Raw genomic sequence first — 72,089 nt, forward strand, 5'->3', positions numbered from 1 at the left:
CTGAAACATACCCAACCAAAGAAACAGACTCTGCTCTGGACACCCTTCAAGGTTTATCAGCTGTAATAGCAGGGTCAAGATGCAAGCAATTTTATCCACAAAATGCTTTGCAAAAAAATCACCGAAAGCTGCTTTCCGTTCTACCATCTCCTTCAGGCCAGACTGTAGCAGGCCCTGCTCTACCCAGGAATGTTCTGCTGGACGGCAATGAAGAATGCAAAGCAAGCCTTCTTTGTATCCTTCACTGCCACTTGGTAGGCTTGAGGATGGGCCCTCACCAGTAGTCGATTGCATTCAACTGGATTTTTCCTCCACTTGCGTTCAAGCCATCTCCCAGCTTATTTTTTCACTCTAACCTCTGCAGTTTACCAAGGGGCCAAACAGGATCCATGAAGTGGGAGAGGAAATCGGCAATTTTTTCGTCTTGCGAGGCAAGCCCATTGACAAATTCGTCTTGCGAGACAGCCTTCTGCTAGCGAATGCCTTTCGTCTAGCGAGGCATTCGTCTAGCTGGGCACCACTGTATTGTTGTCATCATCATCATCATTCAATTGTTCCACAGCTTGGCCAAAGCTTGGCAGGAGCACCACCCACTTTCAGATCAGCTGGAAAATCCCCCAGAGGCATATGGAGGCCCACTGGATCCGTCCTGTCAGCTCAGGCAGGGAGACTGCTGGGCAGCAAAGTGGGTGGTAAACTAGCAGAATCCCTCATCTGTCCCAATTGTCCAATGCCAGGAACATACACTCAGGGCCGTCTCATCCATAGGGGCTGGTGGCGCGGTGCACCAGGGCGCTGGGCCCCGCAGGGACGCCCCCGCGAGCCCGCCGGCATACCGGGCTCCCCCTCCCCAACCCACCCCCACCCCCACGGGCGGGCGGGCTGCAAGCTGGCCGCCCTCGCCTCCTGGAGCCCCAGCTGGAGCGGCGCGGGGCTTTGCGCGCCCTTCCAGCACTCCAGCTGGGGCTCCGGGAGGCGAGGGCGGCCGGCTTGCAGCCCGCCCGCCCGCCGGCGCGCGAGCGCCCGCTCCAATGCGACACCTCTCATCCCCCGCTCGCCCACCCCTCTTCCCAAGGGGCGGCCAGCGCGGGAGGGAGGCGGGCGGAGAGGCAGCAGGCCGGGGGCGCCGAGGGATCACTGCACCACGGCGGCCGATCCCTCTAAGACGGCCCTGCATACACTCTAGATTCCCCTCCCTCCCCCTCCGCAACTGGACAGAGAGCCTGGAGAGAGAAAGAGAATTTTGATAAACCACAGCTACTCCCCCTCTCCATCCTTCAAGTCTGCCCTGATGCTGCCCTGAGTATCCAGGTGGAAGCAAGTAGGTGAGGTTCTTGACTGCTCTCCCTGTTCCAGCAATGCCCACCCAGCTATTAACTGCAGCATCAGCATGGGTTGAAGAGTTAATGTTGTTCTTTTTTTTAAGATTTCTGAGCTTCCTAGATGAATATATGTTATCATGTGCCCAGAGAAATGAACATAACAAAAATAATTGAAATCTGCACAGACATACAAGGTGGTTCCCCTATCTTGTTTTCTTGTTCTCTTCTTCCTCAATATCTGGCTGGCTCAAAGACATCATTTCTAAAAACGTGGATGATGGTTGGATTTTATTTGCAAACGCGTACTATTTGTTTTCTGATGACCAACAATCATGGATGAATTCCAAAAAAAGTTGTGAGAAGGAAGGCGCCGAGCTCATTTCTTTGGAAACAGAGGCAGAACAGGTGAGCATCAAAGCCGAGTATTGAAAAGGTAGGGGATCTTCTTGAGCCAAAGGGCTCCTATTATCACCATCCATTTAAGAAGGTCCTATCCACCTGTATGCAGGGAATACAGCAACTCCATCAGTCAAGCCAAGGGGTGGGTGGAGCAGGGAGCAGCTGCTACCATCTGGGACTAACTAAGGTTTCTTGGAGCTGCTGAGCTCTAATAGAATGAAGCTGGCAGTCAGGAAGGAGGTCTTGAAGGAAGATGAGGAGTAGATACTTGAGAGTCTTCTATCCCTTGGATTGTACATAAATTCTTCCTCTGCTCTTTGAGATGTACTGAGTGCTTAGAAAAAAGGCTTCCCTCGCCACCCTAACATGAGGGTATCATGGAGATGACTCTAGAGAAGCTTGCAAGGTATATCCCTCTCCCAGCCCGTTAGCCCAGGTAGAGGGGCTAGTGGGGTGCTGCAGGGCACAGACATGGGTGAGACCCCCTCATCAACCCATCAGACATGCCACAGCCAGACTGATTCCAGTAACTCTGGAACCAACAAACAAGCATAGAGGCTGAAAGTGGAGTATTTGCCACACAGGGTCACTGTCCCGCTGGATGGTTCCAAGATTAACTGTTTTATGGCACCGTCATTTATAGTATCTGGAAATTTTAACTCTGTGTCATGACTGGAAGACATATGTAGCCAGTCTCAGTGAGTGCAGGTGAATTTACCCTTCACTACAATATTTCCTCTTTGATTCCATCATCAGCACCATCATAAGTTGGATGAGGGGGGCAATAGCAAATCCTCATTACAATATTATTCTTGGTGCTTGGAATACTATGTATAGTTTTGATCACTACTTTCCCCAAAAATATGGATTTGGCCTTCAAAGGTGACACCGGCGGCTTTTGAAATGTGTTTGTTTTATGCCTGTTGAATGTTTGTAAAGGGCTATCATAGCTCAGAGAAAGGGGCATTGTCTAGAAAGGCTTTGAGAGAAGTGCCTTGCTCCTCATTCCTACTGAAGATTTTCTGTTTTTTCTTTCTCCCCACACCTACCCTAGCAATTTGTGATGAGGAAAGTAAGAGACCAAAGAAAGTTTTTTTGGCTTGGACTCTATAAAGACAAGAAAGGGACATGGAAATGGCTGTCAGGCAAGATACCTAAAGACCAGTAAGTTTTTGAAGAAACATTTGCTAATGGCATGCATTCCAAAAAGTTGTAGATTCTGTTTACATAATCGATCCTTTCCCTCTCCAAATATATTTTGCCATGCATTTTCTCTACCATATCATTGTCCAGGTGAGTGACTGCTGCTTCTCACTAGTGAATGTGGTGATTAGGAAGTAGCTGAAGGCATGCTTTTAAATGGTTTGTGCTGCTTAGCCCAGCTTCCAAAGGAGTTGCAGGAACCTAAAGCTGAGCTACGCTCTCTTTAGGAAAACATTTCTACAGATAAACAATCTGAATAACCAGCAATCTCAAACCTAAAATAAGAGGAGCAGATGAAGTAAGTGTCTGAGAAAGGGTAGATGAATCTTCACTCTCTTGGATAGAAATTTGAATACATAGAAATTTGACACATAGACACATAGAAATTTAGAGTTGGATGAGACCACCAAGAGTCATCTAATCCAACCTTCTACAAATCAGTAACCACAACTGAAGAATCCATGACATATCCCTAATAGTTTGGGATGCTGTCAGCTGGCAGTTTAAGACAGTTCATGGTTCCCTTTAAGTATCTAACAACATTTTTCAACCTGTGTTCATACACTGATAAAGTCAGAGAAGATTTCACTCATCCACAGCTTGGTAGCAGAACAGCGAGCTGGTCTGGCATTTATTACCAAGACTGGATTAACAGAGGGTCACTTTCTATTTGTGCCAGGTCTCCTGGAACAAAATCCAATGACATTCATCTCCATTGATGCACCCAACACCAACCACTAATCCTTTTTCGCATTGGTATTGAGTAAACTTTACAAACGGGCAGTGGGGTTGAATAATACTACAGTGGTACCTCGGGTTACATACACTTCAGGTTACATATGCTTCAGGTTACATACTCCGCTAACCCACATATAACGATTCAGGTTTAGAACTTTGCTTCAGGATGAGAACAGAAATTGTTCTCTGGCGGCGCAGTGGCAGCGGGAGGTCCCATTAGCTAAAGTGGTGCTTCAGGTTAAGAACAGTTTCAGGTTAAGAATGGACCTCCAGAACGAATTAAGTACGTAACCAGAGGTACCACTGTAGTTGGGAACCTAAACCCTATATGCCAGTAGTTCCTAGTTAGCTAAGTACTGCAGTCCCCTTATTTTTCAAAAGCCAAGCCATGCCCCCGCTACTTTTGAACATTTGAATACAGTGGTACCTCAGGTTACAGGTGCTTCAGGTTACAGATGCTTCAGGTTACAGGATCTGGTAACCCAGAAATAGTACCTCAGGTTAAGAACTTTGCTTCAGGATGAGAACAGAAATCGTGTGGGAGCGGTGCGGCAGCAGCGGGAGGCCCCATTAGCTAAAGTGGTACCTCAGGTTAAGAACGGACCTCCAGAACGAATTAACTACTTAATCAAAGGTACCACTGTATAGAGTTGATTGAAATGATTTGATATCTCTCACATATATATCTTATCAAAATCTAACATGATGGTTCTAACTTTATTCTAATCAATTATCCATACAGTTGTACCTGTTATGAAAACTTCCCGCGGGGGCAAGTTGAGAGACTGACCCCAAGGCGGACGAAGCTTCTGTGCCCTCTGGCTTATGGAGTCCAGGGGCACAATGTAATATGCGGTTGTTCCCAGCTTGAAAACAACACACATGAGCCTTTTGGCTAAACCTACTTTATTGTAGATAAAGCAGAATGTCTCTGTGTAGCAGCTCATAATTCAGAGCTGTCTCTTAAAGCATCTTGCATCTCCTGATGCAGAACTTGAAAGTAAAAAGTACAATAGTGTAAATACAATGACATCACATGTGAGTGGGCTACTATGGCCAGTGTGTTTCTCACAGAGTGAAATATGACTCTTGAGTCTTGTGACCTTGCTGCAGCATTCGCAGCTCGTCATGTCATAATATCACAACAGTACCTTGGGTACAAACACCTTGGGTTACAAGCACTTCGGGTTACAGACTCCGCTAACCCGGAAGTAGTACCTCAGGTTAAGGACTTTGCCCCAGGATGAGAACAGAAATTGTGTGGCTGCAACGCAGCAGCAGGAGGCCCCATTAGCTAAAGTGGTACCTCAGATTAAGAACACTTTCCGGTTAAGAACGGACGTCCAAAACGAATTAAGTTCTTAACCTGAGGTACTACTGTGTCTCTGGGCAGTTTTTGTTATGTGAATGGCACCATGGAGCCCCTGGGTGGATGGTTCATAGACCACCAGTTAGGAACCACTACTGTATGTGAACTTAGACTTGATCAAACGGTGGATCCAACCCAAACATCTCATGGGAGTATAAAACACCTGCTACGCCATTATAACTAATATCAGTTTAAAAGATTCATGGAGTTAAAATGCAGGAGTTATAGAATTTTAGTGCGGTGTAGTGGGACTTGATTCAATAAACAATGGACACTGGATAATGCAAGACCTCATCAAAAGTAACAATAAGCGAGGGCCAGATATGTGAGAGAGATCATATCATTTCAATCAACTCTATAATGGCTTTGTGGTTATAGATTATATTTTGTATTTCAGTTGTAAAAGGTAAAGGTAAAGGGACTCCTGACTCATTAGGTCCAGTCGCGGATGACTCTGGGGTTGCGGTGCTCATCTCACTTTATTGGCCAAGGGAGCCAGCGTACAGCTTCCAGGTCATGTGGCCAGCATGACTAAGCCGCATCTGGCGAACCAGAGCAGCGCACGGAAACGCCGTTTACCTTCCCGCCGGAGCAGTACCTATTTATCTACTAGCACTTAGACGTGCTTTCGAACTGCTAGGTTGGCAGGAGCAGGGACCAAGCAACAGGAGCTCACTCTGTCCTAGGCCCCCTTAGCTATTTTTGTTTCTGTATAGTGTCATTGCTATCCTCATGCATGGGGTGGGTGATGGATGTGAGATTAGGTGGATGAAGGTGGATGCAAATCTATGAAGGTTTTAATTTGCTCAGAACAATCACTACTGTGCTAACTTTGCTACGAGAGAGTAAGGATCTCTCTTCCAAAACTCTCTCTCCAACACCCACAATGGTCCAGGGAAGATCTGATGAGGATGTGGGTGCATATGGAGAGGAGAAAGTGGCAGTTCTGTTGCAGAAATGGAAATCCTGGCAATAGCAGAAAAACTGCATTGGATACTGCCCAAACTAAATTGACTGAACGTTCTTGTGTGTACCACTGAGCCTTCCAAAGTGACACCCTAACTTTTTTGTAGTTTCCTGTGAGAAATCAATTCATGTGAAAAGAAAACAGACAGTCTTGATCCACGGTGGTTGTTGTTTTCCTTACATGGTTAGAATTCTATAATCTGGGGACAAAAATCCATCACAATTGTGAGTGGATGTTAAGAGAGAAAGAGCTGAACTTTTTTTTAATGGTAGAAGGCACGGGGAGCGGGTGAAGAAGTAGACATCCAAGAACCACTGCTGCTGTTACTTTTTTTTCAGCTACTGGAAAGACAGTTTCCAAGAGAACGCCCCGAATCGCGACTGTGGTGCCATGGTCTTTAATTGCTTTGGAGGTAATTGCTGGTCGTCATCAAACTGTGAGGAAGTGAATAAGTATATTTGCAAGAAGGTGCCGAATGATGTTTGGCTCTAAGAAGACACTTTAAGATGAACGAAACTGGATCTCATGATCACTACACAAAAACAAAACAAAGAGATCACCCCACCCCACTGTTTTAATGCACAAGCAACACTCTGCCATCTAGATTATGGGACTTTCTGGCATCAGCCCTCAAAAACACCTTGAAAAGACCTTATTCTGCAAACTCAGACACAGATGGCAACAAAAATAAAGAATGGAAGGGTCCAGTCATAGCCTGTTTTCTGTTTAATGTATTTATTTGCAATGCATACCAATATTTATTTTCTTACTCTATGTGTTTGATGCACCATTGCCCCTTCTAATCTCCATGGTTGCCACCTTACAAGGCACATAAGGATAACCATGCATGCCAGGTAATGGGAATGGGGGCCACCCAGCGTCTGGTGTCCCCTTCTAGCAGACAAATACTACTTTGGCTTCATCACTGCGAAATTCTGGCGCCCTTGCTCTCATATAGAGCTAACATTGTGCAACAAAATCAAAAATTCTTTCCAGTAGCACCTTAGAGACCAACTGAGTTTGTTCTTGGTATGAGCTTTCGTGTGCATGCAACAAACACATTGAACTTCTCTCGATTTCTTCAGAACATGGCATGGGGCAAGACTGGGGTCCACACCAGTGCTGGCACAACACTGGCAGCATGTGCTGCTGCTTTCATGGCATTCATGGTATCAGGGGTGCCAACTTGAATAAAATATTGGGAGTGGAGCAGGTAAGCTCCGCCCTGCATAATTGATCACAAGCCAGTGCACACACATCATTTGAATGGCAATGCCAATCAACTTGGGGGAGGTGGCCCCCCTAAATTATTTTTGGGGCCTCTATCCTGTTGGCTGGGGCCCACTCCCAGGCAGCCCTGATCCCACCCCTTAAAACAAAACAAAACAAAACTATACAACAACCAATAAAACAAAAACAGAACAATTATACCAAAATTAATCCCCAACAATATATCCACCCCCCCAGCCACCACCCCCCAACAACCCAAAATGAAAAAAGGAGGGAAAAATTGAAATGCCATCGACAGTTTAAGGACATTTACTAGCCCCACTCTCTAAGCACTAAAGTGTAATTTTTATGGCTGGAGTGTGAGGCTTGGGCCCCGCCCCCTAGGCCAGCTGGAAAAGGCCTTGGAAGGGAGCAGGCCCTGCAGTCCTCACCACAGCCGATGATGGTACCACAGCCGATGATGGATGATGGGCTTGAAGGCATCCTGATCAAGTTTGCAGATGACACCAAATTGGGAGGGGTGGCTAAAACCCCAGAGGACAGGATCACACTTCAAAATGACCTTAACAGATTGGAGAACTGGGCTAAAGCAAAGAAGATGAATTTTAAGAAATGTAAAGTACTACACTTGGGCAAAAAAAAAAAAAAATGAAAGGCACAAATACAGGATGGGTGACACCTGGCTTGAGAGCAGCACATGTGAAAAGGATCTAGGAGTCTTGGTAGACCACAAACTTGACATGAGTCAACAGTGTGATGCAGCAGCTAAAAAAGCCAATGCAATTCTGGGCTGCATCAATAGGAGTATATGTTTTGAATAGTGTTGATATTGGGTCATAAAAGTTTGACCCAAGTAGTGCTGCTGGCCGGCACTGCAATCAATCACCTTTACGATCGTCTCCGACATCAATGGCGCCCAGGCACACTTCTGCTGCGCCCTGATCGTTCTTCTGTTTAGCAGTGTTTAGCAGAGTTGAATCGCAGCGACGAATGGCTTGTTGAGGTCTGCTCCGTGGCGTCGTGAAATAACTTGACAGACGCCAGTGCTACTAAACTAAACTAGGCTTTATTTAGTAGCACACACACACAAGTCCTACAGACTTGAGCTGCATGCTTGCAGCAAACTCACATCTAGCAGTAACGATACACAGACACAGAGTGAGGCGAAGGGGAAAGTGAAACCAAACCTCCCCTTCTTCTAGACAAAGGAAAGTGCCCGTATTACAGTGGGCATGGCTAAACTCCCAGGATCAGAACGCCTCGTGCATCATTAACTCTATGATGCCCAGAAAACCTGACACCCCCTCTCGTTCGCAATCCTGGGTAGACATATATGCATTTTCATTCAACATTTAACCCATCACAGAAAACCTCGTGTTTCTGGAAACTCAAGGGCTTTGTGAATCCATCTGCAAGATTCATTTCGCTAGGACAGTATTTCAGCTTGATCACATTTGTCCTAGCGCTCTCATGCACGTTTTTGAACCGAATATCCAGGTGTTTGGTTCGTGCGTTGAATTGGCCGGATTCAGCCAGCTTCAGGCATGGCTGGTTATCCTCCCATATGGTGATGGGTAGGTAACACTTCTCACACACTTCCTGCACTAGGCACCTGTAGAATTCAAGCTCTCGACACATTTCTGAAAGAGCACTGAACTCTGCCTCAGTGGATGACAGAGCAATTAAACTCTGCTTTTTTGACCTCCAGCCAATTACCGAACCTCCAAATTTTACCACCATTCCGGAAATTGACTTCCTGTCTGAGCCGCAAGCCCAATCAGCATCCACCCAACATTGGAGCTGTTCATCACACTGGGCTTTGCTGCCTCTCGGCTCAGCAGATTTACCAGACCTGACCTGTCGCCCTCAAAACCCGGAGGAGGTAGCATATAAATTTCCTCCTGCAGCGGTGCATTTAAGTAGGCGACATCAATGTCAAAATGAGCAGCTTCTGCGCCTCTCTGCGCTGCTACAGCAAGAAGCAGTCTCATTGTTTCACTACGTGATGTGGGTGCATAGACTTGTGAGTAATGCACTCCTGGCCTCTGGCTGAAACCTCTTGCCACCAATCTAGCCTTATATTGTGGCTCTCCACTTGCAGTGGGTTTCAATCTATAGACCCAGCGACAGCTCACAGCTTGCTGTCCAGCTGGCAAAGTTGTCAGCGTGAAAACTCCAAGAGATTTCATGGCACTAAGTTCTTTCTCCATTGCTTGTTGCCACTTGCTGGATTCTGCCTGAGGTAATCTCTGCACCTCAGCGAAACTTTCCGGTTCGCAGTGAGCAAAACCGGCCCAAACATTTGTGGCTTGGAACCTGTCAGGAGGTTTCCCCTTTGTAGTGCGCTTGGAACGCCGTGGCACCACCGGTGACTCGCCCCCTGACCCAGACGTGCTAGACTCAGCCTGGGAGTCCCTGGCGTCTGGTGAACCACCAAGCGACCTACTGCGCTTGCTATGTCCCCCTGGACTGGGCTTCCCTGTTGGAGACCTTGGAGACCTACCTCGCTTGCTTCTCCTAGCTACTTCTGGAGATGTGGGTGCACTCCTTGGTTCTGTCTTCACCTGTCTCTTTGGGATTGCCCCCTCTGACACTGCACCCTGGTCGTGTTCGGGAATGCGGCCCGAAACACCAGCAGGTTGACCACCTTCTGCACCACTGGCAGGTGTAACTGGCTGATCTTCATAATCAAGATCGCTGAACGGATCTGTGAGCACCTCAGGATTTCCGTGAATCCTTTTCCAGCCTTGCTGCTCACAAAACTCAGCGCTCCTGCTGATTATGACTCGTGAACGATCGCCATCTGGGAAAGCAAATCTCCAGGCTTTCGAACCTGTCTCGTAGCCACAGAAAATCAACTTTTGTGACCTTGGACTGCCCTTTCTACGTAAATGTTTGGGGATAAGAACCCAAGCTTCTGCCCCGAAAGTCCGAAAATAGTGGACCTTGGGCTTCTTTCCATAGAGTAGAAAGTAGGGCGTGGTCCCTATCACGGAACTGTATGTCCTGTTAAGAGTGTGGCAGACAGTTCTCCAGGCTTCAGCCCAATAGCATCTTGGCAAGCCTGAATCAAACAAGAGAGCATCTACTGCCTCCTGCATTGTTCTATTCCGCCTCTCAGAAACACCATTCTCTTGAGGAGAATAAGGAGCAGTTTTTCTATGCTTGATACCTTTGGCACGAAAGAAATCCTGCAGCTTAGATGCAGTAAATTCTGTGCCTCGGTCTGTCTGAAACGCTTTCACGCGGGTTCCAAATTCCATCTCTACTGCTTTCACCCATTCTATAATCTCCTTCGCTGTTTGCCCCTTGTCTTTGAGCGTGAAAATCCAACCTGCTCGACTAAAATCATCAGTGAGACAAAGAACATAACGAGAATTACCCATGCTTGGCACCCCCATCGGACCACAGAGATCCGCATGCACAAGCTCGAAAGCTTGCTTGGTCACCCTATCAGATGATGGGTAGCTGCAAGAATGCACTTTGGCTCTTTTACAAGCTCTACAGTCTAGAAACTTGGAGCACTCCTTCATTTTACAACCATCAGTGCACTCTACCTGCTTGCGCACGTATTTCCAATTCACGTGCGAGAATCTGCGATGCCATAAATGCAAACACTGATCATGCGTGGGTAAGTTGGCATACTGAGCTTGAGTCTCCTCAGAGATGCCATTACTTGTTTCAGCACTCTGCGCCCTCTCTGTGGCGCTGTTGTCAGTTTCCAGCATATACACCCCATCATGGCCTTTCACCTGGACCAATTGTTTCCCATCTTTGGAGATGGTGCATACCTGGTTCCCAAAACTGACCAGATAACCTGCATTGTCTAAAGCTGAAACAGAAAGTAAACCAAATTTCATACCATCCAAAACATACACATCAATGTCATCATTAAGACAAGGCATGAACATAACACCAGTTTTTGTAACAGGTCTTGTGGTTGAATCAGCCAGAGTAACTGCAGTTGCATCCTGGATCGGCCTGCAGTTCCGCAACTGGCTGCTAGGTGGCGCCAGATGTCTTGACGCACCACTGTCTAATAACCAACGCAGCTTGGGCGTAGCAACTGTCTTTCCAACCAATGCATATGCAGCTGCTTTGCCGTGGGCTCCAGCCCCTCCTCTGCTTGCTCTGGAAGGTCCTCTTCTCCCACGACGTGGTCTTCCTTTCATCTCCCGGTTGCCATGGAAACCATCTTTGAAGTCAGCCTGATCGCAGTCTGCCTGAAGATGGTTATCAGAATTGCATAGATAACAACGCTTAGCTGCAAAAGCTTTAACAGAGCTCTCAGCGTTTTCTCCACTCCTGGGCTTAGGCAAAAAGCAACCCCCCTTAACAGCTTTCCCTTTCTCTCTCTGCCTCCGGTCCTGTTCGTCCTGCAGCCTCCCAGTAACATAGTCCAGATTCAACTGGCTTGCAGGCATGGACTCCAGCGTTAGGGAAAGAGTCTCATAACTGGGGTCTAGTGAGCTCAAAAGGATATAGACCTTTTGTTCCTCTGAAAAAGGAACATTCAGCTGTCTCAACTTGTTGAAGAGTGCCAGCATTTTGGCCACATGTTGACGCACACAGCCTCCTTCTTGCAAACGTAACTCAAACAGCTGTCTAGTTGTATGAAGTTTGGCACCAGCTGACGTTCTTTGAAACACACGCTTAAGACACTCCCAAATTTGGTGGGCATTAGTGGCAGCGTCTATGTGCACCATCAGCTCTTCCTCTATGCCCATGACTATGTGAGCAGTAGCCCTCTGGTCTTTCTTAAGTGCTGCAGCAGCTTCAGCAGCAGGGGCTTGAACTGGTGGGCTCTGAGTACAAGTCCAAAGATCTTTAGCAATCAGAAATATCTCCATTTTCTTGGCCCAATCTTGCCAGTTCCTCCCATCCAACCTTGGAAAGGGTGGCACGAAACTCTCATGGGACTGCGCCATCTCCCCCCTGGGGCTTGAGGTAACTCACGTGGCTGCAAACTCAGCACTCGCCTCTCAGCTCCCAGCTCCGGAAAACGGCTTCTCTTCACCAGCGAGGTTTCCCTGCTTTGTGCCTCAAAAGCATGGCACAAAACAGTCCTCCAGCTGGGCTATCGGCTGCCGGCCCCGCAGACATGCAGACCTCCCGTCCTGGCAATCAATCTCCTCAGGACGCCTCGCCATCAAAGCGTAGCTTCTTGGCAATAAAGCAATTAAGCCATTAAGCCATAACCTGTTTTGAATAGTGTTGATATTGGGTCATAAAAGTTTGACCCAAGTTGTGCTGCTGGCCGGCACTGCAATCAATCACCTTTACGATCGTCTCCGACATCAATGGCGCCCAGGCACACTTCTGCTGCGCCCTGATCGTTCTTCTGTTTAGCAGTGTTTAGCAGAGTTGAATCGCAGCGACGAATGGCTTGTTGAGGTCTGCTCCGTGGCGTCGTGAAATAACTTGACAGACGCCAGTGCTACTAAACTAAACTAGGCTTTATTTAGTAGCACACACACACAAGTCCTACAGACTTGAGCTGCATGCTTGCAGCAAACTCACATCTAGCAGTAACGATACACAGACACAGAGTGAGGCGAAGGGGAAAGTGAAACCAAACCTCCCCTTCTTCTAGACAAAGGAAAGTGCCCGTATTACAGTGGGCATGGCTAAACTCCCAGGATCAGAACGCCTCGTGCATCATTAACTCTATGATGCCCAGAAAACCTGACAGTATAGCATCTAGATCAAGTGAAGTAATAGTACCACTGTATTCTGCTCTGGTCAGACCTCACCTGGAATACTGTGTCCAGTTCTGGGCACCACAGTTCAAGAAGGATACTGACAAGCTGGAACATGTCCAGAGGAGGTCAACCACAATGGTCAAAGGCCTGGAAACGATGCCTTATGTGGAACGGCTTAGGGAGATGTGTATGTTTAGCCTGGAGAAGAGAAGGTTAAGGGGTGATATGATAGCCATGTTCAAATATATAAAAGGATGTCATATAGAGGAGGGAGAAAGGTTGTTTTCTGCTGCTCCAGAGAAGCAGAGCAATGGATTCAAACTACAAGAAAGAAGATTCCACCTAAACATTAGGAAGAACTTCCTGACAGTGAGAGCTGTTTGGCAGTGGAATTTGCTGCCAAGGAGTGTGGTGGAGTCTCCTTCTTTGGAGGTCTTTAAGCGGAGGCTTGACAGCCATCTGTCAGGAATGCTTTGATGGTGTTTCCTGCTTGGCAGGGGGTTGGACTGGGTGGCCCTTGTGGTCTCTTCCAACTCTATGATTCTATGAACAACAACAACAATTCCACAAGATAGCTTTCCTAGGTGTATGCTCTTTGTGGAATCTGGATTGGCTGCTTGTCGTGCCCAGTCAGGGAGAAGCAGAACCTGAACAAGAAGAGTTCTGGAATGTTCTGCATCAAAGGACTAGGTGGTTGAGCCGCTGAAGGAACAAACAGCTGCAGGAACAAACGGAGAGGCAAAGAGAACAACTGACTGAGGCACCACAGTATCCCAGCAGTATCCCACGGTATCGCAGTGAATGTTATAAATGTTATTCATATGGAACTACTTTATACCCACTGCATCAGTTCGTTGAGTATCTTGCCCAGTTAGTATGATTTCCAGCAGCTTCCTTAGATCTCAAGCAGGAAGAAGTCCTTTACCAGTTCTACTGGATCTTATCCTGCAGAGCATCTGGTCTGTCATTTAGGTGTTACCCGCAAAGTTCAGTTCTCCTGTTCTGCTGGGAGAGCTGTAATCTCCTAGAGTAAAAAAATAAAATAATAAATAGAGTACCCTGGTGGCAGTAACAATTTTGCTTAAATACTGAGTGGTGGGAGGGGCAGGATAGTATCTTTAAATACTATTTTTTCCTTATTGTTATAAGGGTTTACTCCACTACATTGTCACGTGAAGGAACCCAAGATGAAATACCACTTAAAATGAGGAAGTAAAATGGCAGCCAAGGAAAAGTCCCCATCAATGAAGCAATGTAAGCACTTTCCACTTTTATTTACGCTCAATGCTTTTCCAACTGCTCATTAACCACTACATTCTTAATTAAAAGCTGTGTTAACGGTCTACTCCATTATATGGTTCTGAACATAGGATGACGTGAGGAGCCAATCCGAATGAGCAGTTAAAATGGCAGGAGGTCTGACATTCGCAGAAGGCAAGTTGTTTCTGTTTGTATTTTCTCTTCAGAGGAACCCAGGACAACAGGACCCACACTCTCCTCTTGGGAGTGAGGCCCAAATATGCCCCTTCTGCCCCTCTGACACCTCCTTCCTTCTGTCCTCCTTCTGTCCTTTCACCTTGGGAGTGCGATATCAAGGGGGGACAGAAGGTTATGTGGTGCCCCACCTTTCTGCTTTCAGGATGTGAACCACCTGGCAGAGTATTTTGAAGGTCATTAGTGTTAGGATTTCCTACACACGAGTAGGAGCTTGGCAGAGACACATGTTCTCTCCCTCCTGGTTGATCGTTTGGAAGCTTCAAAAGCTTTCTTCTGCCCAAACATCACAGTGACCAAGAAGCATCCGCAGAGGGATCCGCAGAGTTTACCCAACATGTGTAAACAGACCTCAGCAACTCAACATTGTGGCTAATCTATTTTATTTACATATAAACACACACTGCAACATGGCTCCCTCTCTCTCTAGCATCAGACAGCAAAGAGAAAGAACAAAGGACAATAGTCCCACTTCAGGAAACACAGTAACACCAACATCCTGTCTTCGTCACTTCCCATTGGGGAATGAAAACACACCATCATGTGATAAACAACAATCCGATGACAGCAGACACGGGGAATGGATCTTCAACAATTAGAACCCTACTGGATCAAACCAAAGGCCTATCTAGTTCAGCATTCTGTTCTCACAGTGCCCAGCCAAGTATCTAATTTTATAGTCCTTGTGAGGTTATCCCACAGCCATAGGATTTTGTGGACTTTCCTCTCCATGAACTCCTTGTTGCATCTGCAGGAACTTTAGCTGCTGTCCTTCCTTCACAGTAAAAGGGATTAAAAGGTTCAGCTCAGGGAGTGGTGGAATAGAATAAGATTTTTTAAAAAATTATCACTGAGACTTTGGATCTTCTTGATCAAAAAAAATATATATCAAAAAACCCCTTCTTCCAATACCCCCGCTCTCCAACCAAATCAATGGGAGGTTTGTTGTTGTTGTTGTTGTTGTTGTTGTTGTTGTTGTTGTTGTTAAATAAATGCCTATGGGAGGAGAGGAGGAGGAGAGCAGCCAGATCCCATTTTCTGCCCTGCCATCATGACCCCAGCAGAAATTTGGATTTGATTGCTCTTCCACCAAACCAGTAGAATTCAACATTTAAGGAAAAATGCATAAGACTATACATATCAAGATCAGAAGCATTATGAGTTCAGTAGTAAGAACCCTCAAGATCCTAGCCAAAAAAAGGCTAAGGAACTAGGACCTGGGAGACCAGGGTTTAGATCCCCACTTGGCCATTGAATTCATTGGGTGACACTGGGCTAGTCACTGCCTCTCAGCCTAACCTACCTCAGAGGGTTGTTTTGGGGATCAAATGAGGAGTGGGGAGAACCATGTATGCCACCTTGAGCTCATTGGAGGAAAAGTGGGGTTAAAATAAAATAAAATAAACCACTTTAGGAAACAGGAAATCCATGCAACAAAAAGAGGTCACCATGCAGTCTATACACCTTTATCCAACCCATTGTATTTCTGGTCATATTGATCAGATCACTCACTGTCAGAAGTCTCTCCCCCACCCCCTGCAATATTTAGGAAGTAGTCTGCTGTGTATGTACATTACTTAGTGCTGTGTAATTGCTTTGTGTTTATTTCGATGCAGATTTTAAAGAGAAGTTGTTATTTTACAGTGCCACAGGATGCAGCTAAAGAAAGAGCTTCCAAGTCCCAGTTTAGTTCCAGAACTAATATGGAATCAAAAAGCACCATAGGGTCCCGATCCAACGTGGGGTCTAGATCCAATGTGGGTTCCAGATCAAATGTAGGAATGAGAAAACGGCAGCAAAAAATGGCAGGTATGTACATTGCACACCTAGAAGTGGTTGGTTCATCCTGTAATGAGATGCACAGAAAGGGGTGGTTTCTGGTCAGGGGTCCCTTTACCTTTACTTTGAAATGTGCTTGGGGGAGCGGGGAGGTTACGGCTTTCATTTGCTCTTCTTCTTGTTTCCATTACGTATTTTGTGCTTTTTATTTTTATGTTATGAACCATGCTGAGATCTACGGATGAAATTAATTAATTAATTAATGAGGTGGGGGGTGATAGATTCCTTTAGAGAAATATACTCTTCTACTTAAGAACTACTGTCGACCCAAATGTTTCTCATTTTAAATCAGTTTTATTACCTGGCTTCAAGAACTTTAATTAACTTCATCTGTTTATTTGCATTTTCTCGACTCAGTTGATACTACAGTACTGCTAATCCTAATTAACTGGTTGTTTCCAGACTTCTGCTGCAGGGAAGCAGCCGCATATGATGTCAGGTGTGGGGAATGCGGGCATGGTTTCAGGGAAAATATAGATTATTTAAGACAGATACGTTTGGGAAACACCCTGATGATGTATGGATTCGTTCAATATGTATTGCGTGGACAGGCAGAGTCCCCCAAACCCCAGGCGACCCCTGAGCAGAATAATGACACAAGACAACGTGCTATGGGATTAAAATTGGCCACAAATTTATTAAGATTCAGATGTAGGGAGACCTTGGCTCAGGCATTGGGCATTTACCTTTCCCAGCCCCCAGCCGGGGATCTGGGAAACTGGAGGGTTATCCAGAATGTGTGGGGATTGGGCTAGCTCTGGAGAACCTATGTTCAAGCAGAGAGCCCCCCCCCATTTGCCACCACTGGTGGGGGAGAGCAATGACAACCTCTCGGCGTATGGACAATGCCTCCTCCCAATACCCCTTTAACGGGGAACCCTGTTATCGCCGCCACACTGGGGGCATGGAGTCACCGCCCCATGCCCCCCCATTTAGAAAGATGACTAAAGGATTCCACCCAAGGCCTGAAACTGCCAAAGTTGTGACGAATTGCTATGGGAAAGACGAAACCTGCCAAAGCAGGGAAATTCCTTTCCGGCCCTTCAACAGCGGCCTTGGCATAGCAGCGCCTGCGTACCTGTGGAGAAGAGGTTAACCTGCAAAAATAAGCATTAATTGAGGGAGTGGAGGGTGGGAGAAGCTCTGGAGCCTACTGCTGCTTCTCAGGTAAGCTACACTCTCTATTGTGTGGGCTGGGTAGTCCCTCCCCTTACCTGGCCAATCCCTTGGCAACGCCTCCCCCAGGCGGGATTGGACAGTTATCTGGGCAGGTGGAGACCCCAGGTATCCTTTCTGGGGGAGGGCGCAGCCAGCCGAACTACCAGGTATCGCCCAGGAATTCAGGGGGCTGCGTGCGACCACGCAAACGTCGCCCCCCATTTAATGTGGGGAGCGGTCATTGTTTCTTAAAGCATTATATAGTTGTATATATGCAAATAACAGTACAGTATATACAGTGGTACCTCGGGTTAAGAACTTAATTCGTTCTGAAGGTCCATTCTTAACCTGAAACTGTTCTTAACCTGAGGTACCACTTTAGCTAATGGGGCCTCCTGCTGCCGCTGCGCCACCAGAGAAAAATTTCTGTTCTCATCCTGAAGCAAAGTTCTTAACCTGAATCGTTTTATGTGGGTTAGCGGAGTATGTAACCTGAAGCGTCTGTAATCTGAAGCGTCTGTAACCTGAGGTACCACTGTATAAGCAAGTATTGCAACACACACACACACACACACACACACACACACACACACACGGACCAAGCTATATTACTAACTGAAACAAAAGTCTTATGTTGGCTCATTGTAGTTAAAGCCAAATTTTCTTTCTTTTTTGTCTTTCAAGGGAAGCTAGCTGCTCTTCAAACTCCTATTGGTACATTTATTACAATAATGATGTGCCTGATCCTTTTCTTCGCCACCATTGGAGCTGTTGCTTTTTGTAAGTTCAACTCCTTTTGCAAACAAAAGCCTTTAGAATTATCCTGACTTGGTTTATTTCGTTGTGAATAAGACTATCAATCTAGCCTCTTCTAAGACCTTCTACATACTCTTAATTTCAAAGAGTGAGCTAAAGGTGTGGTTAAATCTTGCCTGTTGAAATAAACACCCCTGAAATCTTGTCCCTAGACACTTTAGATCAGAGGTTTTCAACCTTTTTTGAGTCCATGGCTCTCTTGACCAACTACATTCTTTCTGCGGCTCTGCTGTGGGGCTCAGGAGCCCAGTTAGGTCACCCCTTGCCTGCAGAGCTGGCAGCCCTTCACCCCTTATCAAACACCCTCCCTTAAGGAGTATTCCCTCCTCTCTTCTCCCATTCTCCCCAGCCAGCGTGGTGTAGTGGTTAAGAGCGGTGGACTCGTAATCTGGTGAACCGGCTTCGCATCCCCACTCCTCCACATGCAGCTGCTGGGTGACCTTGGGCTAGTCACACTTCTTTGAAGTCTCTCAGCCCCACTCACCTCACAGAGTGTTTGATGTGGGGAGGAAGGGAAAGGAGAATGTTAGCCGCTTTGAGACTCCTTAAGGGGAGTGAAAGGCAGGATATCAAATCCAAACTCTTCTTCTTCTTCTATATCAAGCCCAAATTCTTCTTCTTCTTCTCTCCTTGAGAGTCCTCTGGGCAGCAGCTGCTGCTGCCCTTGGTCTCTGAGCTGCCCCCCTGCCCCAAAGACAGGTGTCTCCTCTCACTGCCCCACAGGGGCCTGGGAAGCTTCTTCTTCTCCTTTGGCGCTCACTCATAGTCGAGTAAGATTGTCTTCCATGAACACAGTCTTAACAGTGAGTCCATAAGTGACTGTGGAGGCCAATTCTGGATCCACACATCCTTCCACAGTGAGGACATAGGTTTCCAGGCAGGAGTTGATCATGGTGAGGGTTTGCCAAGTGTGCCTTCCTCTTAGCACGTTTCTCCCTTTCATCCTGAGTTCAAGCATCTACCAAGTCCATGACAGCTTTGGTAAAGACTGTTCTCCAATTGGAGCTCTCACAGGCCAGTGTCGCCCAATTGTCAGTGTTTATACAACCTTTTAGATTTGCCTTGAGAAAGTCTTTAAACCTCTTTCATTGTCCAGCAGCATTATGCTTTCCATTTTTAAGTTTGGAATAGAGTAGTTGCTTTGAAAGACGAAAGATGGCATTAGAGGGGGGGAGGGAAGAAAAGAGGGACAGAGGCCAGTGCTGCCCACAACACCCCTGACCATCATTCAAGGCACTCCAGAGTGCCACAGCACACTGGTTGAAAACCACTGCTTTAGATACTTCATAGGCCAACATAGCTTTTGGGCTTCGGAAACACACTTGTGCCGTGTGAAAATGTGGGTCCATTGAGCTCAGCATTGTTGGAACCAAAGAGAGCTCACCTTGTTTTTAGGCTCCAAGCAAAAGAGAGTCAGTTTTGATTAATACAAATTGTGTAGTGAAGACCTTTTTACTTGTCCAGGCATTGTAGATTTAATGCCAGGCCTTGTAAATTTTTGCTGAATTGCTGCCCGCTCTTCTAGACTGAAGATCTGGTTGTGAAGGGACTGCTTTATTTGGTGTTGAAAAGAGGCTCAGGGATAAGGCACAGGGAATGTTGATTCATTATCAGCCCTGGTAATCCCAAGGTAGGGGTGCAGCCATACACGTACCAGTGTGCTGGAACACCATTTCTTTTCCTCTTTCCTCTTTTCTAGATCATGAGCGATCGAAAAAAATAGTCTCCCTACGAACAGCAGTTGAGAAGATTAGGGAGTTTATGATCAAAAAGCAACCATCCCTCAAACGCAAGAATGGTAAGCAATGAGTTGTTTGCTGTCCGTCTTGTCAGGAAACGGCCTACTCACAAGTAGGACCATGGCAGAGACACATGCCCAACTGGCATGTTCCCTGTTTCCTGGGCGATCGTTCAGGAGCTTCTCAACCTACCTCGGCCCCTGGATTTCTCAGTGATTGATGTGGGAGTACATCAACACACTCTTAGGCATCCGCAGAGGTTTGCGCAGTTGCGCAACAGACCACAGCAACCAGCATGTTGGCTGACCTACTTTATTACATATAAACACACAGAGTTCTTCAACATGGCTCCCTCTCTCTCTAGCATCACACAGCAAAGAGAAAGAACAATGGACAATAGTCCCACTTCTGGAAACACAGTAAGACAAAACACCCTGTCTTCCGTCACTTCCCACTCTGTGGAATCAAAACACATACCCAGTCATGTGATAAACAATAAACCCATGACTGCACACAGGGGAATGAATCTCCCAACAACCTGTCCCGATTCAGGCACTGTGCTGCAGTCATCTGTCATCAGTGTAACTGCAACAATCATACAGACATCATACACACAGTATACCTCTGTATCACCTGTTCCACCCTTGGAACGACCTGCAACTGGATTAGCCTTGGGCCTTGTGATCTTGCACTTCTGACTAGTCTTGGTGTCATAACCCTTCTGACTGTCAGGAAACCTCACATCTGGCTTTGTTGGAACTCGAACCCTAGCCTCTTTACTCTCTGAGGAATCAGTGCTGGCACACATGGCCTCTGGACATGGTCCATCTTCCTTCTCCAAGGAAACAGTGTCTACCCTTACAGCCTTTGGGTGTGGTTTCCCGTCCCTTGTGGACAAACCCTGTACCCCTTTCAAGACTCCGGGTTTCAAGACCTGTGTCGAGGCACTAACCACAGTGAAATCTGCAACAGCTGTGTTAGCAAACTCCTGAGCATACCTGGTGAGCCTTTCACCTTTTGTAGCTCCTCCTGAGTTGCGCACCTGACGCATTTCCTCCACTGTATCAGTGGAACTCACCTCAGTGCACCTGCTGTTTATAACAGCAACAGACTTACTATCCAAGTCTCCAGCAATGGGGTTGCCTAGGAAAATACCCGCATTTCCTTCCCATTCTGCACTGCACTCAACATCCCTTGTGAGTAGAATAAGCTCGGTAAGAGGCCTTAGTACTCTGTACATGCCTCCAAACCACAGGAAGAATATATGCTCTATCTCGTGATATCTATCTCGTGACATCTCAACCCACATGTCAGACCCATCCATTGGCATCCTGCTTTTTCCGGGTTTATCTTGTCACCATCCCTGTCCAGGGAAAAACCTTGCAAACTATGTTTGCGGAGTGCATCACTCTGTGACTTTGGAACCCACATGTCAGTTCCAATCACTGGCATCTTGGCTTTGTCCCGGTTCACTTTGTCACTGTCATCATCACCATCTCCATTACCAAGAGAGTCCCTCTGTGAGATACCCATCTTGCCTCCCCCTTTCACTGTGTCCTGAACACTGGGTACACCTGACCATCCTTGTGTCAGACATCAGACATCTGGGAGCTTCATGCTTACAACCTGTATGGAAAACATGGTTATCAGACCAAACATCACATGTCATCTCTAACCTTCCCACCATCCCCATGTTTCACATCACAACACAACATGGTAAGAACAAGCCATTCATAATGTCACTTCCATTCTCCTGAATGGTAGTGTTCTGTTTACAGCCTGAAACAGAACAAGCATGCCGCGTTAACTGGAAATCCATCAGCACGCTGCGCATCTGCCTTGAATGAAAAACACGTTAAACATCAAAACGTTACAGCTTTTCAGTTCCACGGTCCCAGGTGCAATGCACCCCCAAGGAGTCCCCACTTGACTGGTGGACCAGTTCCTTCTGTCACAAAACTGTGCTCTTAGCAGAAGTTCCCTTGCTGAAACTCGGCTGCTTGCTGCCGGCGCTTCTTGACGCATTGCAGCTGTCCCAACATCTCACAGGACAAACTTTCCACTGCTTCGACCTCAGCAGTGCCACCTGCAGGTTGCAGTGATGATTGGGATGATGTCACAAGTCAGAACAGAACGTCACCCCCCTCAGAACAGGAAACAGTTCCATCTTCTTCCAAAACGCCTCCAAACACGACTGAGGCTTTTGGCTGCAACCTCCCACCTCATGTGGGCATCAGCGAGAGCAAAGTCCAGCCCTCCAATCTTCTCCAGCATCCTAGATAGCCTGTGGCCATCTTGGAAAGTCAACCGTGTGACGCAGCTTCAAAGTCCTGCCGAACACACACTCTCTGCGGCTGTTGGCCTCTGCGGCACAGCAAACAAACTTCGGGAACGAAAACACAGCTCCCCCACATTCCCAAACTCTCATGGGGAATGAACTCAGAAGAATCCTCTGTCTTCTTAAAGTCCAAGCCTGCTACTTCACCCAGCGTCGGGGGGGGGGGGGAACGCCGCCTCCCCGTTGTAGCTAGTAAATTAAAGCAGCTACACAGTCACTGGCACACAGCCTTGCCGCGGCATGAAGCCAACTTTTGCTTTCGCCGCTCTCAGGGGGGCAAAAAACTTCACAGGCATCGGGGGAAAGTCCTCCCTTTTTAGGCACACTTGGCAAAGTTCTGCCGCATCAAACTGATTTTAGGAAAGATGAGGAATTTTGCTTGGAACAGAATATTACTGAATATCAACTTTATACTTACCTGGAACATTTATGATTCCTAAGTGATTTATTGCACTACAGACCGGCAGCGATTAGTAGTGTTTATGCACCATCGAATATACGTGTCAGGCCATTCCATTTGCATTTTATATTTTGTAGCTATTATTCTCACTGTTGCTATAGCATATTTATACATTTTTCACTGTCTATTGTCACGGCTCTTTGTTTTGTGTTTGCTTATATTTTCCATGACTGTCTGTTTGTTATTTGCCACCTTTAAAAGCAGGGCAGAAGGATTTTGGGGGGATGTTTTTGTTGCTTCCGTCCAGTTCTGAACCTCTGACCCTGCTCTTGAGCTTGGGAATCACATGCCTGTCACTGAACATGTACCGAAACTTGCTTGGGCAAAGCTTGCTTTTTTTCACTTGCAAATAAGAGCAGCTGTCCTTGTTCTTTCGGACAAGAGTATGGAGACTGACAACCACAGTGTCTGCAAAACCCAGTTCAGGAAAACCCCACCCTTACCTGCCCCACATCTGATGTCATGTATGTTGGGGGTTGGGTGACTGGGTGAGGCTTGCCCCAAACAGCCTCATGGGCCACATGGAGAGGTCAAAATTGGCCAAGTTTGGCCTGTGAGCCAGATCTTCCCTAACTTGATGCACACAATTCCCCAACAGAATACTATATATTGTATCTTACAATATAATGATTAGCTCCAGAAAGAGGGGCAGCTGTTCCCCCAGCAGTAGTTCATAGGACTAAAAAATTTTGCAGATACCACAACTTTGGTCAGTAGTTTAGATAGCCACATCTTTCTCACCTTATGAAGTAAGTATTTTGGCATGGGCGCAGTAAAATGCAAAAGTATATACTTGGGGGCTCCATTTGGGTGGAAGTTTGAACTGCTTTCTGTCCTTGGTGACGTGAACCAGGATTACTCCTATATGGGTACTGTATTAGAATTCTGCTTTTCTTACATGAAGTAGAATATGACAAGCCACCAGAATCTGGGGAAAGACTTTCTAATATATCTGTATAGCTGTCGAGATACAACTGCCTTGAATTGTTTGCATCTTTTAGATTCTGTAATACTTAAAGCAGCTCAGAAGTGGGCAGAAGAATTGCTTGTATGGGATGCCAAAGCACGTGAAGTACAAGCTGGAATTGGTAAGTTACTCTGAAACAGCGGTGCTTAAATTTCATAATATGGAGACTGCACTTACTGAGATTCCCTCATCTGCATATTTCTTGAAGGTGTATGGAGGGGGGGGGGTCCATTGCACCCCCACTCAGACATCTGCACTGGCTGCCACTCTGTTACTGGGGGAAATTCAAGGTGTAACTTTTAGTATACAAAGCCCTCAACACTTTGGGACCAGGTTACTTGAAGGATCACTTCTCTCTTGTCTTTGGAACTGACAATTATACACAATAGTGTCACATAATGTTTGTTCTTCACTTGCAAGAACTGATCCTTCAATCTGGCAGCCCGTACAAGTGGAACTCTCTGCCCATTGATACTAGACAGGTGCCTATGAAAAACAGTTTTGTTTGGGCAAGTTGTGCAATTTTATTATGTATGGTTTTTTTATTTAAAAAGTTGTGGTTTTATCTATATTTTGATAATTTGAATATGCCTGCTATTTATAAAAATCTGTTTTATGTGCTATTTTAATGTATTTTAATATTTGTTGGAAGCTGCCCAGAGTGGCTGGGGGGACCTGGCCAGATGGGTGGGGTACAAATAATAAAATTATTATTATTATTATTATTATTATTATTATTATTATTATTATTATTTACTATTTGTATGTAAAACACTTAGGGGCATTTTTTGATTAAGCAATATATTAATCTTGTTAAATAAATAAATGAGGAAAATGGTTGCAAATCTATTGATGAAGGCAAAGATGGAAATAAATAAATGACACTTCATTTAAATAAGTGTATTCGTTATCAGAACAAACATTTCAGAAAGTCAGATATCCTGTAATTTCTATAAATTATGCTGGAGTATAATGAAGCATAACCCCCCCACACACACCCTATTTCCCCACCCTATTCCTGCCTTGATTTAAAGATGAGATTCATGCAAAAATGCAGTTAAAGTGGATACACCATAAAGGAGCCCTCTATTTCCTTGAAAACAATGAAAGGACGTGGGAAGGTGCAAGAGACTTTTGTGAAGATGAAAAAGCCGCGTTGATTTGCATTGAAACTGAAGCTGAGGAGGTGAGTAGAACGCTGGAATGCAATAAAAGCCAGAGCACCACCTTCTGAGATGGTAGAGTCTCAAGCCTGGATGAATGTATGTTGATTGGCTGAAGAGTGTGGAAGGAGATTATTAGCTGCTGTGTGAGGTGAGAGCTCACAACAGAGGACATAAGGTCTCCTTGCATAGGTGTCTACACTACCCCAGATAAGAGAGGAGGTGAAGCCCATGGGTGTCTGAAGACTGACTCTCTGATCCAAACTACATCATCTGCAGCAAGGTGATGTCAGTGGACAGATCCTGAAGTTGAGGCTCCAGTACTTTGGCCACCTCATGAGAAGAGAAGACTCCCTGGAAAAGACCCTTTTGTTGGGTGGGAAAGATGGAGGGTGCAAGGAGAGGGGGACAACAGAGGATGAGATGGTTGCATTAGGGGTGCAATCTCAGACTTGTGAGTGCATGTTGGGCTTGAAGGTGGAGTGGCAATCTTTACCTCCCCAGGTGACAGGTGGGGAAGTGGTTGAAAGAAGAGACCCAGTTGACAGCTGGGAACAAAGGCCGGCACAGTTACTATCCAGCAGATGTAAAGTAATTGTGGTGAACTTCTGCCAGCTCCAGACCTATAACTCCTCCTCTTGTTTTGTTTTGTTTTGTTTTATTTCATCCTGCCTTTCACCTTGTGCAGTCCTAAGGTGGCTCACGGCAAGAATTAATACAGAAACAACTAAAAACAAACAATGAATTAAATACGTATGCCTGTTTTTCAAAAATCCCACTGAAAACGCCAAATCTATTTAAAAGTATGCACACACATTCAAAAATGCTTTCTTGGGCCACTTTCACAGTTGAAAATCCAATGCCTATTTCCAGTTCACATGGCTAGAAGTGGCATCCCTAGATGATCATGACTATGCCATAAGGATAGGCAAATCTCCCCACCCCCAGTCTTAAATTCAGTTCCGTACTTTTGCAAAATAATAATCATTCAATTTATTCACATGGTAGTGTGTATTTCTCTGATATACACATTTTTGTATGCAATTTTGCCCAGCGTACACAATTTGCAAAGCATTTCCCCTAATGTTTTTGTATGCTATTTTCTGTAACATATGCATTAATAAGCACCCTGGTGTTTTACTGCTAGTGTTTTATTCTGGACAGTCCTTGCATTTCTTCCTTTTTAAAAATATAATTTTTATTAAATTTTACAGAATTTTTCCAGCACAACATCTCCAACACAACATAACAGTCCTTGGCTGTTATAGCCTAGGACTTCCATCAACCCCTTCTAATGGCTTTCTGAATTCCTTTCTAATTATGCATTTTATTACTATGCTTATTGTTTTAGATCCAATCTTACATCAGCTAATCTTAATACTTCTCACAATAATTGGGATAGTCCTCCTTACAAAACTTCTTGCAATCCTACAAGTGATGTTAAGTAGTTACAGTTGTCTTCCAAATACAACATATATTTCTTCCAGTCCTTTAGGAAAGTCTGGTCCTGCTGGTTTCAAATTTTCCTTGTAAGTTTCGCCAGCTTGACGTAGTCCATCAATTTTACTCTTCTTTTGTTGGCATTTCTTCTTGCTTCCATCTTTGGGCTAATGGTATTCTTGCTACAGTGGTCACATATAAGAACAGGTTTTTAAAAATCATTTTTATGAATTTCTGTACCCAACCATACCCAATAAGTCATTCACATTTTACATTCCCACCACATGTGGTAAAACATGCCCTCTTTTTCTTTACATTTCCAACATTTATTATTCATTTTATACATTTTGGCTAGTTTCACTGGTGTCATATACCATCTGTACATCATTTTCGTTATATTTTAATGCTCTGCAGGCAGTCAAGTTTATTCCCTCTCTCCATAACGTCCCCCAATCATCTATTGGTATATTATGCCCTATATCTTTAGCCCAATGTATCATTGCTGATTTGACTTCTTTGAGGTCTTTAAGCAGAGGCTTGACAGCCATCTGTCAGGAATGCTTTGATGGTGTTTCCTGCTTGGCAGGGGGTTGGACTGGATGGCCCTTGGGGTCTCTTCCAACTCTAGGATTCTAGGATTCATCTTTTAGATGCCATTCCAATGGTAATTTATACATTTTAGATAATATTTTAAACTTATTGTTTAACAGTTCCAATTCAAATCTCGATTTAATATATCCAAATCCATTTTTCCTTTTATCTTCTTTAAACATTTCATTGACTTGACGATAATGCAACCAAACATTCACGAAAATTTTAACCTCTTCATACTGCTTTAATTTCCATTGGTTTTCCATCTCCATCACTAACTGTTCATAGGTGGCCCAATTTTTATTCATATTTATCTTTTTCACACTCATTGCCTCTAATGGTAAGAGCCACCATGGTGTTTTACGTTCCAATAGATTTTTATATCTATCCCATACTTCATACAGTGACTACGAAATATGTGGTTTCCAAATCCTTTATGAACTTTGACTTTATCATACCATAGATATTCATGCCATCCGAATCTGTTATCGAATCCTTCCAGATCTAAGAGATCTGTAGTCTCTAACAGCATCCAATCCCTTAACCAACAAAGGCATGAAGCCTCGTAATACAATTTCAAATCTGACCTTGCATTTCATAACACCACCTCCAGGCCATTGGGTTGGTTGACTGGCATCTCCAAATTCTGAAATACAGCAGGCAAAGCAGAGAGGTCAAGAACTTAGCATGTATACCTGAGACCTGGGTGAATGAGCTCAGTGGCCCTCTGCTGCCCCAGCTGTGTCCACCTGGGTACTTGATGCAGCACCATTCTGAGTCAGAGGGTTGTGTTGGCCAAACAGGTTATTGATTATAGTGATCTATTTTACATACCGGTACTTTCATAGTTGGAGTGCCTGACTGTACTGAAAAAGGATGTTATATGGCTGTCAGTCACCACCAGTATTCCCTATTTATAGACCCCAAGAGAAGACAAACAAAGAATGGCCTTCCAATTCATTATTCACTCCCTGCCTCTTTAACTGCTGTGAGGAGAGCTGAAAGAGGCAGAAAGAAATGAATGGCAGTGATTGCAGAGATACCTATTCTGAATAAATATGTTTCTGATGGTTCTGTTAACTAATAAATGAAACAAATTGGCCTCACATATTTTTATTTTTTTAGGTAGTTGCACAAGCGGTGTGTATAACCTGTTCAGGGGAGAGGGGAGAGCCTGTCTCTGATGCACCCTTCTCTCTTTCCATGCAATTTTCACTCCTGCAGAATGTCTGGAAGGTGCTATTGAATTCCTAGGTAAAATATGTAGTGTGAAAGGATTCATTCCTAGGAAATACTTTCTGATCTCTTTGTAGGAATTCATAGAGAAACAAGTCTTTCCTACATACAAGGACCACTGGGTTGGAGTCTATAATACTGGGGGATGGAAATGTATTGATGACCAGGCACCTAAACGCACGTGAGTCTCTGAACAAAATTATTTTGTAGCACCCTTTCCTTCTTTGCACTCATATTCTGCAGTCTTCCAGACGACCCCGGGGTGGGTGGTGTCGCCTTGATCCCCTTCCTCTCCTGACCTCTGTTTCCCAGTGTTTTTTGGAATGTCTTTGGCTTCACTTTATGAAATGCATGCAGTTGGCTTTGTACTGTAGTATTATTCAGTGCTTATTCGTGCCTCCTAAAAAGAGAGCCAGTGTGGTGTAGTGGTTAAGAGTGGTGGACTCGTAATCTGGTGAACTGGGTTTGCGTCCCGCTCCTCCACGTGCAGCTGCTGGGTGATCTTGGACTAGTCACACTTCTCTGAAGTCTCTCAGCCTCACTCACCTCACAGAGTGTTTGTTGTGGGGGAGGAAGGGAAAGGAGAATGTGAGCCGCTTTGAGACTCCTTAGGGATATCAAATCCAAACTCTTCTTCTCTGCTTCCTATCTTGGTTAGCAAATAGTTTTGTTGCTACAGAATGAAACACACAGCATGGCCACCTGCCTGTTGCAAAATTTATATCAAAATAGCTGAGACTTGTTTCCAGTTACAGACGTGGAAGTAGCTGTGTTTAGCATGACTCCATGCCAGATGGCTTTGAAGGGTGGTTACTTCTTCGTTTGGGACTGTGAAGAGGAGGAGGGTAGATTGCTTTTCAAGTCATTATGTTGTCAAAGGATTTCATTTAAATACCCTTCCTCAAATAACGGCTCTGAATGATTTCAAGCTAATTTGGAATATAAGCAACTCTGCCAAGAAAAAAATGGGTCACATTCTGCTGGATTGAGGAGAGCTGGGATTGGGAGATGTGCAAAAACAGGAGGAAGGGCCTGCTTCATAAATTGGAATTATTCCCTATCCTGCTCAGCCTTATGAAAATTGTATAACAAAGAGGTTGTGGTTTTGGGTTTTTAAATTGAAGCCAGGTGGCTAAGCATGAGAACAAAAACTGCATAATGTTTTGGCTGAAGGATCAGCATAACAAGGAGTCCTTGAACTGTTGTGAATTGCTTTTGCTGAACAAGGAAAGGAGTTGAATAATAATTTATATAATAATAATTTATTATTTGTACCCCGCCCATTTGACTAGGTTGCCCTAGCCACTCTAGAGAAGAGGATCAAAGGATTTACCAAGAACAATAAAACAATTAGAACTTTGTATCCACAGGTTGCCAGGGGATGAGGTTCTTTCACGGAATAGTAATTTTAAACTAATGTAGCTTGGCAAAGTGAAGAGTTATTGTATTTGATTAATCAGAAATACATTATAGTTAAGTAATAGTATGAGCAGTCACTGAAATATGAACAGCCGATGGAAAAGGATAAAGGAAAAAAATAATGAATGATAAAATTATAAACTATTTTAAGTAAAGGATTGGGATGTAAAGTGTGTATTTTGATGCAGTAAGACGTGAGCAGAAGGGAAACACTGCAAAAACAGGGTGGAAGTCAACTTTAAATTTCTATTAAATTATGTTGCATTCTATTGTATTGTCTCATATATATATATATATATATATATATATATATATATATCCAATAGGTCCTTTTAATCTGTTTAGGTGTTTAGCATATATGAGACCCAGTACACTCTAGGAAGGCACAAGTAAACCTCCGACAACCAAGGGCATTGCTTTATTGATTAACAAGCATGACAAGACAGGGAACATGCACTCAATCACACACACATCCATACATCTCCCATACTCACCACTCTACACTGGATTGATCAGACCCAGTCAGAGTCACGAGTGACCAGACGACAGCTGTCAATGTCTGGCACACAACTGAGGCTGTAAGGCTTTGCCATTTATAAACCTTGGTCTTACTTACTTACTCCTTGTTCTTGGCATCTCACATCCGTGTCCTTGGCCTCATTTCACAACTCTTACCTTATCTGAATGTTGTGTAAAGTTGTACAGCCCACCTCCAAGCCTCCTTGCGCGTACCGCTCCCGGCACACACTGTTTTTGCCAAAACATTATGATTTTTTCCACATTCCATTAGTGCTTATACAACACAGTTCATGATCAGTTCACTGACAGTTCAAAGACATCACATCCATTTTGTGGTATTCTTCAGCAATCTTTTTGGCCCATGCAAACCACACCATTCTCTCTCTCTCTCTCTCTCTCTCTCTCTCTATATATATATATATATATATATATATATATATTTGCATCAGTCTGTGTACATGGTGAAGATTCAAATAAATTTCAGTTCTTCAAAGTGGAGCTGGACAAGGATGCCTCCTGTTGCCACTGCTTTTTGCATTGGAAGTAGAAGCACTGATAAAATCAAGTACCCAGAGAAATGGAACACCTCACATCATTAATATGTTTTCAGGTGAAATTGCCTGATAGTCTCTGAGCATGAAACTGTGGTACTGGAGGCCACCGGAGTGTCCGAGGGCTGTGGGATGGACCATTAATACTACAAAATCAAAACTGCTCTATTTGAATGTTCCTATTCCAATTTAGAATTTAAATAACTAATCACGTTCTTTCTTGTGGCTGTTTGGCAGCTGATAGAAAAGAACTGGGGGAAATTAGGAAAAACTGCATTAATGGAAAAGCACACCCAACAGATAAAAGCTATGAATGTCACTCAGAACTCATGTCACTCATGATTTCATGGTCTTCTAGTATCCATTTATGACCTTTTCAACTGATAGGACAATTAGGTCCCTACCACATTCACATGAACAACTATGTATTTTGCTGATGGGACTGTTTTCATCTCACTTGAGGAGGAGGGAATAGGGGGAAGATTCTATTAATCCCTTTTCCTCAGTTGTAACTGCAATGTACAGTATAAACATGTTAAGAAGTCTTTATCTATCATCTATCTGTCTGTCTGTCTGTCTATATCTATCTATCTATCTATCTATCTATCTATCTATCTATCTATCTATCTATCATCTGTTGTCTGTCTGTCTGTCTATCTGTCTATCATCTATCTATCTATCTATCTATCTATCATCTATCTCTATATCTATCTATCATCTATCTATCTGTCTGTCTGTCTATCTATCTATCTATCTATTCATCTATCTATCTATCTATCTATCTATCTATCTATCTATCATCTATCTATCCTGCTTTCCCCCCTCCTGCCATTTTCCTAGAATAGGTGTTAAGCTAACTCACCTGTAATTTGCTTGATAGAACAGTCCTGGTAGGAATGATTTCCCCCTACTGGCTGTGACAGACTGTGTCTTGAACTCTTCAGCTGCTCTACTGGGGGAAGAGTAATCCATTCTCCCAACCAACGCTGCCTGTGATCTATGGCAGTTAGGGCCTTTTTCACCTTCCTTCTTCTGAATTTTGCTTTGTTCACTGCCTATTTCTGTTCTATTACTGTTATCTTCCACGGTGCAGGTTTTCTTCCCCTGCCTTAATTTCAGCGCTGTCTCCCACTTTGATTTCCCTTTGCTGTTCTCTCTGCTCTCTGGGGTCCTCATCTTCTCCTTCCTCCGTCCTATCTCCACCACAGAGACAGGAATGTTTTGGCTTTGCTTTCACCTGGCTGGGCATAGGAAGTTTGTTAGTGGACTTTGGTGTACCTCATGTCTCTTAGCGTGCAGCTGCTAGTCTGGTCCCCCCCTTTGACTGGTCTCCCCTTTGAACCCTAGTTTACCTGCCCTTTTAACATTTTGATGTTTAAGGCTGTGTTGCTGGTGGCATTCACTTTAGCACAAAGAGTTTCAGAGTAGGAGGCCTAGTCTTCAGACCTCCAACTCTGCATTTTTCATCAGGGTAGCTCCTACAGCTACCTGTGATGGTAGTTTTCCCATTGTGGATATTTGTAGGGTGGCAACATGGGCTTCTCCGTGGAGCTTTGTAAAGCACTATAAAATAGGCTCAGGGACGCGGGTGGTGCTGTGGTCTAAACCACTGAGCCTCTTGGGCTTGCTGATCAGAAGGTCAGTGGTTCGAATCCCCGTGATGGGGTGAGCTCCCGTTGCTCAGTCCCAGCTCCTGCCAACCTAGCAGTTTGAAAGCATGCAAAAAGTACAAGTAGATAAATAGGTACTGCTCCGGCGGGAAGGTAAACAGCGTTTCTGTGCGCTGCTCTGGTTTCAGTGTTCCATTGCACCAGAAGTGGCTTAGTCATGCTGGCCACATGACCTGGAAAAACTGTCTGCGGACAAACGCCGGCTCCCTCGGCCTGTAAAGCGAGATGAGTGCCACAACCCCAGAATTGTCTGCGACTGGACTTAACTGTCAGGGGTCCTTTATTTTTACCTTTTATAAAATAGGCTCACTTTCATCTGCTGATGCAGTATTTGAGGAGAAGGCCCCCCAGAGAGCCTTGCCACAATAGGTGTGTGGGAATACACTTCGTGGGTTCCTTTGAACCGGCGATTATTTGTTTAAGCTAATGTTATTTATGCACTATTTTATGTATTCTTCCACGCAAAAGCAAAAGCAAAAGCAGGGCTCAGTAGGCATCTTGCCACTGAGATCCCTCTGCCTAAAGTTTTAGTTCCAGAGGTTTGAATTTGTCAATGATCGTTTATTCTGCTTCCCGCCCTTTTTGGGGCAGCAACAGCATTCCTATTGGTAAATATATCGATCATGACGTTGCACTTGGTTATCAATAAAAGGCTGCGGCTCCCCGTCTTGGGCAGATAGTCAGGATTTATCAGTCGCTTAGTTAGCGGGGTTTTTGGGGAGCGGGTTGGATGGGTTGGATGGGTTGGAAGCACGTGCAGGAGGTAGTTAGGTCTTAGCATTGCGGAAGATTTGGCGGTAAAGGTTTAGATAGCTTTAGTTTTAGCATAGGCTTAGATTGCGGAAGATTTGGCGGTACAGATTTAGTTAGCCTTAGCATTGCGGAAGATTTGGTGGTGCAGGCTCTGTTAGCTTAGGAAAAGCTTAGAATAGTGATAGGTATAGAGAAGTGTAAAAGCCTATGCGGGTCAGCCAAAGCCATTCAAAGAAGTAATGTTGTCTGTCTTTATTTCATCTTAATTTAAAATTTTTGGGGTCTATTTAGCCTTTATGCTTGGTCGTAACTTTAGCCTTTATGCTTGGGTATGTAACTTTAGAGTAACTCAGGAGGTCGCAAGTGTTTGTAGATACTTTCACAAGGCATTTTCATCCGAACCACTCACGCACCTTCAGATTTAGCCTGGCGGACAGCGGCACGGTGCGAGTTTATGCTCCAGAATTATCGGCCGTTCCGTTCGCAGGCTTGGCCGGCGCCCGTGCATTTACGCATGTGAGGCGCTGGCCGCATATCCCCGGCAACTGGAATCCCGTGTGTAGGTGGCCTAGACCTACACGCGGGAAGCTCCAGCAAAGAATCCCCACAACTGGTGCCCCGTGTGAGGCGTAGCGGTTCGGTGTCGCTTCTACGGGAGCTCCGGTGAGAGGCTACACTTTGGAAATCCGTCCGGAAGCAACAATTGAGGTGAGGCATAATGGCCCGGTCACCCAGGACTTCGCTGCGGTAGAGCGAGTCCACCACTCACCCAGACCAGGAGTAAAAGGTCTATATTGCGCGCAAATTCACCCCACGGGGTCCCCGGGTAGAGTGGCAAGGGTTTTGGTGGAAGTTTTGGTAAAAGTAAAGCTTTCGGGTAAAAGTAAAGCCTTTTGTTAAAAGTGAAGTTTTTTGGGAAAAGTAAAGCCTTTTTTAAGGGAAAAGCCTTTTTGTTAAAAGTAAATATTCATCTCTTAAGATTAAGAGATGGGCTCCTCACTCTCATCTGCTTAATTTCAATTTTGTGAAGACTTGTCGTACCTCTTAAGAAAGAATGGCCACCCCGTCTCTGAGACGGAGATAGAACAGTTAGTTAAAACTATTGGAGAAGTTTGCCCCTTGGTCCCTAAAGAGGGAACGAAGGATTTAGCTTCGTGGGATAGAATTGGGGGGGAGTTCATGGCCCATCCGAAGGTCGGGATCCCTGTTCAACTAGTTTGGAGTAAAGTCAGAACCTGCCTTCAGCAGATCGCTCCTAAAAGCCTTTTAGATAATGGAAATGTAAATTTTGGGAATGCCGCCTTTAACGGTTCCCCTGTGCTGCCACTTGCCGTCGTTCCATTTTCGGCCCCTTCGCAGCAGCCAGCCCATGCTCCGTTATCGTGCACGCACTCGCTTTCGCCCAATTTGTCTTTGTCAGCTTCATTGCCGCCTGTGCCGGTGCAGCAGCCTGCGATCCCGTCGGCCTTTCCAGCCCCGCCGCGGTCTGCTTCGCCGCCAGCCGCTTCGCAGCCATCACAAGCCCCTTTCCAGCCAGCGACCTCTAGAAGCTCACAGCAGCCGCAGGCCGTGCTTCAAACAACGGCTCCATTTCACCCATCAGCAGCGCGACTTCCAGCGACTCCACAGCAGCCGCAAGCCGCATTTTCGTCAGCGATCCAGCAGCAGCAGCAAGCCGCGTTCCAGCCAGCGATCCCCTTCGCCTCGCAGGCCGCGTTCCAGCCAGCTGCTCCATTTGTGCATCAAGCCGCTTTTCAACCAGCAGCTCCTCAAGCTTCATCGCAAGCATCATTGAAAGCAACAGCACCCTTGTCTACAGAGCTACAGCCTGCTCATCTAAAGTCAACATTGCCAACTTATTTCAGCCCTTCATTGCAAGCAGCTCAGCATCGGTTTGCCAGCCCTTCAGCGCCACCGATGCCAACACAGACTTCGGGACAAGAGCCAAGGTCCCACACAATGGTGTTCCAGATGCTAGAATTTGCAGCGCAGAATCAGCAGTTCTACGCTCCAACAGCTACCAACCGACCATCTTGTATTCAACCATCTTCAAGTCAGCCATCTTGTCTTCAACCATCTTCAAGTCAGCCATCTTGTTTTCCAGAAGCCATGAGTCAGCCATCCTTCAAGCATCCTGATGTCCTTGACTCACTGGCACCATCTGCTGTTCAACTACTTTACAAGCATCAAGAAGACTTCAACTCAATGACATCATCTGCTATTCAACCCCTTTGCAGAACTCAAGCCCTGGAAGCAGCCTTGGGACAGATTGACTTCAATGCTGAACCTACGCACATCTTTCCAGTGATTCGCCCTAATGGAGGACAACCTGCAAGATATCAAGCCATCCCTTTTGAGACGCTGCGTGAACTACGTAAAGCCATACGTGAAAATGGACTTCAGGCACCTTACACTAGAAGCCTGCTTGAGGGACTGTCATCAAGTCGCCTATTGCCATCTGATTGGAAGTTAATTCTTTTTTTTTATGAAGAATTTATTAGCATTTTCATAATACAACACACACCCAGACCCACACCTACACATACAAAACAAATACAAATACATATATTGCCAGGATTCTTCTTCTTATTTATATACCTAACAAAAAAAAAAATTTCTATTTCCGAATCTTGACATTTGACTTCCCCTGCCTTTTCACCTTCGGTTTTAGATCCATATTTTACTTTCTTAACAGCTTTTCTCTAAAAAAAAAAAAATTAACTTCAATTAAAAGTAACACAATTATCTTAATCATCCTATTGTATCATAAATCTTAGCAGAATATTCTTATAATATCTAAACTTATTTCTTCTGTCCTTTATCATGCTGCTTTTTAACTTAAAATCCAATATCCCCTTACTTATTCAAGATAAACTTATAATTAACAACCTTCACTCTCCGATTTCAGATACCATAACAGACCATTTAAATTTTACATTTAATACTTCACCCCACACCCCCTTTGTCCATTGTCTTTCTCTGTCTTTCGCCGGAACCAATCTTCCAGTTGTCTTCTTTTCCCAAATGTCCACAGATCCAGGCAGCATTCACAACAAACCTTGCATCGAGCTTCAGGATACACATCACATCTTTTCTGGGCTCCTCCGCTTCTTTGTACCATACTTCTTCTTCTTGTAGATATCTTAGTTCTATGTCCCTTGCCCCCGAGCTCCCACCTCGGGGTCTGGATATTGCAAATTTTGCCGTTCCGGGACTGCCACCCCCAGAGAACGGTTCCTTTTCCCGGAGTCGCCCAGCCATTTCAGACCATCCTTCAAGCATCCCTTCTAACTCTTTGCCAAAGTTTTCTTCCATTGTGTAAAACTTTTGAAAAGCCTCCTCTGTGGGAAGTAGGTTTCTTTTATTCATAATCCCACTCAAGACTTGCAATTTCCGATTAAGCAGTTCCAGCCTCAAGACAGTAAGCATTTCTTCATCCGTTAGTCCAGAGTTCAAAACAAGTTCAAACACAAAGTCCAGCATTTTGGGGGAGAGGGTGAGTGTCAAATTTCAGTTCCTGTCTCTTCCTTCCTTTGTTTCAATTGTTTCCCACGTCAGTCCAGATTTTCTATCGCCATTTTTTCTGAAGCCAGAGCGTAAAGACCAAAACTTTAAATGGAGATATTTTCTGCCCACTTAATCCCCAGAGGGAAATCTCAGCAGTCTCAGTTTCCAAATTCCAAACACTTTGTATCCATTATTGTAGCAGCAGTCACTTAAACTGGTTATTTTCTTTCTCTCCCGAAGGGAGAAAGGCAGGCTCCCTTTCCTCTTCCCCCCGGATCGTTCCAAAGATATAAAAGTCAATCAAATACTCACAACCACCGGGTTCTTTCAGATCATTAAAGACAGGTAGAACTTGTTGATTTAAGCCAGGATCTATCCAGGTCTTGTGCCCCACTTCGTGCCCCGACTGGGCCAGGCGATAAGACTGGAACACCTACAGCTCAATCATAAATATCTGGACTCAAGACTGTCTGTCATGAGCACCCTCACTTCCTCAGAGGTCGAATAAAGCGCTGGCTATTTTAACTTGAAACAGTTCTTCTTTATTTTTCTACAAGCTACAATATATATACATAACTATACAGCCTGTGTGGCTAAGTTTTCTTCCACACATCTTATCTACAGAACGAACCCTGTCTAACGCACACAGTGAAGGTCACATTCTGTCTGGCAGAGAGAAGTTAATTAGGAGATCAAAGACTCAGTTCCCTCCCCCTTCTCTCAGACCATAAGTCACACGATTCTCACAAAGGGAGGGGGTGAAATACTAACATACTCCCCCATTTCATCCCGAGGTTTGGGAGAATCTAACATAACTTTAACTGTTTAACATATATACCAAGTTGTTCCTTGTTCACAGCCTTAGTCAACACATCAGCAGGAATTTCCTTCCCTGGTACATATGAAACCTTCACAACATTTTTCTGAATACATTCTCTGGCGCGTTGTAATTTTATCTGCAAATGCTTTGTTCTTTGCTTGCAACCTTCAGAATGTATCAGTGCTATGCAAGATTTACTGTCCTGGTATACATTAACTGGACAAGTAATTTTCAGTCTAATGTCTTGGCATAGCTGCAGTAACCACTCAATGTCCATAAGTGAGTGAGTTAATGCATTGAGCTCTGCTTCGCATGAACTCAAACTTACAGTCGCTTGCTTTTTACATGCCCAATCAAAAACACATTGGTTGTACATATAACAGATACCTGAAGTGCTTTTTCCATCAACTGCGTCACTTCCAAAACTGGCATCCGTGTAAATTTCTAGACCACCTGATTTCTGGCTAGAAAGACGCAAGCGATAGTGCATAGTACCTTTAAGGTAGTTTACAATGCGTTTGAGCGCTTTAAAGTCTTGCACTGTGGGATTGTTTGAATATCTGCTGAGCAGATTTACACTAATGGCAATATCAGGCCTGGTACATCTAGCTATGAAACTTAGCTTGCCCAATATGCTCCGAAACAATGTGACATCAGGAAACATTGTAGCAGTTGTGTCATGTTGGTACCCTGTGACCATGGGAGTGTCCACTGCATTTGACTCAGTGAGTCTCAATTTCTGGACCAAATCATTAATTTTGCATGTCTGGTGTAACAGAACATCACCTTTGTCATTCCTTTCAACTTCTAATGACAAGTAATTAGTCACATCTCCCAGATCTTTCATATCAAAATGTTTCTGCAACTTCGTGAGTGTGTCTTTGTAAATATTTACATTTTTCCAAAAGAATAACAGATCGTCAACGTAAAAGATGCAATACAACTTCTGTTGCTTGTGCTCCTTTACAAAAACACAGGAATCGGCCTTTCCTTGTTCAAAACCTAAGGAAAACAGTATTTCAGTAAGTTTTGTGTACCAACAGCGAGAACTTTGTTTGAGGCCGTACAAAGACTTTTTTAACTTGCACACCATTCCTTGCTTTACATGTACACCATCTGGTGGTTGCATATAAATGTTTTCATCTAGAACACCGTATAAAAATGCGGTATTCACATCGTGGTGTGAAATTGTCATGCCTTCCTCAGCAGCAAGTTTCATCAACAGTCTGACACTTTCAAACCTAACTGTTGGTGAATATGTCTCGTGGTAGTCTTGATCAGGAATTTGAGAAAAACCACGAGCTACTAGTCTAGCTTTGTGTCTGACCACTTTACCATGTTTGTCAGTTTTGGCTTTGAAAATCCACCTGCTATCTACCAATTTCATACCTGGTTCTTGTGGAACCAATTCCCACGTTTCATTTTGCTTGAGGGAATTCAATTCAGATTTCATGGCATTAAGCCAAGGTTCTGCGTCTTTGGCTGACATGTTTTGAACCTCTTTGTAACTGGTTGGTTCAAACACAAAATCTGAATTACTGGCAGTAACAGCAGTTTTGGCAAACTCAATAGAAAAACGCTTTGGTGGTTTTCCCTTGGTGGTTCTTTCGGACCTTCTTACAGTCTCCTGATCATCTGGATCCATTTCCTCCTTAGGAGAATGAGGATCTATTGTGAACAAAGGTTGTTCATCTGCACCAGCCTCTGGCTCATCTTTAACTGAGGCTTGGGCACTGTGAAGGTCTGTATCTGGATCAGACTCTCCACCATCACTAGAATCAGCATCATCAGACTCAACCTTTTTCTTTTCTGGTTTTGGTTTTACATTTCCATCATCAGACAGTGGGTAACATTGGAAAATACCAACTGTGTCCCATTTAGGATTGCAGTCTATGCTCCTGGTCAACCTTATTGCTTTTGTGTCTGTCATCAGAACACGATAAGAACCTTTCTCATATCCTAGAAAGATACCATGTTGACCACACTTACTCAATTTGTCATTTTTCACAGTGTGTACCCAGACTTCTGAACCAAAAATTTTCAAATGTTTTACAAATGGTTTCTTCTGAAACAGCATCTCATACGGAGTACTCTTAATACTTGAGTGAAATCTCCTGTTATAGACATAAGTGAAGCAAGACAGAGCTTCCCCCCAAAAAAGGTTAGAGAGGCCTGAATCATGCAACAGAGTTCTTATCCCTTGTTGCAACGTTTGGTTCATTCTCTCACACAGGCCATTTTGCCATGGTGACCTGGGTGTGGCGGTCAAGTGTTCAATTCCCTGTTCAGAGAGGAAACTTTCAAATTCTTCTGAACAAAACTCACCACCTCGGTCAGTAAAAAAACAGCGTACATGCTCATTGTGCACATTCTTAAGCCATGCACAGAATTGCTTAAATCTTTGAAAAGTCTCTGATTTCTTTTGCAACACATAAACCCAGACATATCTGGAAAATGAATCAATCAGAACTAGAAAATACCGTGAATTTCCTCTAGAGGGCGCTAGAGGTCCTACCAAATCAGCATGAATTACTTCATAAGGTTTTGTAACCTCCCTTCCTGATTCTGCACCTTTGGAGGCCTGTTTGATTTTGTTCTCTGCACAAGAGATACATTTCATGTGGTAAGGACACTTCTTAACCTTCATACCATCAACCAAATCTTGCATTTTTGTTAAAGCCTGAAAATGAAGATGGCCAAACAAGCGATGATAATCATGAATACAATGGTTATGCAACTTCTCATTCTTATCAATTGATATGTTGCAGTGGGCCTGTTTAGTTTTCTTAGCTGTACCAGCTGTTGCACCTGTAACAAAAGGCAATACATATAAACCATTAACACATTTGGCATAAAGAATGAGTTTGTTGTCTCTAATAATGTCACATCGGGACTTTGTGAACACCAGCTTGAGACCTTGAGAAGTAAGCTGAGAAACACTCAGCAAATTGTCCTGCAAATGAGGTGCATACATAACATTCTTAACTGTTGCATTAAGATTCTGCAGAGAAATCGTTCCCTGGCCAGGAGACTTTATCTCTGACCCATCGGCCTGTTGAATTCGGCCTTCTTGCCTCTGCAAATTAATGAAAATGCTTTTATCATTAGAAACATGGCGCGTGGCCCCAGAATCTACAACAAAAACAGAGTATGCGTCCTTATCAGTACAACGAGAGATCAAAGCCTTTTGTGCAGCTGGCCCTTGAGGTCTGCGTCGTCCTCCACCACCTTTGAAGTTGCCCTTCTTCTTTGAAGCTTTCTTGCAATTACTCCGATAATGACCTAGCTCTCCGCAGCCATAGCAACGTACTGACTTCAGTGCCTTTGCAGTAGTTTCACTTTCTCCTGCTGAAGGCTTAGAAACATTTTCAACAGCTTTGCCCCGGCTTTCTTTAACAGTCTGTCTGCGGTCAAACTCATTTAAGAGCACACTAGATACATGATCCGGTGTTAAACGATCATTAGGCAATGCTGATAACTGAGAAGCAATAGCATCATACGACTCATCCAGGCTATTAATCATTAGCATGGAAAAAACAGCATCAGAAAAAGTCAAGTCTCTTTGGATGAGGTCTTGTCTAAGACGTTGTAATTGGGACAGATGGCTGGGCAAATCGCCATCTTTCTGCAACTCCAGTCTACACAATTTCTTGAAAAAAAGAATACTGCTCCCTGCTCCCTGCCTAAGATGCAAATTACGAAGTTTGTCCCAAACAGCTCTTGCCGTGTCAGCATCTTCTAAACTAACCAACAGGGTATCACAAACGCCCAGAACAATAGTCCCTCTGGCTCTTTGATCAGCTTCATGCCAGGCAGGCCATTCGTCATCATCTTCCTGTGGGGGATCATCCTCAATGGTATGAAAAAGCCTTTCCCTTTGTAAAAGCGCTTTCATTCTAACTTGCCAGGTAGGGTAAGTCTCTGGCGTGAGAGGAGGAAAAGAGAGAGATATCTGGCCAAACTGTGCAGAAGACATGCTTGCGTTTTTAACTGTAGCAAACACCACTTCTTCATACAACAAAATAAGCCTTAACTCCCTTTAACTTCACTCCCCCAAACTGAGCGCAATTAACAAGAATCTGGAAAAGCGTCTCTGCTATCTGTTCTGGCAGCTAAACAGCATACCATTGTAAATCAATTCTGTAGCTTGAAAACAGCTCCGAAATGAAGCAGCCGAACTGTCTCACCAAACACAGCAGCAGCACGTCTCAGCAGCCTTCATCTGCAGAGGAACGAAAACCAGCCGCTCTGCAACACAGGAGGAACGCCAACCAGCCGCTTGCCACCATAGGAGGAACGAAGCCATCCGCCTCTGCTACCATATGTTGATTTAAGCCAGGATCTATCCAGGTCTTGTGCCCCACTTCGTGCCCCGACTGGGCCAGGCGATAAGACTGGAACACCTACAGCTCAATCATAAATATCTGGACTCAAGACTGTCTGTCATGAGCACCCTCACTTCCTCAGAGGTCGAATAAAGCGCTGGCTATTTTAACTTGAAACAGTTCTTCTTTATTTTTCTACAAGCTACAATATATATACATAACTATACAGCCTGTGTGGCTAAGTTTTCTTCCACACATCTTATCTACAGAACGAACCCTGTCTAACGCACACAGTGAAGGTCACATTCTGTCTGGCAGAGAGAAGTTAATTAGGAGATCAAAGACTCAGTTCCCTCCCCCTTCTCTCAGACCATAAGTCACACGATTCTCACAAAGGGAGGGGGTGAAATACTAACAGAACTTAGACGCTCATCACAGGATTTGTCGCCGCATTTGCATCCCGGTTGGGGCATGTCCCCTATAGCCCGGCTCCGTCGTCCCTTCACCCCCACTCCCCCTTTACAGGGGGAGCGAGGGAAGGGTTCGGAGCCACAACGGGCACAGCCGGGGAGCCCAGGGTGCGGGACACTCTTCCCGCACCCCACCGGAGCCCCGCTTTGCGGTAGCGGGGCTCCAACCCCCGGGATGGACTGGGCGCCTCGCAGCCGAAGCAGCCCACGACCACCCGCAATGGCGTCGCCGCCGGAAGTCCTGATTGGAAGTTAATTCTACGCACCTTCCTGTCGCCTACAGATGCCCTTCTGTGCCAGCAAGAGTGGAGAGAGGTAGCAGCCAGACATGCCACACCTGCTGTTCCAGAAGATATGTTAACTGGATCAGGAAACTTTTCCAACGTTCAACAACAGCTTGCCATCCCAGATGCTGGACTTGTCACCATCGCAGATATTGTGGTCAAGGCCAGGCGCAGACTTCCAAATCGTACAGATGCCAGCTCAATATCAGGGTTCGCTGCAGTCCGGCAAGGTCCGAAAGAGCCTTATGGAGACTTCGTGGACAGACTGATCGTTGCAGTAGAATGCCAGATAGAAGATTGTCATGCCAGACACATGCTTACAAAACAACTTACCTTTGAAAATGCCAACGATGACTGCAAGAATGCCCTAACCGCAGTTGCAGCTCGTCCAGATGCCACCTTAACAGAGATGCTACGCGTCTGCCAGAATGTAGGCACTCATTCCTACAAGGCACAACTCTTGGCCGCTGCAGTACAGATGCCACGTCAAGACAACTCTACGCCAGTCAAGAAGTGCTATGGCTGTGGTGGTAATGATCACTTCCGCTCTCAGTGTACAGCCGTGCAGAAGCCTCCTGCCAAGCCGCCAGAGAGATGCCCCATCTGCCAGAAAGGTTTTCACTGGGCAAGTCAATGTCGCTTGAATCCACAGCACAACTCCTCAGATGCATCACCCTCAGTCCAGGGCCAGGGAAACAATCCTGCGGGCCGCGCCCCGGCCCCGGTAAAACAATAGGGTGCAAGGTCAAGGACATTACAAAGGTCAACAGCCTCAGAAAGATGAACAACGCTACTCCTTATTCTCACCAGTATCCAGATCCTCGAGATAAGAGTGTGGTCCAGAGAGATGTCTACGTTCCAGGTGTCCAGAAGAAAGATGCAACCCAATGGGATATCCAAGTCTCAGAGGTTTCATCATCCGCCCCACCTGTACAGAGGTTTCCAGCGGACAGAGCATCAGTCAGTGCGCCTCCTGCTGTCAGCTCTCTGCCTCCCATTTGTGCCGCTCCTATGCCAAAGCAAGCTACTACAGTCAAGCCTCCTATCACAGAATTACCTTCAACGCTGTATAGGCATCCTACTGAAGTCAACCTTACAGCACCAGAACTCTACTTACCTTTAGACCAAGTTACAGGTGGGTAGCCGTGTTGGTCTGCCATAGTCAAAACAAAATCGAAAATTCTTTCTAGTAGCACCTTAGAGACCAACTGAGTTTGTTCCTGGTATGAGCTTTCGTGTGCATGCACACTTCTTCAGATACACTGAAACAGAAGTCACCAGATCCTTAAATATAGTGGGGGAGTGGGGAGGGGTATTACTCAGAAGGGTGGTGGGAATGGGTGATAGGCTGATAAGTGTGGAAAACCTGTTGACGACTCTAAACGGCTGCAATTAGTCTTGCAGGGAAAGGCAAGGGGTGAGATGGCTAAAGATGGCTTTGTTATGTATAATGAGATAAGAATCCAATGTCTTTGTTCAAACCAGGTTTCTCCATGGTTTTAAGTTTGGTGATTAGTTGCAATTCAGCCACTTCTCTTTCCAGTCTATTTCTGAAATTTCTTTGTATTAAGACAGCTACTTTGAGATCTTTTATAGAATGTCCTGGGAGATTGAAGTGTTCTCCTACTGGTTTCTCTGTCTTGTGATTCCTGATATCAGATTTATGTCCATTTATCCTTTGGCGTAGGGTTTGGCCTGTTTGTCCAATATAGAGAGCTGAAGGGCACTGTTGGCATTTGATGCCAACTTTGCTGCCACATAAACCCGGATAACACCATTACTGGTCCCAACAACATCAAACACACCATCTCAGGACTATTTAATTGCTCATCTTCCAACATTGTGTATGCAATCAAATGCCAACAGTGCCCTTCAGCTCTCTATATTGGACAAACAGGCCAAACCCTACGCCAAAGGATAAATGGACATAAATCTGATATCAGGAATCACAAGACAGAGAAACCAGTAGGAGAACACTTCAATCTCCCAGGACATTCTATAAAAGATCTCAAAGTAGCTGTCTTAATACAAAGAAATTTCAGAAATAGACTGGAAAGAGAAGTGGCTGAATTGCAACTAATCACCAAACTTAAAACCATGGAGAAACCTGGTTTGAACAAAGACATTGGATTCTTATCTCATTATACATAACAAAGCCATCTTTAGCCATCTCACCCCTTGCCTTTCCCTGCAAGACTAATTGCAGCCGTTTAGAGTCGTCAACAGGTTTTCCACACTTATCAGCCTATCACCCATTCCCACCACCCTTCTGAGTAATACCCCTCCCCACTCCCCCACTATATTTAAGGATCTGGTGACTTCTGTTTCAGTGTATCTGAAGAAGTGTGCATGCACACGAAAGCTCATACCAGGAACAAACTCAGTTGGTCTCTAAGGTGCTACTAGAAAGAATTTTCGATTTTCTTTAGACCAAGGTCAGCCTATAGTTGAACCACAGGCGCAGAAACACTTCCCATTTAGGGAACAACATGCCAAGATCAACCAAGATGATGATCACTTCCCATGTGGTCAGAAAATACAAGTGAGTGAGTCAGCTCCTCACCATGAGAACTCTAGCATCACTCCAGTCAAAACTTGGAACAATGTCCACTCCATTGTTCTATCTCCAGTATGCCAGCTCAGCTCGCAGCAGCTTGCAATTCGCCAAGAGCAACAGCTTCAACAGCTTCCTTCAAAAGAAGAGATTCCAGTTTGCCAGCTTAATACTCAGCAACCTGAATGTCATCAGCTTCAGCAATGCCAATGGCCTTCATCAAAAGAAGAGCCTCAAGTCTGCCAACTCAGCGCAAATCAGCTTGGAAATTGCCAACTTCAACAGTGTCCAAAGCCTTCTTCTAGCAAGAAACTACAAGAGTCTGCCAGTGAACAAGAAGAATCTTCTGTTCCAGGTATTCCACTTTTTCTGACAGAGGACTGTTACTTTGCCAATCCATGGTTTGCTCAGCAATTGCCAACATCTATTCGTGGTCCATTCCCAGACACTTCAATATGTCTGATCCTGCCTAGAGTTGATCACCTTCCTGCCACAGTTACCTTGACTGCAGGATTGGTTCGCATCACCGATTCATCTCAACTGCTTATTCCAGGATTTTCAACAGTTCCATGAGTCCTGGCGAAAGGTTTGGAGATCGCCAGACTCTACCTGCTTACGTCTACACCTATAACTTCCATGGAATCCCTGCCTCCTCAGGCAGCTATGGCACTGATCAAAATTACAGAAGAGCGCCCCCACCTTGTCTTGGAGATGGGTGGACGCAAAGTCAAAGGTCTACTCGACACAGGAGCCGACTTGACAGTCGTCACCAGAAAGGACTGGCCTGACCATTGGGCAACCACCATAACCCAAGATGTCTTCGGAGTGGGAGGATTCGAACCCGCTCACCACAGTGTGCATCCAATCTCATTCCAGTCAGAATCAGGCTCAGTGGTCCAGCTTCGTCCTCTTGTTATGAATGTGCCCATCACCCTTTGGGGTAGAGACCTGCTATCTAAAGCAAGGACTGTTATCCACACACATTTTTGATGTGGGCCTCTGCATCAGCGCCAGTTCATGCACTTCCACTCACGTGGAAGGAAGGACCCCCTGTGTGGGTCGACCAATGGCCGCTGACATCCGAGAAGCTCGTCGCAGCAGAGGCCCTAGTTAAAGAGCTCCTTCTTCAACAACGTGTGCAACCCTCCAACAGCCCTTGGAACACTCCGATTTTCGTCATAAAGAAGAAAAATGGACAATGGCCCAGCCTACGCTTCTCAAGCTTTCAGAGATTTCTGTTTGCAATGGAATATCTCTCTTTCCCACGGAATTCCCTTTAATTCAACAGGTCAAGCTCTCATTGAGAGGACGCACCTCACCTTCAAGACCCTGCTACACAAACAGACTGCAGGACGTCACCTTCCAGTGTCAGAGATCCCTCTAGCGGTTGCAAAGGTTCTTTTCACCTTGAACTTTCTTCTCTTCCCTCACAACAAGCCGCATTATCCAGTAGATCGCCACTTCAAGAAGGAAGAACAGCTTCCTCGGCCCTTGGTCTCTTATCGCCTCCTACCTGATGTTGAATGGCGAGGTCCAGCTCAATTCATCACCTGGGGCCGTGGTTATGCTGCAGTTGCGATGGACGATAAAGCAGTATGGATACCTGCCAGGTGTTTCCGTCCTTGGAGAGCCAAAGAGCCAGCTTTAGAATATCCAACTCATTCTCTGAATACACCTGTTTCCAGCACACCTGAGAAGTCAAGCTAGACAGACTTTGCGTGGAATCCGATGCTCCTTTTTCATCGCCAGCCATGCTGACTAGCTTTGATTGTTAGCTGCTCGTTTACTTCTCAACGTCTTGTTGAATGCAGAACATCTTCAAGAGCGCTTATCTGAAAGCACCTGTTTCATTCTGGGCAGTGTTTGCTTGCTCCTCTGATTGCCTAGGCCTGTTTGCAGCTTATTCTGCTTTCCTGCTTGAACACCTTTGTTTGTTTTCTTTGATTTTCCACTTGGTGGGAGGAAGATTCCACCTACACTCACTTGGGAGGATGCCATCCTCAATGGGGACATTCCAGCAAGTCCTTCTGATTTGCTTGCTTTGCCTTTTCTCCCACAGGTGTTTCCTTATTTCCCGTGTTGCTGAACTTTGCTTCATGGAACTTTCCTGCTTCGCAGAACTTTTTCTTCTAGATGTCCCTGTGCAGCCAGGAAGAAGACATCTAGCACCTCATCATCATTGTCTTATCTTCTTCTGCAAAGACTTTTACTTTTCGCAGTTCTAGAATGGTCCTTTTCTTTACATTGTGCTTGCAGAAGTTGCAGATCATCTTTTGTACTTTTCCTATGTATGAAGATTTTATGAGAATTTTGCCTTATCATGCTCGCTTGTTACATGTTTTTTCCCTTTCAGCTTGGTAGTCTATGACATGGAGATTTATGTACATGGCCTCATTGCCATGGTTTTGCGTTTTAATCCGGTCATCATGCTTTCTCTTCCTGTTAGCCTTGTTACAGGTGATTAATGGTTTTGCTAGCTTATTCGCTTTCTAACTACTTTTGGGTGTCTGTACCTATTGCAGTGTGTATTCCCTGCTCATTTTCTTCCCTTACAGGGTAGTTTAGGGAAGGGTGCCCACCGTGATTTGCGGCGGTGGTATCATGTTTCTATGGCCTTCCTGCCTTTATGGCGCCCCTGATGCCCCTTTTATGTAATGCTCCTTACTTTGGATGAAGTATCATCCTGTCCTGTTTGCAGCTCATTCTGGAAGTTCGCTCGATTCTGTAGGTAATAGCGACTTCTCAGATTTTTTTATTTTACGCTTGTCAAAAACAAAAAATAAAAAAATATTTTAAAATGGGGGAGGGGTCCGGGGAAGGCTGTGGAGTTCCGTCTCCAGTTTTTTGCCTTCAAAAAAGTTTTTTGCCTTCAAAAAAGGTCATGGTCCCGGACTGGGACCATTCTTATGTTTGCCCAGTAGGTTGTTATTTTACGCTAGCCAATGTAATTACCTGAAAAACAGAGCACATTGTTGATGATAAAGAAATAATTTTTCCAGGTATTGCTATTTAAAACTTATTCTTCCTGATGTTTAAAGGATTCTAATGATGAATAGAATGATGCCTTATGGTTATTCAGATATCTTTTGATATTCAGTATGTTTGTATAAACGTTTTTTTTTCTCATGCAAAAATGTATTAATACCTTTGTAACAATGTTGGTATTGTTTATATCAAAGTAATTATTTTGGTATTCCTAACCTCCTTCCTTTCTGTATCTAGTCAAAACAAAAATTTAAAAAAATATAAAAAGAAAGTGGATATGTGGGAATACACTTCGTGGGTTCCTTTGAACCCGCGATTATTTGTTTAAGCTAATGTTATTTATGCACTATTTTATGTATTCTTCCACGCAAAAGCAAAAGCAGGGCTCAGTAGGCATCTTGGCACTGAGATCCCTCCGCCTAAAGTTTTAGTTCCAGAGGTTTGAATTTGTCAATGATCGTTTATTCTGCTTCCCGCCCTTTTTGGGGCAGCAACAGCGTTCCTATTGGTAAATATATCGATCATGACGTTGCACTTGGTTGTCAATAAAAGGCTGCGGCTCCCCGTCTTGGGCAGATAGTCAGGATTTATCAGTCGCTTAGTTAGCGGGGTTTTTGGGGAGCGGGTTGGATGGGTTGGAAGCACGTGCAGGAGGTAGTTAGGTCTTAGCATTGTGGAAGATTTGGCAGTAAAGGTTTAGATAGCTTTAGTTTTAGCATAGGCTTAGATCGCGGAAGATTTGGCGGTACAGATTTAGTTAGCCTTAGCAGTGCGGAAGATTTGGCGGTGCAGGGTCTGTTAGCTTAGGAAAAGCTTAGAATAGTGATAGGTATAGAGAAGTGTAAAAGCCTATGCGGGTCAGCCAAAGCCATTCAAAGAAGTAATGTTGTCTGTCTTTATTTCATCTTAATTTAAAATTTTGGGGGTCTATTTAGCCTTTATGCTTGGTCGTAACTTTAGCCTTTATGCTTGGGTATGTAACTTTAGAGTAACTCAGGAGGTCGCAAGTGTTTGTAGATACTTTCACAAGGCATTTTCATCCGAACCACTCACGCACCTTCAGATTTAGCCTGGCGGACAGCGGCACGGTGCGAGTTTATGCTCCAGAATTATCGGCCGTTCCGTTCGCAGGCTTGGCCGGCGCCCGTGCATTTACGCATGTGAGGTGCTGGCCGCAGATCCCCAGCAACTGGAATCCCGTGTGTAGGTGGCCTAGACCTACACGCGGGAAGCTCCAGCAAAGAATCCCCGCATAGGTGGATGCAAAGGAAGGCCTCTTTGGACTGAGGAACACTGCTTTGGTGTATGCCTACCAGAAATGTCTTCCATCCTTATCAGGCAAAAGTGGAAATTTTACTTATCATTAATTTCTATTTGATGATAAGGATGAGGACATTCTGCCTACCTCTCCTTCCTCTGTGTGCCCCCCCCAGCATGTATCCATGACTTAGGGCTTCTGTCAGTGCCTTATAGCTTTCGTAAGTTGTTTAGAATATTAGTGTCTTGTCTTGCCTTGTTTGCCTTTCCTCCTCAAATGTTTCCAGGGCTGTTTCCTCTTTCCTCTGTGTCTCTCCGCACTCTTTCTTTGAAGTTACACCTCTGGATGGACAGATTCCATTTTTCAAGTTGTAGTTTTTGGGGTCGAGGAGTTTTGCCTTTGCTTTGCCAGTTGAGAGGGACATCGTTCTCCCTGACCACCAGAGAGGAGCTGAAGAACTCAAGACCCTGTCTGTCATGGCCAGGAGGAATTGTCATTGGCACTAGGGAAGCCCTCTGTTCGTTTCATCAAATAGAGATTCGCAGTATGTAAAAATTCCATTTTTCAAAGTTCCTCTGTTGATCCCATTTAAGAAATTGATGCTGCATTGGCTCCTTTCCAGTCTGCAGGTACGGAAGGTGATTTTAGGCTAGGAGAGAGCAGACATCCCGTCTGAATTGACTACTGATTAGTGCTGCCATTTGTTTTTAGATTCTGGAGGACTGGTATGCCAAGCCTGACCGTGCCAAATCCCTGTGTCTATGTAATAGGTTTCTGCCGGGATTCAAGAGGCTGTTGGGAAGACACCAACTGCAGAGTCCGAAAACGGAGCATATGCAAGAAGAAGCCTGACAAAAGATGGTACACATGAAGCCCTTGAAACTGGATTCCACAATCTCTCCACTAAAACAAAGACAATGCATTGATTCCCTCCTTTAAAGAGTCAACTATCCAGGTTGTGGAATTAGGACATTTAAGAGCTCAAGTCTTTGACATCAGCAGTCAAAAGCACTTTGTCAAACCTGGTTCCTCCATACTGGAAAAAAGACACTTTATTTTGCAACCACAAAGACTTGGACCTCCAATAAAATAAAGTGTGGAAGAGTTCAGTCATGTTGTTGTTGTTCAGTCGTTCAGTCGTGTCCGACTCTTCGTGACCCCATGGACCAGAGCACGCCAGGCACGCCTATCCTTCACTGCCTCTCGCAGTTTGGCCAAACTCATGTTAGTAGCTTCAAGAACACTGTCCAACCATCTCATCTTCTGTCGTCCCCTTCTCCTTGTGCCCTCCATCTTTCCCAGCATCAGGGTCTTTTCCAGGGAGTCTTCTCTTCTCATAAGGTGGCCAAAGTACTGGAGCCTCAACTTCAGGATCTGTCCTTCTAGTGAGTACTCAGGGCTGATTTCTTTGAGAATGGATAGGTTTGATCTTCTTGCAGTCCATGGGACTCTCAAGAGTCTCCTCCAGCACCATAATTCAAAAGCATCAATTCTACGGCGATCAGCCTTCTTTATGGTCCAGCTCTCACTTCCGTACATTACTACTGGGAAAACCATAGCTTTAACTATACGGACTTTGGTCGGCAAGGTGATGTCTTTGCTTTTTAAGATGCTGTCTAGGTTTGTCATTGCTTTTCTCCCAAGAAGCAGGCGTCTTCTGATTTCGTGACTGCTGTCACCATCTGCAGTGATCATGGAACCCAAGAAAGTGAAATCTCTCACTGCCTCCATTTCTTCCCCTTCTATTTGCCAGGAGGTGATGGGACCAGTGGCCATGATCTTAGTTTTTTTGATGTTGAGCTTCAGACCATATTTTGCGCTCTCCTCTTTCACCCTCATTAAAAGGTTCTTTAATTCTTCCTCACTTTCTGCCATTAAGGTAGTATCATCAGCATATCTGAGGTTGTTGATATTTTTTCCGGCAATCTTAATTCCGGTTGGGGATTCATCCAGTCCAGCCTTTCGCATGATGAATTCTGCATATAAGTTAAATAAGCAGGGAGACAATATACAGCCTTGTCGTACTCCTTTCCCAATTTTGAACCAATCAGTTGTTCCATATCCAGTTCTAACTGTAGCTTCTTGTCCCACATAGAGATTTCTCAGGAGGCAAATGAGGTGATCCGGCACTCCCATTTCTTTAAGAACTTGCCATAGTTTGCTGTGGTCAACACAGTCAAATGCTTTTGCATAATCAATGAAGCAGAAGTAGATGTTTTTCTGGAACTCTCTGGCTTTCTCCATAATCCAGCGCATGTTTGCAATTTGGTCTCTGGTTCCTCTGCCCCTTCGAAATCCAGCTTGCACTTCTGGGAGTTCTCGGTCCACATACTGCTTAAGCCTGCCTTGTAGAATTTTAAGCATAACCTTGCTAGCGTGTGAAATGAGCGCAATTGTGCGGTAGTTGGAGCATTCTTTGGCACTGCCCTTCTTTGGGATTGGGATGTAGACTGATCTTCTCCAATCCTCTGGCCACTGCTGAGTTTTCCAAACTTGCTGGCATATTGAGTGCAGCACCTTAACAGCATCCTCTTTTAAAATTTTAAATAGTTCAGCTGGAATATCATCACTTCCACTGGCCTTGTTGTTAGCGAGGCTTTCTAAGGCCCATTTGACTTCACTCTCCAGGATGTCTGGCTCAAGGTCAGCAACCACATTACCTGGGGTGTATGAGACCTCCATGTCTTTCTGGTATAATTCCTCTGTGTATTCTTGCCACCTCTTCTTGATGTCTTCTGCTTCTGTTAGGTCCTTTCCACTTTTGTCCTTTATTGTGGTAATCTTTGTACGAAATGTTCCTTTCATATCTCCAATTTTCTTGAATAAATCTCTGGTTTTTCCCATTCTGTTATTTTCCTCTATTTCTTTGCATTGCTCGTTTAGAAAGGCCCTCTTGTCTCTCCTTGCTATTCTTTGGAAATCTGCATTCAATTTCCTGTATCTTTCACGATCTCCTTCGCATTTTGCTTGTCTTCTCTCCCCCGCTATTTGTAAGGCCTCATTGGACAGCCACTTTGCTTTCTTGCATTTCTTTTTCATTGGGATGGTTTTCATTGCTGTCTCCTGTATAATGTTACGAGCCTCCATCCACAGTTCTTCAGGTACTCTATCCACCAAATCTAAATCCTTGAACCTGTTCTTCACTTCAACTGTGTATTCATAAGGAATTTGATTTAGATTGAATCTTACTGGCCCAGTGGTTTTTCCTACTTTCTTCAGTTTAAGCTGGAATTTTGCTATAAGAAGCTGATGATCTGAGCCACAGTCAGCTCCAGGTCTTGTTTTTGCTGAGTGTATAGAGCTTCTCCATCTTTGGCTGCAGAGAATATAATCAATCTGATTTCGATGTTGCCCATCTGGTGATGTCCATGTGTAGAGTCGTCTCTTGTGTTGTTGGAAAAGAGTGTTTGTGATGACCAGCTTGTTCTCTTGACAGAACTCTATTAGCCTTTGCCCTGCTTCATTTTGATCTCCAAGGCCAAACTTGCCAGTTGTTCCTTTTATCTCTTGACTCCCTACTTTAGCATTCCAATCCCCTATAATGAGAAGAACATCCTTCTTTGGTGTCATTTCTATAAGGTGTTGTAAGTCTTCATAGAATTTGTCAATTTCAGTTTCTTCAGCACTGGTAGTTGGTGCATAAACTTGGATTACTGTGATGTTAAAAGGACTGCCTTGGATTCGTATCGAGATCATTCTATCATTTTTGAAATTGCATCCCAGTACAGCTTTCGCCACTCTTTTGTTGACTATGAGGGCCACTCCATTTCTTTTACGGGATTCCTGCCCACAGTAGTAGATATGATAGTCATCCGAACTGAATTCGCCCATTCCTGTCCATTTTAGTTCACTGATGCCTAGGATTTCAATGTTTATTCTTGCCATCTCATTTTTTACCACATCCAGCTTACCAAGGTTCATGGTTCTTACATTCCAGGTTCCTATGCAATACTTTTCTTTACAGCATTGGACTTTCCTTTCGCTTCCAGGCATATCCACAACTGAGCGTCCTTTCGGCTTTGGCTCAGCCGCTTCATCAGCTCTGGATCTACTTGTACTTGTCCTCCGCTCTTCCCCAGTAGCATGTTGGACGCCTTCCGACCTGAGGGGCTCATCTTCCAGCGTCATATCTTTTATATGCCTGTTGTCTTTGTCCATGGAGTTTTCTTGGCAGGGATACTGGAGCGGCTTGCCAGTTCCTTCTCCAGGTGGATCACGTTTGGTCCAAACTCTCCGCTATGACCTGTCCATCTTGACCTGTCCATAGCTTCCCTGAGTAATTCAAGCCCCTTCGCCACGACAAGGCAGTGATCCATGAAGGGGGAGTTCAGTCATAGCCTACTTCAAGTTGCAATAAATTAATCTGGTAGATCTACCATGGCTTTGCATCATCCTTGGACAAGGCACGAGTCAAAGACCCCTATCTTGGAGGGACTCAAACTACTTTGGAATCTGGGGTGAAGTTGACTGGCTCTGTGGCTCCAGAGCCTTGGGAGGGATTCTAAGGTGATTTATAAAATAAAACAAAACAAGGTAGCGAGTACTGGTTGTCCCACACCCTTTAAAAATAAGATATTATTGTGTTCTAATTGAATGTTACAAATATAAACATTGCTTATGAGATTCTTTGAAGAAGGTGAAGGGATTAATTATTCCGATTGAGACTTTTTGCAGAGATGCATGCATGTGTGTGTGTGTGTGCCTTAACTGAAAGTATTTAAATTATGGAGCTCTGTATCCATTTACCACATCCTGATATGAAATAGCCTGGTAGTTTATGATGATAGCCAGTAATAAAATTATGCCCTTTTGTTTCCAGTACTGACTTCAGCACTGGAAAATTGAAATTTGATAATCCTGGACCAAGATATGGTCCAAATTTATACTAGAGTTTCCAAATCAGGTGGTCTAAGCCTAGGAATATTTAGCATCAGCACCCCAAGACATCTTGATTCCCCATTAGGTTTCCGAGGGGATCTCCAAAGCTATAGCTTTAGTCTCAGCACAGACCAAAGTCAAGCTTCTCTGTCTCTTTTTTCCAGCTTTCTCCTTGACTAAACAAAAGCTAATTTTTCTCCTGTTCTCCTCCCTACAAGAGGGTGTGGTCTCCAGGAAGGTGACGAGATGGGAAAACTACCACCTCCTTTGGGGAGCACCATTAGCTAGTTGTTCCCTTGGGAACATGGCCAACCCTTTAGTTACTCAAATAGGATGCTTAACAGACCTGGCCAGTGCCATTATCTTAGCAAAGAGAATGGTTGTCTCATAATGGCATGTGATTGACAGTTGGGTAATCCTGCCCACAAATTTGGCCCACAAGGCTGAGCCTGATAAGGACCTGTTCTTTGGGGCCAAAAGGTTTTCCCACCTCTGACACAAGACAATTGGCTGTTTACATTGGTCGTTTTCTGGGTTGGGTGATCATTCTTCTCTAGTTGGGATGTGTTTCTCTCTCCAATATTTGGCTAGTAAAATTCTAGCCACCAATGTTGCATATAATAGGACTGCTGTCTTATCTTTAGGTATTTTATTCCTAGCAAATACACTTCTGGCTTCTTGCTAAAAATTAATTCTAAATATTTTCCACTGGGTGAGGGAGCTCTCAACAATTGCCTGATCCTTGACGCTGGTCCAATGGGTGACCACTTTGGGATCAACTTGCCTGTTGACTTTTCTTACCTACCACTGTTGGAAGTAGAATAATGCTGGAGATTATCCTTTCCTCAAGGCAGCCTGTCAGGGACTGGCTGAATGAAGGAGACTGGTGGGCAGTGACTGACCAAGGAAGAAGAAGACTTTGACCCCAGATCGTGGCGGCAGAACACTGAGGAGCAGTCTGGGGAAGAAAGGAGCTGGGAGGTGCTAGAAGTGGGGGGATTGAGTGATGGGGGGGGTGTCAGGAGAAGGAGGCCCTTCCAGGACAGGGCTAGAGGCTGAGAGTCACAGGGTGAGCACTGATTCAGACAGAAAGGAATCAGAGGTTGCCTTTGCTACCCAGCAGCAGGATAGTTCCAGTCCTACTGGTTCTCAACCCTTTCTGACACCCCACTCAAGGAGAGTCTGCACATTGCTGAGCAATGGGCCAGGTAGGCCCAGAGGATCATAGAATCATAGAATTGGAAGGATGCCCTCAAGCCCATAATCCAAGTCATTGATAAAGATGTTGAATAAGACTGGGCCCAAGACAGAAAGAACTCTGTGGCACCCCACTAGTCACTTCTCTCCAGGATGAAGAGGAGCTGTTAATGAGCACCCTTTGGGTTCGGTCAGTCAGACAGTTACAAATCCACTGAATGGTAGCATTGTCCAGCCCACATTTTACCAGCTTCTTTACAAGATTATCATGGGGCACTGTTATGTACTGAGTTGAATAGGATCCAAACTGCAGCAGGCTGATTGGTCCTAGAACAATAGGATTGAGATTGCAGCAGTCTGACTGGTCCCAGAACAATAGGATTGAGATTGCAGCAGTCTGACTGGTCCCAGAACAATAGGATTGAGATTGCAGCAGTCTGACTGGTCCCAGAACAATAGGATTGAGATTGCAGCTGTCTGATTGGTCTGCAGGAGCCACCCAATCCAGCTCCAGGTGGAAGTGAATCCGCATTCCGATTGGCATACAGGAGTATCCCGGAATTAGCCAATCACGTGGGGCCCATTGTGTAAATAGTGTATATAAAGCAAACATTTTGGGGGAACTGGATTCCTCACTACTATGAGCTGAATAAAGAGCATGAAAATCACACTGGACTCCGAGTATCTTTCACTGGCGACGAGGATGGGATCCCGCTGAGCTGATTGCCACACACAGCACCGCAGCAACGCCACCTGCCGCACAGCTGCCTCGCACCGTGTATCCAGGCTTCAGCTCCGGGTCCCAAGGAACTCAAGATGGCAACGGACAGCAGCTTCTCGCCGTTCAACCCAGCATCAGGAGACTGGGAAGGATACGCCACCCGTTTCACCTTTCTTCTAGAAGCTAAAGGGGTCACCAATGATGCCAAGAAGAGGGCGATATTCTTCAGCGTCTGTGGAGAGGAGACATTCGAAATCGCCCGGGCTCTCCTTGCGCCTGATGATGTCGCTACTGTTCCTTACAAAACAGTAATGGAACGGCTGAAGGGGCACTTCTCGCCACAGCCCTCGGTGGTGGCTCGTCGAAATGCCTTCTATGCAAAGCGGCAAGCCCCTGGGGAAACCATAATGGGGTTTGTGACCTCCCTCCGCCAAGCCACTCGGTTCTGCAACTTCTCAGAGTTGGAGAACATGCTGCGTGACCGCCTTGTCGGTGGCCTGAGGGACGAGAAGCTGCAACGACGCCTCTATGCCAAGAAGGACCTAACGTTCCAGGTCGCTCTGGAGGAGGCCCTGGCAACAGAAGCCGCCGAGAGGTCGATGCAAGAGGCACGGCCGAGTGTGCCGTCCCAACCAAGGGTCCACCACGAGGACCTCATCGACGATTCAGGATCAGACAGGGAGGAGGTGCACAGAGTACAGCAGCGCACTCAAGCCGTGCACACACCACAGCTGCCTCGACCAGAAGGAGGGAACTGCGCAAGCTGCGGGGAGAATCACGAGAGGAGGACCTGCCGTTTCCGCAATGCCGAGTGCAGGCAGTGCAGAAAATCAGGCCACATCGCCCGGGTGTGTCGGGCTCGGCCCATCCGACGCCAGGCATCAGATGACCGCCCCAAGAGCCCCAGGTCCCGGGGCCCAACGCACCAAGGCAACTCGACGGAGACCACGGACTACCAGGTATACCAGTTGCCCCACCCCAACATAGAGAAAATTTATGTAGAGGTACAGATAGAGGGGGCCCCGTGCCGCATGGAGCTGGACACAGGTTCAACCCTATCCATAATCTCGGCACGGACTTTAAGGAAACTGTGCCCTAGTGGGGGTCCCAAACTCAGGCCAGCCCCATTCACCCTCCGGGACTTCCAGAAACGTAAGGTCCCCACAATGGGGGTGGGGACCTTCAGGGTGCAATATCGAGGGCGGACGCGGCAACTGGACTTGCTCGTGGTCAAGGGCTCCTACGTTAGCTTACTGGGATTGGCATGGTTTGGACCACTGGGGCTAGCCGTCACCGGGGTGAACCGCACTAGCTTACAAGTGGATGTGGACGCCATATGCAAGGAGTTTCCGGCGGTTTTCGATGGGAAATTGGGACAGTATACGGGCCCCCCTATTGCCCTACAGCTGGACCCCGCAGTACGACCTATCAGGCTCAAGGCCCGCCGGGTCCCGTTCGCCCTGAAACCCCGTATAGACGAGGAATTGGACCGGCTCGTGGAGCAAGGAGTGCTGGAGCCTGTGCCTAATGCCACCTGGGAAACCCCGATCGTCACACCCGTCAAGCCTAATGGTTCGGTCCGCATCTGCGCAGACTACAAATGTACCATAAACAAGGCCCTCATGGCCCACGCATACCCAGTGCCAGTGGTCAGCCATGTCCTCGCCACCCTGGCTGGGTCAAAATTTTTTGGCAAGCTGGACTTGGCCCAAGCCTATCAACAGCTGCCAGTAGATGAAGCCACAGCAGAGGCACAGACAATTGTGACGCACAGGGGAGCGTTCAAGGTAAAGCGGCTGCAATTCGGTGTCAGCGTGGCACCAGGCATATTCCAGAATCTAATGGACTCGCTGCTTAAAGGGATTCCTGGCGTCACCCCCTTCTTCGATGATGTGTTGATTGCCGGGCCCACAGCAGAGGAGTTTGAGGACCGCCTTCGCACCGTTCTGCACCGTTTCCAGACGGCGGGTCTCAAGGTGAAGCGGGGAAAGTGTCTACTAGGAGTGCCGCAGGTGGACTTTCTGGGATTTATGGTGGATGCAGAAGGGGTCCACCCGACTGGGGACAAGGTACGGGCCATTTGTGATGCCCCAGCGCCCAAGGGCAAGACTGAACTTCAGGCCTTCTTGGGGCTATTGAACTTTTACCATGCCTTCCTTCCCCATAAGGCAGCAGTAGCAGAGCCCCTACACAGACTCCTGGACAAGCGGGCCCCTTGGGTGTGGGGCCAGCGCCAGGAGGCCGCATTCCAGGCAGTCAAGGACTTGCTCGTCTCAAACTCTGTCTTGGCACACTTCGATGAGAGGCTGCCAGTGGTGCTAGCATGCGATGCCTCACCCTATGGCATCGGCGCTGTCCTTGGACACCAACTCCCAGATGGAAGAGAGGTGCCAGTGGCATACTTTTCCCAGACACTCACCGCAGCCGAGCGGAACTACTCGCAAATCGACAAGGAAGGTCTGGCAATCGTGAAGGGAGTAAAAAAATTCCATGATTTCTTGTACGGGCGGCCCTTTACCGTGGTGACTGATCACAAGCCGTTGCTTGGTTTGTTTGCCCCCGAAAAGCAGACCCCCCAAGTGCTGTCTCCTCGCGTTCTCAGGTGGTCAATTTTCCTTGCCGGCTACCAGTATGCACTGATTCACCGCCCTGGGAAGGTGATGGGCCACGCAGACGCCCTCAGCAGGCTACCACTACCAGAAACAGGCCCCGACCCAGCACCCGCACAAGAGGTTATGAGCCTGGAGCTGCTTCCCGACCGCCCTATTCAGGCACAAGAAGTTGCACACCATTCCAAGAAAGATAGGGTCATCTCCCGGGTCCTGGACTGGGTGTGGAGGGGATGGCCCAGCAGCAGCCCCGGGCCAGAATTTGCTGGCTACAGAACCCGTAAACATGAACTGTCGGCCCACAAGGGGTGCCTGTTATGGGGAAGCAGGGTCGTCGTTCCTGAGCCCCTTCGCAAAAGGGTCCTTATAGCCCTACACGAGACACACCCAGGGGTAGTGAGAATGAAGGCCCTCGCCAGGAGTTATGTATGGTGGCCAGGAATTGACGGAGAGATAGAGACCTGGGTCAAACACTGCCAGGCCTGCCAAGAATCCCGCCCAGATCCCCCAAGGGCCCCAGTCCAGTCATGGGAGTCCGCCCGAGCACCATGGTCACGCCTGCACATGGACTTCGCGGGCCCCTTCCAGGGGAAAACATTCTTCATAGTGGTGGACTCCTACACCAAATGGCTGGAAGTCGCACTGGTACCATCCACTTCTACATCTGCAGCCATCCGGGTACTACGCAGGCTGTTTGCAACCCATGGACTCCCTGACACTCTCGTCTCAGACAATGGAACCGCATTTACGTCAGAAGAATTCCAGACCTTCACAGCGCAGAATGCCATCCGCCACATCCGCTCAGCACCATTCCACCCTGCCACCAATGGCCAAGCAGAGCGCATGGTGCGGACCACCAAGGACACCCTACGCCGCATGACGCAAGGGGACTGGGAGTACCGCCTTGCCACATTCCTTCTAGCACAGCACAGCACCCCTAGCTCAACGACTGGCCGGAGCCCCGCGGAACTACTAATGGGCCGGCGCCTCGCAATCAGACTGGACCGCCTCCACCCCGACAGAGCTCAGGATGAGGTAGTGGTGGGTGAAGGCAGGAACCCCCGGACCTTTGTGGCCCAGGATCCAGTGTATGCAAAGAATTTTGGGGCAGGCCCGGCATGGGTACCCGCCACAGTCACCAGGGTGACTGGCCCCGTGTCATACGAGGTGCTAACAGAGGGGGGGCAATGCTGGCGCCGCCACTGCGACCAGCTACGGCGACGATTCCCAGGAGAAAACCAGGAGGAGGACAGGTCAGAGGAGTCCCAAGGGAACAGTGGGGCATTGAGACCCGTAGAGCAGGAGGGGCTGGCAGGGGAGGCAGAATCAGTAAATACTGAGAGGACCCGCGAGGCCGAAAGGGCACCGGAACCAGAGCCACGACAGAGCGAGCTGGTTGCGCCAGACCAAACAGCCCCATCACAACCAGCAGCCTCGGAACACGAGCCAGAACCAGAACCCCTGACCAGGGAACAGCCCAGGCCGCAACGCACACGTAGGCGACCAGCGTACCTTGAGGACTATGGATGCAACCTCCCAGGCACTACTGGAACTTAGAGGGGAGGGGTGTTATGTACTGAGTTGAATAGGATCCAAACTGCAGCAGGCTGATTGGTCCTAGAACAATAGGATTGAGATTGCAGCAGTCTGACTGGTCCCAGAACAATAGGATTGAGATTGCAGCAGTCTGACTGGTCCCAGAACAATAGGATTGAGATTGCAGCAGTCTGACTGGTCCCAGAACAATAGGATTGAGATTGCAGCTGTCTGATTGGTCTGCAGGAGCCACCCAATCCAGCTCCAGGTGGAAGTGAATCCGCATTCCGATTGGCATACAGGAGTATCCCGGAATTAGCCAATCACGTGGGGCCCATTGTGTAAATAGTGTATATAAAGCAAACATTTTGGGGGAACTGGATTCCTCACTACTATGAGCTGAATAAAGAGCATGAAAATCACACTGGACTCCGAGTATCTTTCAGGCACCTTGTCAAAGGCCTTGCTGAAATCAAGATAGGCTACATCCACAGCGTTCCCTTCATCTACCAGGCTTGTAATTCTGTCAAAAAATGAGATCAGATTAGTCTGACATGACTTATTTTTCAGAAACCCATGCTGACTTTTAGTGATCACAGCGTTCCTATGTGCTCACCCCCTCAACACAGCCTTTGTCTGCTTGGGAGGGATCCAGAGTGAGAAGCTAGAGTGGAAGGGCGGGGTCAGTGGTCAGTTTCAGCAACGTCTCCAGATGGATTAAGACGAGCCAGAAGAACTCTGCTATGATGTTACTTTCTGTGAATAAAAGCTGATTGCATTTCTTGCCTCGTGTTCTTTCCTGCCCTGTGGATGACCTAGAATCATAGAATCCTAGAGTTGGAAGAGACCACAAGGGCCATCCAGTCCAACTGCCTGCCAAGCAGGAAACACCATCCAAGCATTTCTGTGCTCGCCTGACAGTTCCTTGACAGTCTCCTCTCACTAACTGTAAATGCCATTGCTTGGCAATTCCCCCTGCTCTGCCTGGTGCAGGAAGCGAGATATCTGGGACTGCAGCTGCTCTTCAGTCCTCCTTACTGTTGTGTCTGCCTCACACAGCTACTGCTCTCTAAATCCAGTATATCTATATAATGAATGAATCCTGTTATGTACTGAGTTGAATAGGATCCAAAATGCAGCAGTCTGATTGGTCCTAGAACAATAGGATTCAGAATGCAGCTGTCTGATTGGTCCTAGAACAATAGGATCCAGAATGTAACAGCTCCAGGTGGAAGTGAATCCGCAACCTGATTGGCCTACAGGTATCCCGTAATTAGCCAATCACGTGGGGCCCATTGTGTAAATAGTGTATATAAAGCAGACGTTTTGGGGGAACTTCCATTCCTCACTACTATGAGCTGAATAAAGAGCATGAAATTCACACTTGACTCCGAGTATATTTCAAATCCATTTTTTAAAATGCTGTGAAATGTTTTCCTGGGCTTATGCACTATGCTGAATGCTGATTTGGCATGGCAGTCAGCCAATCAGGCAACAGTAGAATCTGAATGGGAAGAGTTCTGGAATGTTCTGCATCAAAGGGGTAGGTGGTTGAGCTACTGAAGGAAGGAACAATTGCAGGAACAAACAGAGGCAAAGGGAAGATAAATTGACTGAGGCACCACGGTATCCAGACAGGGCACTGCTGGGTGGGGAACATTACTCATATTTATTGGCGCTTAATGTTTGCCCGGATCCTTTATGACTGTTCTTGAATTGAAAATATCAGACAAGGTTCAAGAGCTCCTGTGCCAGGACTTCCCTCTGCTTTCTGTCAATGCTACTTTAAAAGATATGCCATATATATACTGGTAGTCCAGTAACATTTGCTGAGAGTAGTCCCACTAAAGTTAATGGGCTTAAGTTTGTTGTGATCATTAATTCCACTGGATCTGCGCCAAGTAAAAGCTGGCTGGATACAAGCCCTTATTTACAGTAAGTAGCACAGGCCAAATGCGGGTGGCACTGTGGGTTAAACAACAGAGCCTAGGGCTTGCCGATCAGAAGTTTGGCAGTTCGAATCCCCGCAGCAGGGTAAGCTCCCATTGCTCAGTCCCAGCTCCTGCCAACCTAGCAGTTCGAAAGCACGTCAAAGTGCAAGTAGATAAATAGGTACCGCTCCAGCGGGAAGGTAAACAGCCTTTCCATGCGCTGCTCTGGTTCGCCAGAAGCGGCTTGGTCATGCTGGCCACATGACCCGGAAGCTGTACGCCGGCTCCCTCGGCCAATAAAGCGAGATGAGCGCCGCAACCCCAGAGTTGGACACGACTGGACCTAATGGTCAGGGGTACCTTTACCTTTAGCACGGGCCAAATAACATACAGTAAGTATAAGTCACACAGGGGAAGCAAGGAACGAGCCTGCTTAATTATATTTGGCCTGATGCTTTTAATCCCAAGTTCCTGGCTTTACAGGGCAAGGAGACAGAAGAATTGCCCTCAGGCATTGGGAAGCACTGCTAACATTTTTCAACCTGCAGACAGAGGGAGAAGCGGAGGAGGTGGCAAGGCCTCTCAGTGTTTTTCTTAGTCTGCTGCCACTCCTTATCTTTCTTCAGAAAGGCAGAGGTAGATTGATTTATGCTTGATAAGGTCTACAGCGAGAGGAAGCAACTTCTTCCAGCACCCTCTGTGAGCCTCCCTTTATTATCCACTCTCTGGCTTCCTTCGAGGTTAGAGGTCACCAAGCTTCTTAAGCCCTGAAGACACACTTGGATTTCTGGTGGTGCCACGGACACCACCCCTTCTGCTCAATTCCCTCTCCACACATCTAACGTCTTCATCCTATAGCTTTGACCCACCCACCCCAACTGCAAATTGATTCCTGGTGGGCTCTCCATTCAGCTGAGTCTGGATCCCTTCTCCGCAGAGCCCTTCTGTGTATTTAAACCATTTTGCTTCTGCATCAATGCCTGCATCATCTGGTGTGGAACATCCTCTCTCGTCCTTCTGCAAACACTTTCCTTCCCTGACTCATCATTTGAGCAGCCAGCCCCAGAACTTCTACCTTCCCCCCCCCCATAACTGTATCCCAATCCACTGTGGCAAGACTTGCCAAGAGCCTAGCTCTTTAGTTTTTACTTCTTCTTCACCCTTGATCCCACCCTGCTTGCAGCTGCCCACTGTGCTTTTAACCTTCTGGCTGCTCAAGCATCTCTGCCCCCCAGCAACACCTCCCCAGGCGTGATTGGGTGGCTGCTGGAGTAGGTTGAGTCCACAGGTATCCAGCCCGGGAAGGTGGTGCCAGACCCAACTGCCAGGAGCTGCCTCGTGATCCCAGGAGGCTACGCGCAACCACGCAAAATGCGCACCCCATTTGATGTGGGGAATGGTCATTTTGCTCAGCCTCTTTGGGTCTATCTGACTCACATCTGCAGTTGACCATCAAATTGACAGAATGAGAGGACAGTTGCTGCACCAGCCTTTGCTGGCAGCACTTCATCACCTGCCCTTTGACAATTGCTGTGTCTTGTGAGACCCACCTCTTTTGTTCTGTTTTGGTCTGAATGGTTTTATTTGTTTTATATGCAGATAGTTTTATCTGCAATTTATAATTTTATATATTCTATTGTTGTAACCTGCCCTGGAACCATGTGGGTAAAGGACAGATAAGAGATCTTACAAATTAATAACTGAAATAGGTAGGTCTTGAGCTATTTTAATTGTCCACTTCATTTCATGGCTATATAGAAGGACTCCAGGATGAAACACCACTCAAAATGAGATAAGATGGTCAACAAAACAAGGTGAGTTTCTGCAGCCTGCTATTTTGATTTGCTTTTGACTACTAAATTATTTGCTGAAAGTTGTGCTAACTGTCTACTTCATTATATGGTTATGAACACAGGATGACATGAGGTGCCAATTCAAATGAGCAGTTAAAATGGCAGGAGGCTTGACATTCGCAGAATGTAAGTTGTTTCTGATATTTCCTCTTCAGTGCAATTCAGAAAGAAAGATTTCCATCATGCAGAAAATTGGGCGAGGAGGTCAGGCCAAAGTTATGTTTCAATCTGCACTCTTGATTCAAAATGGTGCCTGGTGATGAAGACCACTGCCCCCACCTTAGGAATTCTTGTGCCAAGTGTGGCAACAATATTTCAAGATGGTGCCTGGCATCCAAACGTCAACAAAATGTGCTGCCACCTAAGCAACCCTCATGCTGAGTTTGGTCGTTGTGATAATGATAATTTAATTATTTGTAGCCTGCCCATCTGAGTGAGTTGCCCCAGCCAGCCACTCTGGGCAGCTGATGTCTGAAGAGGATGTTAAAAAAATGAACAGACAGACAAACCACTTTGCAGAATTTAATAATACCTTGGTTCTCGAATGGCTTAGTTGCCGAACAAATCGACTCCCAAACGCCACAAACCTGGGTGTTCCGGTTTGCGAACATTTTTCGGAAACCGAACATCCAATGTGGCTTGTGCTTGAGTGTAGGAAACTCCTGCAGCCAAATGGAAGCTGCGCCTTGATTTTCAAACGGTTTCGGGAGTCGAACAGACCTCCGGAATGGATTAAGTCTGAGAACCAAGGTATTACTGTAAACAGGTGAAACATGAAAAGTCCATTTATGTAAGCAATTGTTTTCATTAGCTACTGAAGTTTAATATATGAGATAGACTCATAACTTACTTATCAAACCTTTATTAGGCATTTACATGATTATGGCACACAGCTGATGAAAACCCAAAAGTTGAAATTGTTTATTTGGGGTTCTCATCAGCTGTACGCCATAATCATCACAGATAAAGGCTTGACATATCTCGTTTTGCATGTCATGAGTCTATCTCATATATTGGTTTCACCTTTTAAGTTGAATTACTGAAGGAAATGAACCTTTCCACAATATTCTAATTTTTCGAGTTTCACCTGTACAGTAGTTTATTTCCATGCATAACGAATAAACTCCATCTTTCCACAAATTTAGTTTCCAATTGACACCCTTCTCTAACGCTGCTATAATTTAATAATTTAACTGTATATGCCATGCTGCGCAATTCTCCAGAATGTTCCACTCGAATCTTTTTGGGTACGATACCGTAAACTGACACCAATACTTGCTTGAGACAATTCATTCCACAAATTCACCCTACTAACCAGACCAAAAGCAGTCTTCAAATAAACAAACACAGAATACAAGGAACATTTCTTTACTCTGACATACTGGGGAATCAACTGAGTAATTACAAAACAAGGATCAACTGCTGAATTTCCTTCTTGAAATTCTATTTACTCCTGGGACAATATATCTGCTTCCTTTAATTCAATGCTTCTTCCTTGACAATAGGTACCGTGAATACAGTTTGCTCCCTGCTAACAATGGGAATGTTGGTCTATAATTTGCTGGGTCAGTCCTGTCACCTTCGTAAATATGGGAACCACAATTCGTTCATTCCACCCCTTGTGTTACTACAACAAATGACCAGTCTCATTTATTGCTGTAAACATGGTGGGGTTATAATTTGGACCTGAGGGGAACTTCGCTGCTTGAACTAGTTTGAGTTTAACTTGCTTTAAACTGAAATGAATGCTGAAATTAGTAACTCCTAGCTTATATGTAGTACTTTTGAACCTGAAATTGAAGCCTGCATTGAGGTTGAGCAGAGAATAAAGCCTACATTTTTTTCCTTCATAAGCTGCTTTTTCCACTAATTAGGTGTGTAATCTGTGGAGCTATGCTAGGTTGTTCTGGTTATTTAACTTCTCTCCAAGTATAGGATTTATTCTAGATTTCTTGCTGCAGTTTACTGTGTCCCTAAAGGCCCCTCTGCTAGAGCTGAGCTGAAAATTGAATTTCTGCAGGATCATCACTCCTGAGCTACAAGTTTTTCAAGAATTTACCCTACTGGGATTTAGCTGCTAGCACACAATGGCTTTCCTGTGCCATTGTTGCAAGTTTTAGCTGATGTTCTAATAAATTACTGTCCATATTATGTCACCCAACACCACAATGCAGCTTCAAGAACCAGTGTGGCTTCCAGATCCAATGCAGCTTCCAGATCCAATGCGGCTTCCAGATCCAATGTGTCATCCAGATCCAATGTGTCATCCAGATCCAATGTGTCATCCAGAACAAAACTAAAAAGAAGAAGAAAACAGGCCCCTGCAAAGGGTATGTATGCAGCACACACAGAAGTTGTTCATAGCATAGAGGAGGAACATACTTGAAGGGGAAGATGGAAGAGAAACAGGAGGCATCTGTGACCGGTCATGGTGGGGAGGGCTGGAGAAAAGCCTGCAATGCTTTGTCAGCCCAACAGGTTCACGTAGCTCAACAAACAACAGTGGTTGAGGGTTTGAGTCAATCATCAGCTTCTGGCTATGACAGTGATGGTGAGAAGTCTCAAGTTTCAGCCTGTGTTCTCTCCTGATCCACACTGTGCTAACATTCATGGAAAAGGTTTCAAAAGATTCAGCATATCTAACCATTTAAACAGGGATAGATTCTTTAGGATAGGTCTCTTATATGTTAGGGTTGCCATTATTTTTAATTTTTTTGCCAAAGTTTTAGGAAATTCACCCAAGAAAATAACATTTCTGATATGGGCTGCCATACACCCAGGTTTTCGATGGACAAATCCCTAATATGTTCAGGAAATTCTGGACTTATGGCAGCCCTCTTATATGTTTTGAAAACACCACTAATGATTTATAGATTTATTCAATGTGGGTTATGCTGTCACGAAGAGTCGGACACGACTGAACAACTGAACAACAACCCCAACCCTCCTTGCTGGGATAATAGTAGGATGTTGGCTCATAGTAGTTAATGCAGAGTTTTCTTTCTTTTTGTTCTTCAAGGAAAGCTAGCTGCTTTTTTGCATAATATACAAGACTTCTTTCCATCTTCCATTGGTATATTTCTTGCAGTAATGCTGTGCCTGATCCTATTTTTCGCCGCACTCGGGACAACTATTTTGTGTAAGTAGCAAAGAAAAAACATTAAATCCTCTGGGCTGGTTTCACTTCAGTGTGATGTATACTATCAAAAAGAGTGTGACTCAGCTAAACCATTTCCCCAAAACAACACTGACCTACCCAGCACCTGCTGTGGGCACAGCTCACTGTGGGAAAGAAGCCTATGAGAATGTTCATCCAATCAATCAATTGGGCAGGTAAAGACATGGCTACCTAGCAACGCTGGGAGCTTAAAGTGTGCGTGAATTGTTCCTTGGTGTGCAAGGCTCACTGACAATCAAATCAGCTGAGCCTCTTTGAAGACACAGCCTTTAGAACAGGGGTCAGCAAACCTTTTTAGGAGGGGCCAGTTCACCACCCCTCAGCCCTTGTGGCGGGCAAGACTCCACACACACGGTGGAGGGGTGCTTCTCTCTCTCTTTCCCTCTCTCCCCCAGCCCCTTCCCTCCCCCTGCTTTCCTACCTCCTCCTCCGCTCTGCCTGTGGTTGGGAGCCGGCGGCAGTGGCATCGCCTCTCCTTTCCGGGCCAGCTTTCCTGGGTACCAGGCGCTGGGACAGCAGGTGTGCCAAGCTCCAGCTGAAGCCCCATGACGCTGCTGTCATGATGCCCACAGCGTGGTCATGGACGGAGATGCCAGGAGGTGGGTGGCAAGTCTGGGCCAAGCCTCAGTGCATGGGCGGCAAAGCTTCAGATTGGCTGGCACCAATCAAAGCCCAGCTCCCTTCCTCTGCAGGGCGGGGAGAACGCAGTGGGAGGGAGGGTCGCTGCCGCAGTGTGTGTTAGGGAGTGAGGGGGGAAAATGGCAACCAATTTTTTTTGCCAAAAAATGGCGCAGCCTGAATGATCACGCCGACCCAAGTGGCGATTCCAGGACCGTCCGTGGGACAAATCCAGAGGGCAATTGGGCCTAATCCAGGCCACGGGCCTTAGTTTGTTGACCCATGCTTTAGAAGGTGGTTTGTGAGTACAAATAAACTCACCATCAGACCTTTTTCCTCTGCCAATCTACAGAGGAAAAATTTCCAGAGTTATCCGCGACTGGACCTAACGGTCAGGGGTCCCTTTACCTTTAGGCAGCGTTGGGGAAAACAGTTCATGCAGTATACAAAAGCATAGATTTCGTGCTAGAAAATGTGACTTCCCTATAAGGAAAGCAGGTTCCATAGCTAAGGCATGGGGAGCCTTGATTCAAAACCAGTCTCAGAAATTCCAGAGTGGGGATTCAGCCATGCCCAGACAAGTGTATAAGAATACAATTTCTTTTTTTCTTAAATCATTTCTAGATATTCAGGGATCAGGAACGTCACCTGCTGTAGTAAAAGCATTTAAGAACATTAAGGATTTTATGATAAAAAGGGAGCCATCTCTCAAAGACAAGAATGGTAAGCAATGGGTTTCAGTCTGACCACACTTCCCCCCTGCCCAACCCAGAGATATCACCCCCACAGCATAACTGTTTGTGACAAGGAAAAATAGGTTTAAAAAGGAGAATTCCCTGGATGCAAAGATCCAGGTTTGAGGCAACTACACTTTGGTGAGAGAACCCCAGCAGAGGTTTAAAACCCAGAAAAAAATGCTGGGAAGTGGCTGGGCTGCAGTGGAACACTGATAGGTAGAAGAAAAATTAAACGCCCTTTTATCATTTACCACTTGCTTTCTGGAAATGCTATCCCTTCATTCATAGTATTCAGCCAGAACAGAGAACCTTTCATTTGCTGAAAAGATGTAGTTTAGATCTGATAAATCAGACTCAAACTTAACACATATTCTTTATATGCTTGTCTATTCTGGTATGAAATCACTTGTGATTGATTTTGCTGTGAAACTCAAGAAAAACTAGGGAGTGAATCTGTAGGTCCCATAAGAAATGGAACCTACAAGCTTAGGCTTTTATTTTATTCACATGAGGACATGATTTGGGTTAAGCCTGCTCTTTCCCCTCGGTGAAAGACTGTTCTTTCTGGGTCCTATATTTGGGTTCTGCTTGTTGTTCTTCTTCTTTTCATGCTAGAATGTGACCGTTCACTGGATTTTTGGAAAGTGGCTTTTTATATACATTGATGGATGTTTGAGATCCCACTGGCTTGAATTATTCAAACCTTTTAGATGCTGAAATATTTCGTGAAACTCAGAAGTTAGCAGACAAACTGGTTGACTTGATCATCAATGTGACTGAAATAGAAGATGAAATTGGTAAGTTTCTTTGAGACGGACGGTGACGCTGGAGAATCATGGTTTTCTGCTTCCACCTTCCATTCCTCAGCAGCATTGTGGCTCAACTGCTGGGTCAAGAGGGCAGTGCTTGTTGGAATCCCTTCACAGACACATTTCCATGAAATAAGCCTAAATGATTTCATTATTTGGACAAATGTTCTAGAGGGTTGAGTATCAAGTTGTTTCAATAAATTATGATGGATTATAATAGGAGTACGTAATGGTGTGTGTGTGTGTGTGTGTGTGTGTGTGTGTGTGTGTGTACACACACAGAAAGAGAGAGAAAGACCTTCAGTTTGACTTCACTTATATCCCTATTTTCCTCCCTTCTCTTTTCACTGCAAATTCCCGGCTTGTTTCAAAGAGGATATTAGTAAAAAGCTTCGTCAGCAATGGGTGCCGTACAAGGAAGTCTTATATTTATTTGAAGATAGAACGAAGCCGTGGCACAAAGCAATAACAGCTTGTGAGGATGAAAAATCCATGCTGATTACTATTGGAAGTCTTGAAGAGGAGGTGAGCAGAACACTGGTATACATGAACACCAAGAATGTTCCTTCACAATTTGATTATTTTATGCCCTTTGAGTGCTTATGAAACTTCTGTAGCATCTCAGCTGCTTCCTGCTCCTTTCCTCCACAAGCAGAAAAAAAACCCACAGGGCAAAATTATATAAACTGTGCTCCAATGATCAAAAAGCTCGGGAGATTGGGGCGGGGGGTAGTTTATTTTTAAAAATAGTATTACAAAAGTTGGTTGCCACCCCCCACTCTCTGCCGAGTGCGGGGATTCTTTGCTGGAGCCTCCCACATGCAGGACAAGGTCAACTGCACACGGGATACCAGTTGCTGGGGATATGCGGCCAGCGTCTCACGTGCGTCCTTGCACAGGCGCCGGCCAAGCCTGCGAACGGGACAGCCGGTAATTCCGGAGCTTAACTCACACTGCGCCGTTGTCCGCCAGGCTGAATCTGAAGGGTGCGTGAGTAGTTCGGATGAAAAGGTGCCTCGTAGATGTACCTGCAAGCACTTGCGACCTCCTAAGTTGTTCCCTTAAGTAACGTACCCAAATAAAAGGTGGCCAAAACTACGGCCAAGCAAGAGCGCTAATAAACTGCAAAAAATTAAATTAAGATGAAATGAAGACAGACAACCATTGTTTCTTTTGATGGCTTTGGCTAACCCGCATGGGCTATTACTTCTCTCTATGCCTCGACTGTTCTAAGACTATCTAAGCTAGCTGACCCTGTACCGCCAATTCTTCCGCAATCTATAAGCTAACTAAACCTTTACCGCCAATTCTTCCGCAAGCTAACCTCTCTACCTCCTGCACGTGCTTCCAACCCAACCAACCCATTCCCAAAACCCGACTACCTGAACAACTGATTGAACCTGACTATCTGCCCAAAATGGGGAGCCGCAGCCTTTTATTGACAATGAACAGGCAACATCATGATCAATACTTTTACCAATCAGAACACTGTTGCTGCCCTTGAAAAGGGCGGGAAGCAGATTAACTGACCATTAACAAGTTTAAACCTTTGGAGCCAAAAAGTCTAAGCGGAGGGATCTCAGTGGCAAGACGCCTACTGAGTCCTGCTTTCACTTTCGCTTTTACTCGGAAGTATACGTTAAATAGTGCACATAATTGACATTAAACAGGTATAAACGATCACGGGTGCAAAGACACCCACGGAGAGTATTCCCACATATCCACTTTCTTTTTTATATTTTTAAAATTGTTTAAAATTGTTACAAAAGAGGAAGATCAGGAGTATCAAAATGAATACTTTCACATAAATAACACAAAGAGTATCATAAAATATTTGTACACATTGTGCATTGGATAAGTTTGCATAAAACTGCATTTCACACCAGTATAAACATAATGAATACCAAAGGATACCTCAGAAGATTAAAGAGGATAATAACCTGAATGACCATATAGGCATTCCTCCATTAACCATTGGAATTCTTTAGACACCAGGCAATATATATTTTATCAAGGATTGAATTCTGAATATTAGATGAAAGCATTGGAATAATTATTCCTTGACTACCAGCAATAAACCTTTTATCAGGTAAGATACACCAAAATATGGCTTAGGGAAAATAACAAACCACTAGGCAAACATAAGAATGGCCTTAGAAAAGGACCATGACCTTAGCGAAGGCAAACAGGCAGATATAAACTTTAGCATAAGGCACATAATAAGCCATAGCCTTCCCCGAACCCTTTTTACCTTGGGGAAGACAATCCATAAACCCTTTAACTCTGGAGAAGACAATCCATGGCCTTCCCCGAACCCCTCCCCCATTTTAAATTTTTTGTTTTTTCGTGGAAAAAGGAATGTGTCCTAAAGAACCGAGAGAACTTCCAAGATGAGCTGCAGACCAGGCAGGATACCTTTCCACCCAAAGAAAAAAGCAGAGGGGAAAGATAATCCAGACACCTGGTTGCCTGCCAAAGAGTAGCATATAGACAAGGGGAGGAATCTTCTGACATCAAGGCCAGAAGGGAAAATCTGCAACTTATGTAAGCATAAAATAAATAGGTGAAACACCAGTAAAAACAATGGCAAGGAAACTATATACACAATCTTCATCTAGAAATTCACAGGCTGCAAAAAGAGATGTGCAAGCTGAAAAGGAAAACACATGTAACAAGGGAGCACGATATTAGAATAGAGCAGTAATACCATAAATCCCCTGTACACAACAATATTAG

At 45.5% G+C, this 72,089-nt stretch overlaps 1 protein-coding gene and 1 long non-coding RNA gene across 2 annotated transcripts in view; both read left to right on the top strand.

The window, feature by feature from the left end:
• Window positions 1-25,109: 25,109 nt before the first annotated feature.
• LOC117053117 lies at window positions 25,110-50,390 on the top strand. The gene is made up of 3 exons (XR_004427359.1): window positions 25,110-25,187; window positions 28,249-28,352; window positions 49,998-50,390. It is a non-coding gene; the product is annotated as an uncharacterized LOC117053117 (long non-coding RNA).
• A 15,818-nt stretch (window positions 50,391-66,208) lies between these two features.
• Window positions 66,209-72,089, top strand: part of LOC117052624 (C-type lectin domain family 4 member M-like) — a 15,597-nt gene continuing 9,716 nt past the window's right edge. The window contains exons 1-5 of the mRNA XM_033159592.1: window positions 66,209-66,341; window positions 67,031-67,150; window positions 68,432-68,530; window positions 69,255-69,341; window positions 69,727-69,878. Coding sequence (XP_033015483.1) covers window positions 67,102-67,150; window positions 68,432-68,530; window positions 69,255-69,341; window positions 69,727-69,878 — 387 coding nt within the window. The 5' untranslated portion in view covers window positions 66,209-66,341; window positions 67,031-67,101. The remainder of the gene's footprint in view (window positions 66,342-67,030; window positions 67,151-68,431; window positions 68,531-69,254; window positions 69,342-69,726; window positions 69,879-72,089) is intronic.

This window comes from Lacerta agilis, chromosome 9 (assembly GCF_009819535.1).
Source record: "Lacerta agilis isolate rLacAgi1 chromosome 9, rLacAgi1.pri, whole genome shotgun sequence".
In the NCBI taxonomy this organism is placed as follows: Eukaryota; Metazoa; Chordata; class Lepidosauria; order Squamata; family Lacertidae; genus Lacerta; species Lacerta agilis.